General features: G+C 37.9%; 4 protein-coding genes and 1 long non-coding RNA gene across 5 annotated transcripts; 4 read left to right on the top strand and 1 right to left on the bottom strand.

The window, feature by feature from the left end:
* Window positions 1–3,039: 3,039 nt before the first annotated feature.
* Window positions 3,040–11,465, top strand: LOC113067062 (beta-hexosaminidase subunit alpha-like). The gene is made up of 14 exons (XM_026239282.1): window positions 3,040–3,401; window positions 5,517–5,624; window positions 5,867–5,932; window positions 6,033–6,079; window positions 6,180–6,290; window positions 6,781–6,882; window positions 7,034–7,166; window positions 7,245–7,425; window positions 7,811–7,897; window positions 8,646–8,718; window positions 9,583–9,757; window positions 10,775–10,865; window positions 10,962–11,069; window positions 11,242–11,465. Exons 1-14 carry the CDS (start codon window positions 3,155–3,157, stop codon window positions 11,303–11,305), a joined length of 1,593 nt encoding a protein of 530 aa, XP_026095067.1. The 5' UTR covers window positions 3,040–3,154; the 3' UTR covers window positions 11,306–11,465.
* An 11,779-nt stretch (window positions 11,466–23,244) lies between these two features.
* On the top strand, window positions 23,245–27,500 carry nr2e3 (nuclear receptor subfamily 2, group E, member 3). Its single transcript, XM_026239281.1, has 8 exons — window positions 23,245–23,617; window positions 23,787–23,937; window positions 24,319–24,422; window positions 24,505–24,777; window positions 25,697–25,875; window positions 26,182–26,422; window positions 26,527–26,632; window positions 26,738–27,500. The coding sequence occupies exons 1-8, from the start codon at window positions 23,527–23,529 to the stop codon at window positions 26,868–26,870; spliced, it is 1,278 nt and encodes a 425-aa protein (XP_026095066.1). The 5' UTR covers window positions 23,245–23,526; the 3' UTR covers window positions 26,871–27,500.
* A 400-nt stretch (window positions 27,501–27,900) lies between these two features.
* Window positions 27,901–32,567, top strand: stoml1 (stomatin (EPB72)-like 1). The gene is made up of 7 exons (XM_026239280.1): window positions 27,901–28,190; window positions 28,628–28,734; window positions 28,807–28,956; window positions 29,051–29,254; window positions 29,503–29,713; window positions 29,947–30,135; window positions 31,402–32,567. Exons 1-7 carry the CDS (start codon window positions 28,031–28,033, stop codon window positions 31,611–31,613), a joined length of 1,233 nt encoding a protein of 410 aa, XP_026095065.1. The 5' UTR covers window positions 27,901–28,030; the 3' UTR covers window positions 31,614–32,567.
* Window positions 32,568–36,382: 3,815 nt separating this feature from the next.
* Window positions 36,383–40,665, top strand: LOC113067058 (cholesterol side-chain cleavage enzyme, mitochondrial-like). The gene is made up of 9 exons (XM_026239279.1): window positions 36,383–36,665; window positions 37,219–37,374; window positions 37,449–37,648; window positions 37,835–38,038; window positions 38,122–38,282; window positions 38,630–38,796; window positions 39,561–39,639; window positions 39,723–39,914; window positions 39,982–40,665. Exons 1-9 carry the CDS (start codon window positions 36,412–36,414, stop codon window positions 40,102–40,104), a joined length of 1,536 nt encoding a protein of 511 aa, XP_026095064.1. The 5' UTR covers window positions 36,383–36,411; the 3' UTR covers window positions 40,105–40,665.
* Window positions 40,666–42,007: 1,342 nt separating this feature from the next.
* On the bottom strand, window positions 42,008–49,714 carry LOC113066465 (uncharacterized). The gene is made up of 4 exons (XR_003279173.1): window positions 49,568–49,714; window positions 49,411–49,474; window positions 42,164–42,454; window positions 42,008–42,088 (listed from the first exon to the last, which is right to left on the bottom strand). It is a non-coding gene; the product is annotated as an uncharacterized LOC113066465 (long non-coding RNA).
* Window positions 49,715–72,089: the final 22,375 nt, after the last annotated feature.

Genomic DNA, 72,089 nt, shown 5'->3' with positions numbered 1-72,089 from the left:
CTCCTTTTTCCACAAAGATTTATACGTTAACAATAATAATCAATGCACACCTAGGTTGGGGCGTTTTACTTTGCTTCAAACCGTGAGTTATTCTCAATAACTGTATTTTTACAGTATGTTCAGAGTGTGTTTGTGTATTTCTAAGGGCTTAAACCAGTTTTCACTGGTTTCACTGGGTGTGGTTCTGTTGAAATGCATATAACACGCAACGAATACAATAAAAATACTTCGCATAACTTATCACATAATTATAAACGTTAAGGCAAAAATCATAATTTATCTATAAATACATATTTATCAATTCATAAATTGCACATGGGTTAATAAGCTATTCCCGCTCATCGTTGTGAATACCATGGAAAATGATAAGCATGTTAAAGACAGTGATGCAATCTCAAGTTTGAAATCTTTTGGTAAGGATCCAATAACATTTGTATGAGTCATATTTCTTTAATCGTCACAGTACAGGATGGCATTTCCGGCCAGTGACAGTCAGAGACCTTGAGACGACAATTGTGACGTTGAGTTCACTTGATTCTGCGAAAAGATGATCGGTGACACACAGGGAGGGGTTTCCAGAATGGGAAGGGGTGCATGTGTGACATCTAACAGAGAAGCCTTGATCCACCACTGCCAGCTATAACAATAAAAACAAACGTAAAATCTCTGGTGTTACATCATGCATCATGACATTATAGACTTTCAAAATAACTGTTTTTTTGTGTGTGTGTGTGTTCCATAGAAGAAAGAATGTTTACCCTTATTTTGTCTGTTTATGTTGGCCACTGGCTTTCACTCTCGATAATGCTTTACTAGCCAGGGATGATTGTTTAAAAGCAAATACATAATGCTGACTTTCGTTCATGGAGAGCTGGTGTTATGATTCGTGGTAATTTAATCTCGTGTTTTCTGTATGCACTTCAGTGATGGTTGTAGCGTGTCATCTTCCATTCTGATGACATACAGTCATTGCCAAAAATATTGGTAAAGAAGGCTGTGAAAACTCATCTGCTTTGTTAATCCTTTTGATCTTTTATTTAAAAGATTCATAAAAACGTATCCTTTCATTGGATAATAAGAATTTAAAATGGGGAGAAATACCATTATGGAATTATGAAATAAATGTTTTTCTCTAAAACAGATTGGCTTTCTGAAACCTCCATTTGCCAGTTTAACAGGTCTAAATGTTCTCCTATAACGCCTGATGAGGTTAGGGAACACCTGAAGAGATCAGAGACCATTCCTTCATCCAGAATCACTCCAGACCCTTCAGATTGATGTTTGGATTATGGTACGGTTGGATGATCCAAACATGGCCCATTATAAGATTTCTAACAGAGTCAGTCACTTACTGATTTTTTATCTGTTGGTATTTTATACAATCCATGATGCCATGTGTCTAAACAAGATGTCCAGGACCTCCAGCAGAATTATAGGCCCACATCAAAAATACAGCTGTATATGTCATTCTGCAAATGGGTTATTTTTTTATCTCTGTGTTCACAAACCAATCTTGAGTGTTTGCTGCTAAATAGTTCATTTTTTAATTTCATCTGACCACAGAAGCCAGTCCCATTTGAAGTTCCTGTCGTGTTTGATAACTGAATATGCTTTAGTTTTGTTTTTGGATGTGCTAGGAGAATTTTTCTTGAAACCCTCCCAAACAACATGTGGTGATGTACAGTAGGTGCTGTTTGACAATATGTTTTTAAGATTTCTGAACCCGAGATTCAACTATTTTCCGCAATTCTCCAGCTGTGATCCTTGGAGAGTCTTTAGCCACTCAAACTCTCCTTCTTAATGTGCATTAGGACGATATAGACACACGTCCTCTTCCAGGCTGATTAATTTTCAACATTTTCTGATCCAATAAAAGTATACATTTTTGTTATTTTTTTTTTTTTATAAAAGATCAAAAGGATTAACAATGCAGATGAATTTTCACAGCCTTCTTTGATAAATGTGTATTTTTAGCCACGACTGTATGCTACATTAAATCAGATGATGTCTTGGTTCTTTAAATGATGTTATTAGATGCACTTTCCTTTAAAATGCTGTTAAATTTTTTATGTATATTCATGAAGTCAAAATACAGAAAAATACAAAAAAATAAATAAATACAAAAAAAAAAAAACAATGAAGGAGTAAATGATTCATATTAAAATCCATTTACTCGTTGATTGTTTTTTGCCTTTTTTTATTTTTATTTTTTGAAAGGACCAAATCACTGATTGTTTCCGTAAATTTCCCAATATTGCTGAAAAGTTGGTTAAGTTTAGGAGTTTGTTTTACTGTATTTTAACGCCCTCTAGAGGTTTTTTCTGACTCTCAAATTTAGTTTACTCTATAATTGTTCAATTTATAAAATACTTGATTTTTTGTATAAATCACAAACAATAGACAAATAAACAATAGACAAATAACAATGTAATAAAAAGATTGTGGCAGCAATATAATGTAATGTACTGTAATATAGGCTAATATAACATAATAACTTAACAAAACATAACAAAAAATAATATAATATAATATCATATCATATAATATAACATAATATACTGGCCATTTGCACTAGTGTGCTTTATTATAATAAAGAACAAAAGACAAGAATCTGTGATAAACAAGACATTTTATTTGCAGCAACGGATCCAATATATATATATATATATATATATATATATATATATATATATATATATATATATATAAAGCATGTTAACACACACATAGCATATGAAGAAAACAATAAACATTAACAAATTAACAAAAATACCAATAACATAAAATAACAAAGAGTAAACTAAGAACGAATGGATCAATAAATAAACCGACTAAATAAATTTGTGAAACAATAGTTTTCACAATTCTTTCTCGATAATATTCGCAATTGACTGCACTTAATACTTTCACACTAATTGTATGGATTTTTATCTTCATGATCTATAATCTTTTTAATCTACCTTCCTTTATATTAGCCTACATATGCAAACCATCCCGGAAGTAGAGCACGTGACTCAAGCGGAGCCAATGCCCTCTCTCCTCGGCTCCTCTGTCATATGACTCGCGGTTTGACAGCTTCAGCGCTTCTCCACGGTGTAGCGCGAGCAGACCCGCAGTCCGACAGCTCTGTGTCCAGTGTCCAGTGTCCAGTAGCATGGCTCACCCCCGCACACACTCTTGTCTGCTGTTAGTTGTCGTCAGTGTGTGTGTGCAGCGGGTGGACGGAGTCTGGCCGCTCCCGCAGCAGCTCGTTCAGTCCTCGGACAGAGACCCTCTGAGTCCGCTGTTGTTCTCCTTCACCTACGGGACGGACTCGGCCGCGCAGACCGGCTGCTCCGTCCTGGACGCCGCTTTCAACAGATACTTCTCCATCATATTCCCCGACTCCACCACAGCATCAGGTCTGAGAATTAATCACACAGATTTACTTCCGTGTAATTACAACTTTACTTTAACATATAAACAAGTCGGTAACATAAAACATGTTTAAAAAGTATTTAAAAAGATCAAATGATAATGTATTTAAAAATATATATTTTATTAATAAATGCAGTTTGTTAAAAACATCATCCCAGTCAGTGATATCATTACAATTGAGCTGTTCCAGTACAATGATGATTTAAAAGTGAGGACAAGCCAAAAAATATATATATATATCCGCTTTCCTTTTTACCTTATTTATTATTAGTTTCATTTATTTAGTTTGTAATATATATATATATTACAATTTTTTAAGAGGAAATAATGATAAGAAAATAGATATGTGCACAAACTCGTTTTTTCAGTTCCTTTGGCTCTTTGTACAGAACCCTCAAGGGCACATGAAAATGGGGAACAAAATGAGGAAAGAAAAAAAAATGACAAACTTTGCGTTCACTCAAAAACCTTTTGTGACGGAAATGAGGTGGGGAAAAAATGTGTTTTTGAGAGAAACCCAAAGTTCGATTGCTGAAGTTTCACATTCTCTCACTAGACATTTGCGTTAAATTATTGTGCTTGAACTGGATACAATATAAATTAATACATTTTCATAATTCCAAATGTATGTATATAATGTCAAAAGAAATAAAGAAATATTTTTTAGAGCATTTTTAACATAAATAAGCACCAATTAAGCTGCAATACCAAAGACGAACACAGGAGACGCCAAAAGACCACTTAACCTGCTGTCTTAAAGGGATACTCCACCCCAAAATGAACATTTTGTCATTAATCACTTACCCTCAAGTCGTTACAAACCCATTAAAGCTTTATTCGTCTTCTGAACACAATTTAAGATATTTTGGATGAAAACCGGGAAGCTTGTGACTATCCAATAGTGGCAAATAAGTTACACTGTCAAAGTCAAGAATAGTGGAGCGAGGAGAATACTTTTTGTACGCAAAGAAAACAAAGTTAATGAATTTATTCAACAATTCGTCTTCTCTGTTTCTCTCTGCACCACTGTAGCACCATTTTGGAGGATCAAGCAGCATACGCTCTTCTGTGTCAGAAGCTTAATCTAAATCTGATTCTATCTGTAAAGTATTGTGTTGCCCCGAGAATCTTTGTGTTCTCTCACTCGACATTTGCGTTCTCTTGCTGGAAGTTTGGTTCTATCGCTTTAGTATTGCATTTCCCCGAGAAAGTTCGTGTTTTCTTGCTAGACGTTTGCGTTGTGCCTGTAAAGTATTGCATTTCCCCCGGAAAAACTTTACTTTTTCTCGCAAAACATTTGCATTATTTCACTAACGAATGGTGTTGTCACAAGAAACTTTGCACTCTATCACTGACGTTTTGCTTTCTCTCGCTAAACATTTGTGTTCTAACGCTAAAGTATTGCGTCCCCCCGAGAAATGCTAATGTTTAGCAAGAGAACAGAATGATTCTCGTGGGAGCACAACACTTTGGCTAGAGAACACAATGCTTCCCAGGGGAATTCAATACTTTAGCGATAGGTGATCAAAAACGCTTTAAAAAAAGTGATTAAATTCTATGGCCAATTTTAGCTTCTTAAAACTAAAAAATGACTCTCTCGCTCTTTCTCTCTCTCTCTCTCTCTCTCTCTCTCTCTCTCTCTCTCTCTATATATATATATATATATATATATATATATTTAAATAATCTATTTCTCTGCCATGAGAACAATACAACAGAAAAAGGTAATAAAACTTGGGAAATACGGTAAAAGAAAATGGAAAATGTTAATTAAAGTATATCAATATTTTCAAAAGACAGTCAAGGAATTAAAATGCTTCCTCGGAAACACGCATTCGTAACTTTAAAATGTCAACAGCAAAAACAAAGCAATTCAAGCGCAGACAAGAAAGCTGAGTTTAAGTAATTGCAATAAACACGTAATTAGTGCAACAAGCTAACACACACAAAAAAAATTAACGACAATAATAAAAATGTGCTTCAACTTCAAATACACCCGTACAAACAAAATCAAAACCTCCCAGTCGGGCGAAAAACAAACAATTTTCCACTATAAAACAATGCGTACTGATATGAGTATTGTATGTTTATTCGAACAGGAAATGTGCTTCGGTCCATGTGGGCGGAGCCTCAACCCTTTGTCGTGTCGGTTAGCGTCAAAACCAGCGGATGTGACGGCTACCCTGACGAAGACTCAGACGAGAGCTGTGAGTATCTCCTGATCGTGTGATCTTAAGACCTAACTGACCTTTGACCTTTTAAATGCTCCAGTCAAATTAGACAAGAAGTCCACTAAATTATAAAGGGTAGTCATATCTGTTCCACAGTGCCTTTTGAGTCCTGTCAGTTATAATTAATGAATATGTTTGTGCCATTTTTGGATATATATTTTGATATCTGTTATGCTAAGACATACTAACGACATTGTACTCTTGTTGTGTTGTTGCAGATACGCTGAGTGTGTCAGAGGGCCAGGCTGTGCTGAGATCAGTGACTGTGTGGGGCGCTCTGAGAGGTGTGGATTTATGCTACTCGTCTCTTTTATTCTGTGCTTGAATTAAAAGCACTAACACTAACAGTTGTGTCTTTTTCAACATATAAAACCTGAAAATCAGGTCTGGAGTCCTTCAGTCAGCTTGTGTACCAGGACGATTATGGCTCTGTAAGTATTGTGCGACAGGATTTAGGCATTGTAATACATTGCTATAGTGCAGCTTTATGCTAATATACTGTATGTTCATCTGCTTAATCTTTCCATACAGTATTTTATCAACAAGACGGAGATCGTAGACTTCCCACGTTTTGCATTCAGGGGACTTTTACTGGACACTTCAAGGCATTATTTACCCCTTCATGCTATTTTGAAGACCCTGGTGTGTATTTACTGTTTATTATAAATGATAAAATAAAAAGTTATAATTTTTTTTATGATTAATTATGCACTACAATTCAAAGGTCAAGTCTCTTTTGCTCACCAAGGCTGCATTTATGTGATCAGAAATGATTTTACCATTTAAAATAATACTTTTCTACAAACCTGATTCAAAAGAAGTTGGGACACTGTACAAATTGTGAATAAAGACAGAATGCAATGATGTGGAAGTTTCAAATGTCTATATTTTATTCAGAATACAACATAGAAGACATATCAAATGTTTAAACTGAGAAAATTGATCATTTTAAGGGAAAAATAAGTTGACGGTATATTTCATGGCACCAACACATATCAAAACTTTTGATAAATTGATTGCATCCTTGCTGAATAAAAGCATTCATTTCTTAAAAAAAAAACAAAAACAAATGACTCTAAACTTCTAACCAGTATCGTGAAATAAAATATATAATATTTGTATTTTTTCTAAGGATGCTATGGCCTACAGTAAATTGAACGTCTTTCACTGGCATATCGTGGATGATCCTTCTTTCCCGTATCAGAGCCGCACTTTTCCTGACCTCAGCAAGAAGGTACAGATGCTGTCAAATCAGCTCCAAAACGGCAAAAAAAATAAAAAATTTCAGACACACTCCTCATTTTTACCACTATTCTTCAGAACTGCTTAAAATAAACTTGTATGCATTTGACCAGCAACATAACTGCTCTGTATTTTCCTTGTAGGGATCTTTCCATCCGTTCACTCACATCTACACACAGTCAGATGTGATGAGGGTGATAGAACATGCCAGAATGAGAGGCATTCGAGTCGTTCCTGAGTTTGACTCTCCTGGACACACTCAGTCATGGGGGAAAGGTACACACACACACGTCTACTGGAAAAACATGAAATCAGAGATTATAAATACTAATGTCATTTGTTCTCTTTTCTCAGGACAGCCAGGCCTCTTGACTCCCTGTTACAAGGGGGGTGTGCCCTCTGGTTCATTCGGACCTGTCGATCCGACGGTAGACACCACTTATAAGTTCATGGAAAGCCTCTTGAAAGAGGTGAAGTTTGTCTTTCCTGACACTTACGTCCATTTAGGAGGAGATGAGGTCAGTTTTGCCTGCTGGTAAGCGTTTTTGTCACATGAGTCAAGTCACTTTTATTTATATAGCGCTTTAAACAAAATGCATTGCGTCAAAGCACTGAACAACATTCATTAGGAAAACAGTGCGTCAGTAATGCAATAATAATTGAATTCAGTGATGTCATCTCAGTTCAGTTTAAATAGTGTCTGTGCGTTTATTTGCAATCAAGTCAGCGATATCGCTGTAGATGAAGTGACCCCAACTAAGCAAGCCAGAGGCGACAGCGGCAAGGAACCGAAACTCCATCGGTGACAGAATGATGTTGTTTCGGGTGCCTCATTGAAGCTTAACTGCACAAACCAAAGGAAAAAAAATGGTGGATTTTTTTTCCTTCAGAGACTTTAGCAGTGTGATCCTCTCAAACAGGCAGTCGAATCCCAATGTGCGGAAGTTTATGGAAAAGATGGGCTTTGGAAAGGATTTTACCAAACTGGAATCATTCTATATGGAGAGGTGAGTGGAAATGTGTTTAATGTTCAAACGTTTGGGGTTCTGTAAGATTTTATCATGTTTTTAAGATCTCTTATGTTCATGAAGACTGCATTTATTTGATAAATATATATATTTTTTAAAATAGGAATAACGTCAAATGTTTTTACAATTTAAAATAGCTGTTTTCTGTTGTAATATATCGTAAAATTAAATTTATTCTTGGGTTGCAAAGCTGAATTTTCAGCATCATCCTTCAGAAATCATTCTAATATTATGATTTGCTGCTCAAGAAACATTTATTGTTATGATTAATGTTGGAAACAGTTGTGCTGCTTCATATTTTTGAGGAAACTGCCTTTTTTTTTTTTTTTGCAGGAGTTTAGCATTTATTTGAAATGTCTTTTAAAGTCACTTTTGAAACACTTAATGAATGAAATTATTAATTAAAAAAGCAATTATTTAGCAAAAATAAATAGCAATTATTTTTTTCATTTTTTTTTATGAATTAGTATTTAACTATTCAACTGTTTAATTTTATTAGGTTCAATCCAGGATTCTAAAATGTATTTGGTTGAAACCATGACATAACTATACAAAAATCACAATATAATTATTTAATCAAGTTCTGTTTTAATATGTTTAGTACATATTTTTGTCTCATGACAGTTGGTGAATAGAAGAATACATATTTACAAATTTACTGCACAAACACCAATAGCACATTTGTGAGCACAGTGTCCATGTTTATGTCTCTCTCTATGTTCTTCAGTGTAATGAACATGACCGCCGCTCTCAACAGGACCAGCATAGTTTGGCAGGACGTGTTTGACTACCACGAGCGAGTGAGTGCTAACGGTCCGCTCTACGCTTGCATTTTGAAAAGATGTATGTGTGATTGTAACAGGAACGAGACGCTTCTCTTCTAGGCCAGATCTAAGTACGTGGTGGAGGTTTGGAAGCAGGGCTGTTACTGTCACCTGTGTGAGGGTTAAAGGTCATCCTGATAACTCCATTCTATCTCGACCTGCCGATACCAACACACAGCTGAGCCTGTTATTACATCGTGCGGCCCTTAGGCTTTAGGGGTCAGAGCATGAGCATCTAGTAAAATACTAGAGATTGCAGTGCTGTGTCTCAGTGTAGTGCTGATTTTTCTCAGATGTTCATTCTGTTTGGTGTGAAAATGTGTGTTCTGCTATGAGAATTAATCATAAGCATGAATTTATCAGTGTTTTATATATATATATGCAGGGATATTATAGTTTATTAAAACTAAAGCCATACAAAAAGATATGACTTGAACATTAACTTTAAATAAATGGAAAAGCAAAAAAAAACATCTCTCATGTACTTTATCTTTATGTACTAAAATAACTAAAACAAAAATCAAAAAGTTGCACTTTCTCACCAGAAGATGGCGATCAAGGGTCGAGGTTTGATAGTGGGACACAAATAGCTTCCCCAGCCTGTCAGAAGAAATAATAACATTTATCAAAATCATTTTTGTTGTGTGTCAGAACCATGGCATAGTGATTAACCCATTGCGCTCTGGTGCTCTTTTGGGCTTTTTGAGTTTGAATCTAGCTTGCAACGTTTAAAAAAATCCCGTTTCCACCTTATTTTCTGTCCTCCCTCCACAGGACGCTGCGTGAAAGCCTCAGAGTATTGCATTTGTGCAGATTAATGAATGTTTCCTGGTGCTTCAGATTCCACAGGACACGGTCCTGGAGATCTGGAAGGGTGCACATTACCAGGCTGAACTGAGCAGGATGACCAAGGCCGGGCACAGGGTCCTGCTCTCGGCCCCCTGGTACATCAACCACATCAGCTACGGCCAGGACTGGCGTAACTCCTACGCAGTGCAGCCCCAGAATTTCTCCGGTGTGTGGAGCAGCATGTTAGGCTGCGGTGCAATCTCAAATGTCTGATACAAAATATACAAGATGGGTGATTGAGGAGAACCTGAAGGTGTTTCCTGGTTCAGGAGTTCTAGGACGTTTAATTTAGTGAATTCAGTAACGTCTGTTAGCTCTAATGAATGATTATTCTGCTATTATCTTATAATTTTAAGTTTTGTTTGCTGTTTTTGTGTGTAGTGCAGTGCTGGTGTGTTTTCCGTGAATATCTGCGGCGTTTGATTAAATCTGTGCATTCTTCTGTGATTTAGGGAAAGACATTTTTACGAATTCATTTTAAATGTTTCTGTTTAGCTTTAAATTATTTTAAGTATTTTAGCCTAAACTTTTTATTTCAGTTAGTTGCCAAGGCAGTATTTTGAATTTTAGTTTTTTAAGTTTTAAATTTAAATTAAATCTGTTGTAATTGGTTACATTTGTGCATTTTGTGTAATATTTAGAAACAGAACATAGTTTGTTCTTATTATAATTATTATTATTTAATGTATTTATTCATTTTAAATATTTCTTACATAGCTTTAATTTATTTTATTTCAGTTTTAGTTTAAGCTTTTTTAGACCCTCATCTTAAATTTAGTATATTTTCAGTTAGCTGCCAAGGCAGTTTTTCTCATTTTAATTTTTAATATCGTTGTACTTAATTTTAACAAATTTTTTACTTACATTATATGAGTTTTATTTTGTTTATTTGGTGCATTTTTCCCTATGATTTAGGGATGGGAGGGCAGAAAAATATTTGTATTTATCCATTTCAAATATTTTTATATAATATTATTATTATTATCATTATTATTATTATTATTTTATTTTTTGCAGCTTAAACTTGTTTTATTTCAGTTTTATTTAAATGCCTTTTTATAAATGCCAGGGCAACATTTCTACTTTTCAATTATGTTTCTTTGGTTATAGTTTTAAGTTTAATACTTAAGTTGTATGTGTTGTATTTGGTAATTATTATTATTATTATTATTTTCTGATTTAGGGACTGAAGAGCAGAAGAAGTTGGTGATTGGTGGAGAGGTGGCCATGTGGGGTGAATATGTGGACGCCACCAATCTGACCCCTCGCCTCTGGTATGAATAAAATACACACACAAGACTAGAATTCATATTGTTATTCTTATTATTCATGCAAAACCTTCCCTCTTTGTGATGGTTGTGTTTGTGAAGGCCGAGAGCCTGTGCCGCAGCGGAGAGGTTGTGGAGCAATGAAGAAAAAACCCTGAACGCAGATCTGGCCTTCCCTCGCCTGGAAGAGTTTCGCTGTGAACTACTAAGGTATCGGAAATATATTTGGAATCATTCTTCATCGATTTCTGCTTCGTTTCAGTGGCACAATGCACATTCAAAATGAAATATTTAGTATTATTAAAACATACACATGCTTTATTGCTCATATATATTGTATGAGAATACGATTCCAAGTATGTATATGTTTGTGTTGCTGCAGGCGGGGTGTTCAAGCGGAGCCGCTGTTTGTTGGTCATTGTAAACATGAGTATGATGGCCTGTAAGTCCTCTCAAGAGCCATGTGTTTATGCACTGCGATATTGCTTTGGAATTTGCATAATACGCTCTATATATATTGTTTTTATTTCAAACAGTTTTTAATGATCATCTAAACTGACTTTTACGAATGTGAAATGTATTAATAAAAATCTATTCAAGAATCTATTCAATGAAGTTAATCTTCTTTTTTAATAACATGATTATATTTAGCCCTGAATACGATGCCCCTGAAAAGTTTTTGCACACTAAAGTTGCACTTAAAACTACTGTATATAAAAAAAGAAAATCAAGTCATTATCGTAGTGGCAGATGTAAAATGCACATCTCAGTCAGTTAATTCATCATTTCATTGACAAAGTTTAGGTTTGCTCCTGATTTCCCGCATTCGGAGAGTGTGAGGTAAATGGCTGATGTAAAGTAGCTACACATTTAATGAAATCGTCTGGCACTACGACAGCAATCCCGTCTCACAGCAGCACAGCAGAAGATCCTATTAACTCTGATGGGCTTTATACACACGATACAGAAGGACGGAGAGAGAACGTGTGAACGTCCAAAACTAGCTGCTGGTATTATTAGTGTAGCTGCAGAAAGCAAGTTCAGTCAATGTTCTTTTATAATTTTTTATATAGCATTTATAATATTATACTTCATTTTACATTTTAGTAAGATTTTTATGTTAATGTTTAATTTTAATTTATTTTATCTACCTTTATTTCACTTTTTAATTAATTATTTTAGTACTTAAATGCAAACATTTTGTTTTAGTTAGTTCATCCATTTTTTTTAGTTAACAAAAACTTTTTAAAATATTTTTAGTTTAGTTAACAATACCAGCACTGCCTGGAGATGTTTGTTTGTTTGTTTGTTTATTTTAATTCATTTTATTATAGTGAGTTTTAGGGTCTAAACCTGTTCTCACTTATAAAAAAATAAATAAATAAATTATGCATTTTATTAGAATTTTTTTTAATAATAAATGTTTTCCCTCTATCTGTATATATATATTACATATAATTATAAATGCATGCATATACATATTTTATAAATTATATATAAATATATATTCTAAATGTTTTATTTCCTTCTCTAAAATTATTTAATATCTAAATTATATTATATTGTATTTAAATATTAATTTTGGTAAATAAGATATTTAAATATTCAAAATTAAAATTAAAATATTTTTAAAAATAAAATAAAAATGAGAAAATATTGTATCAGACAAAAATTTATCATACTAAATATTTACTATTTGTATTTTGTATAAAGACATGTAAATGTTTATTTCAGCTGCCGTTATTACTGTGAGTTCATTTTTTGTTTTCTCACTTAATAGGAGCTTGATCCTTTTTTTGGCGATTCAGCAGCAAATTGCACGCGATGAATAAGCCTCTCGATCCCTTGCTCAGCACTAACATGGTCTTTTAACTTAAGTCCTCCTAATGTTTAAGTTACTTGCCAAAATGAGCTTACATGCCTTTGATATTTACTTAGACAATTGATTTTCTCATTGACTGGATTATGCTGCCGCTGGCAGATGGCAGGGATTGGCTAATCCCAGAAGGCAGCGCTGCCGCCCTGTTCCCACCTGCCCTTCTCTGCCCCCCTGACCCTACAGGACCAGACTGACCTCTGCTTGACCTTTACTTTTTTATGAATGTGAACGTGTGAGACGATGATAACCTGGAATGACCGGGAACCATTTGAAGACTAGGGTAAAAATGTTTTATATGTATATATATATATATATATATATATATATGTGTGTGTGTGTGTGTGTGTGTGTGTGTGTATACTTTTTTATTTGTTGCTTTTTTGTTCAGTTCGGTTTTATTTTGTTTGTTTAATGTTTCTCTTTTTATCTTTTTTTGTTTGTTTTTGCCTTTGTTTATTTTTTGTTTTGTTTTGTTGAAAGTTTTTTTTTTTGTTCTTTTGTTTTTTGTTCAAGTACTGTGTTTATATGCTAGAAGTGCGTCATATTATGCCTATATATATATATATATGTATATATATATATATATATATATATATATATATATATATATATATATATATATATATATATATATATATATATATTGCACACATTAAAGTGATGATAAAATATCATCCTACAGAGTTTGTTATTTAGCTTTAATTAATTTGTTTTTACTTCAGTTTAATGAAAAACCTACCAATATCAACACTGCCTGAGACCTTTTTTAAGATGATTTGTAAATTAATGAATTATGGGAATTAAGTTTTTTATTAAACTTGTTCCCACTCATTACATATAAATAGATTCTAAATATATTAATATTACATATTATTGTGTGTGTGCGTGTGTGTTTTGTAAGACCTGGACATGTTTTTATAAGGTTCACTCATTAATTACAGTTTTTTATATATTTCTCAAATATAGAAGTGATGATAAAATATCATCCTAACATACTGTCAGTAAGAGGCTATTATGCTGACATGTAAAGTGCACAGTCGAAGAGATTTCCCGTCAAATCGTCCTCTCTTGGCAAGCAACTTGCAGTTTCTCTGTCAGTTACTGAATATTCGGAAATCTAGTTTATTAATCTTGTTAGTTAATCAGTGGTCAAACGAGGCGTGTTGTTTTGTGCTCCGTAGCCCACTCATTACAGCTGAACGTGAACGCGGGCAGCATATGGCGCTTCTGTCCATCAATGTGTTTAATCCCAAACACAAAGATTAATCTCGATGAGTCATAGGTTTATAAATCGCTGGCTTCCGTCCACCGTGACACACATTAGAGCCTCTTCTGAATATGGTAAAGGGCCCTAATTAGATTTTGGAGCTTATTTGTTATTTATTTCATGATTAGAGCCTATTATTAGCAGCTGTATGCCATAAGCTGTATTGTAAGAAGGACAGATGCATTGCTTCACTCTCTAACTGTACCAAAACTTATAAGTATGATGCAAAAAAAGTGTGTTGGATTTATTTTTCCAAACTCAAATACAGTAAAAGACATTGCATTGCTGTAGGATCTGTAACTGTTCTCCCTTCACTGGTTGCACAGTTGGTTTTGTTGAAGACTCACATCCGTATCCTCCAGAGATAATCCCGTCTGTGTCTAATTTGCTTTGCTCAGTGATATGTGTGTAGTTTACAGTGTTGGGGCTAGTTACTCAAAAAAGTAATATATTACATATTACATATTACTCTCAAAAATAGTAATGCCTTACTTTACTTTATTACTCCCTGGAGAAAGTAATTAGTTATATTACTAGTTACATCTTTTTTTCTTAATTACTCTATGATTGCCTGAGATGCATCAGATGGAGGGAGAACATACAAAGGAGGAGTGTTCTTTAGGGTCTTTATCAGTGGCGGCTCCTGCCAATTCTCTCAGGGGGGGCAAATGTTTGCTCTATTAATGAGGATAGGTCACCCATTCAACTGATAAATTAACGGGTAGTTAAAGATGTAAAGGGAACCGAACTACTATAGTATTAATTAAAAATAAACTGACATTAGGAATCAATCTCTTGCACTCCTTATTTTTCTATATCCGTGTTAACACTATTCAGCAGCATATGAAGACTAACACCAGGATGTGGTTTTTCCAAAAAACACTTTTTACTTTTCGATTTCAGTTTAATAATAAATAATTGAAGTCACATAAATCACTGTTTACACAACTCACTTATATTACTGCTCGTCAGTACACCTGTTCTCTAATCAGCGGTTAATTCCATCAGGTGCGTGATTTCACATAGAGCAGCTGTTACTACACAGAGCCGTTATTAACTGAGAAGATGCGCAAATCCACGTTCATTTTCAGCGTTTATTGGCACGGTTGTATGAACATATGGTTAACGCACCTGATGGAATAAACCGCTGATTAGAGAACCGGCTTTACTGAAATGCGCATTAACGATCGGCCGATCGTGATCGGAGCACCCCTACAAAATAATTACTGAATTTCCACCCGTCGAAACTAGCTTTCTGTTGCTGGGAACCTTCCTCTGAAAAAGAGCTTGCCGTTGTTGACGCTTCCATTTTTCCCCATCTGTCTGAGCGTGCCGCTCTGCTGCCGGCTGTCGACCAATCAGTGATGGTAAATGATACCTCGTGCCAAACCCAGACCAATCACTGTTCCATTCACGCCCTCCTCCCCTTCCCTTCTGTTCTCTGTGTTGTGTGCCTTGTGTGTGATGAAGGTGCTACTGGCAAATGTAACGCAAGTAACTAGCTCGGGAAAACTGTAATAATATTACCATTTTCAGACGAGTAATGCCTTACACTACTAGTTACTGAAAAAAGTAATATTATTACAGTAACGCGTTACTTTGTAACGCGTTACACCCAACACTGGTAGTTTATCAAGGGAACGACTTCACCGGCGCTGAGCTCTGGTTTAAGACAGAAAGCTGTACTTTACTAAATTGCATGTTTTCAGTAGAAAAGGTCATCGGAGGCAAAGCAGCTCCAGGTTCAACCAATAAGAAATGGGATTTGATTGAAATTATATTTTAGTTTATTTTCCAGAAATTGTATTTAAGGAAATGGTTCCTATTTTTATAATGATTATGTTTTTGGTTTTTGTTTTTGCTTGCATTTTATAATTTTTTTCAGTTATCTTAAGGGAGATTAAGCACATCCTTTGCCATTTTAATTACTGTAATGCTGTAAAGCTTTGCTATTAATATAATGTGACGTAATAATATAATACTGAATTTTTTAATATTATAATATCAGTTTATTGCCTTTCATTTATTCTGCCTGTATTGCATTATAAATTACAGTAATTTTAATCATTGTAATACAGGAAAGAAAATACATATACATATTAAAATCATCAGTGGGATTATGGATAATTACAAAAACAAACAAGCAAGTTATGCGAATTTTGGAGGAAATCAGCTTTGTTGGCATGAAAATAATATTGTAATGCAAATTAATAAATAAATACAAAAAAAAGGGTTTAATTTCTTTGTTAAATGTAGGTTTTGTTATTGCTGCTGTTTTTAAATGTGACCTTGTGTTTGTAAAGTACGCAGATCATCTGGAAACATGTTAAAAGTTAAAAAACAGTGCTTTGAATGTCAGTCGAGCACTGTGATCATAAACACTAAACTGTAGTGAAAGCATAATCAGACATTAATGATAGACTGAAGTAAAACGGAGATGTTCGCTAAAGTGTCTCATGAAGTCTCTGTGGTGTATTTACTGAGGCACATGTTCATGCACACTGTAAAAGTTAGCCGCACTCTTTGACAAGAGCTGACATTCAGGCAGATTATAGGCAAAGCGCCTTATGTGATGCACGGAGATGTGAACTTCTGTCAATAAAGCTTCAAGGACATTGAGTTGAGCTGCAGAGAACACCAGGACTAGTTCTGCTGCACAGGTGCCGCTGACTCACTGCTGACCGCTGTATACCCTCCTTAAAATACAACAAATAACCAATCTATAAATAATCAACACTGCAATGCCTAAAGAAAGGTTTTATTTATCCATTAATTGATTATATTGTTTATTATAATGAATAACTGTCAGCTGTCATGTGGTATATTAAAGGACTGTGGTATATGGTAGTGGATACTTTTACTTTTTATTTATCTTTATATGACACATCTTTATTGATTTTATGCTTCACCTTTGCAACTGTAACTATCAAAATACATTAATAGAATACATTAAAGAATAAAAAAATGCTAGCAATTTTTGTTTTTTTGAAAGGCAATATAATATTTATTATTTTTTACAATAACAATTATTTTTAATATTTACTCTCTCTCTCTCTCTCTCTCTCTCTCTCTCTCTCTCTATATATATATATATATATATATGTATATACACACATTGATACGTGTATTAATTTTTTTATTTGCACAGTTATATTATGATTTTATATTTGTAATAATAACTTTTTTTGGGGGGGGGGTTACAATATAAGTATTATTAAATTGCTTGAATACCATGTAAAAACTATGGTCCATGAATATGGTTATCAATCAGTATGATCCTTTATTAAAGGACTGTATAGACTGTGTGCTATAGAAATAAGCTTTTCTTACTCAATTTCCCATGGTTCCAGCATAGGATTTATTTATTCATTCATTTTAAAGTCTTTATGACACGCCTTTAATGATTTTATGCTTCACAAACCAATAGTCAATTGTCATGTAGTTTTAGGTGTTTTCTACAATACTGGACAATATATATATATATATTTTTTTACAATAATATTTAAATATATTTGCACATTAAAGCTATTATATTGCAAACTAATTTTTATTAATATATTTTTATTTAAATGTTAGTAGTATTTTAACTATTTTATTTGTTCTATATTGATACTATCTATCTATCTATCTGAACTACGTCTGTATTGATTTTCTGCTTCGGCTCGTGTCGGGGTGAGTGACGCGTGCGTCTGTCGCGTCGCGTGGCGTGGCGTCGCGTCGCAGCTCTGATGGCCGCAGCTCTTCTTCGGTCGGTAATCCGTCAGTGATCCGCCTCGCGCTGAGTTCCGCTGATGGCAGCAGCAGCTTCTGTTTACTGTCAGAGATCTAGGTCAGGAACACACTCTTCACTAAACGCTGCTCTCCCTCCAGAACTCTCCAGAAGCTGCTGTTCTCATCCGAGAAACGCAGACAGAACGCCACGTCTAATGACGTGTACATCAGACATGGTCTACTGTAAACGTTTGTGTCATCGTTTTGTGAAACTTCTGAAAATACTTGGCAACTGCAACTACCAAACTTTCAAAATACATAAATAGAATACATTAAATCAAGAATTAAACAAACTTTATTATTTTTGTATGCAGTTTTGAAAGGCAATATAATCTTATATATGTCTAAATTAATTTTATAATATAAAATATATACAATTTGCATTATAATGCATAACATAAGAACGTTGGCTACGAATAATTTTATGATCATTCGTTATTGTTTCACGTGAGTTTCCCAATAATGCACGTAAAGCAATCGCACGTAGGTGCGTTAAGTGCTACGTAGTAGTCGCTGTCCATTTGTCAAGTGCTGAAATGTCACCTCATAGAATGGCTCGTAATTGTAGTACACGATTGTTTATTGATGTTAACCTAATGCGGCGTTCATGACAGACAACCTGGATATAATATCTATAATTCAGTACAATATTATATTATATTATATTATATTATATTATATTATATTATATTATATTATAGTGTATATATATATTATACTTTACATAATAATATATAATCTACTTTATATACAGTATAGAGAAAGAAAAATTTAGGATGTATATTAGATTTTTTTTCTACCCCTTTTTAATGGTTTAATTTATAAATTAATTAAAAAAAAATAAAGAAAACTATTCATAAAGTGTACAATAAAGCACGATCAAATCCTTATATTATAATCACATTGCACTTGAATCAAGGTAAAGGTGTAATCTGCTGGTCGTCCTGCAGGTGAACGCATAAATCTGTGATGCACTTCTAGCTCTACGATTACTCCAGAGCACTCGTAGATCTACGATGATTTTCAAGTGCTACTTAAGTTACGATGCTTTTGGGAAACAGAACGTAATATTAATATCAGCCGTACGATCGTTTTTACAAACTTCTTAGGCTTAGGCAGCCCAGATATGTTATTTTTCATTTGCATAATATTTAAATTAAGTGATACGCAAATGTGCATATTTGATAAGATGATCACAACTTGCATTAGATTACAAACCTAATAAACATCAAAAAATCTACATAAAACACTCCACTGTACATAACTGATTAATATATATATATATATATATATATATATATATATATATATATATATATATATATATATATATATATATATATATATATGTTGCTCTATAATGTGAAATGCATCATGCAAATATAATATAAGTTGATAATGAAATAACTATATTCTCAGTTTTCTACAATACTTTTTTTCCCATAAAAGTAAGCATAATGTATTTTGAAATGCATCATAAATACAAAACCAAAACACTCACCTGTAGCCTAAATAACTGAAAAATAAATAAAAATCAGTATTTACTATATTCTTCTATACAAATAAAACATGATGCCTTGTCAAGTATATATTTCAAATATCAGCCTTTTACAGCAAGATTACATGCATTTTTTTACTCTATATGGAAGGATAACTTATGTAGTTTACCATTTAAAAAAAAATCTATATTCAAATATTTATATACTGTTTTAAAATGATTTGTTTCTAGAGTGTCTGTGTGGTCCAGCACATCAGCAGCTTTCATGTGACGTGTGGGAGGCTAATCTGTGGCGTTCGTGGTCTGGTCTCACAGCATACGGTTATGTAACAGCTGCTGAGTTACACTGTCAGCACTGCACAGATCAGACTCTAAACGCCTTAAATGTGCCCCATGACCGCTCCGCTGTACTAAACCCCTGAAAATGAAACGCCATGTGATCGGTCTATGTCTTTGGTTACTTAAGGGATGTTAACAGCTAAATAAATAGACATTTATCTGAATATCAGTGTTTAAAGTCACCGAAAACAATTAGATGTCAGTAGTTGCGTATATTGCCTGATCTCATTTAAAGTTATAGCTTTAGTTATCCTTTTAAATAATTTCATTATTTTATTACTATTTTATAACTGAGTTATTTTTATTAGTAGTAATTATTGGTATATTTTGTTTATTTTATATTATTTATATATTTTTACTTTTAAAATAATTTTATATTTCTAAATTATGGGTAACTATACAACAAAAACAAATAAATAAATAAATGAACAAATAAATAAATAAATACAAATTAATTAATCATCATCATCATCATCATCATCTTGCCATAATATATTTAAAGTATATGCTGTCTTTTTAAATAAATCAAATTAATTCAATTTAGTCAACATAAGTTCACTTAATAATTAGTATATTTTTATTTAGTTGTATTTTTCATACTATTTTATGTTTTTTTTATATAATTTTATATTTTGGGTTATGGCTAACTATAATGGTTTTCAATACAGAATAAATAAATAAACAAATAAACAAAAATTACGCTAAACATATTTTAAAAATCATCATCATCGTCATCATCTTTATCTGGACAAAATATATTTCAAATATATGCTGTCTATGCATTTTTTTTAATAATAATAATGTATCTATTTTTAAATATATGTTCAAAATATATATAATATATAATATATATATATATATATATATTTATTTATTTTTAAATATAATCTCCATATGGGTTGTGTAGATACAGAACTGGAGCACTGAAGATGCTTAACTAGCATCCTAGTAAATAGCCTTGACCTGGAATGATCTGAAGTTGAACTTAAAGGGTTACTGATAAACCTTATCAGTCATAGTGTATAATATTCCTGCTATTTTTAGGCCAATCTAATCTCTTTGTTTTATGGTAATCTCTGCTCTGCTCATCTAAGCAAGTCTTGTCCTAAAAAGCCACTAGGAACATTATGCGTTATTGCCACCTGCTAGTTACATAAACGCAGCTTATGCCGGCTGTGAAGCGCACACTCGCTCAGGTGTGTCACTCACACATGACATCCGCAGGTATGTGTCATGAGCCCAGCTTTCCTTCTGGAAACTCGCTGTCACATGTGGTGACACTCCTGTTTTCAGCCCTCTTTCTCTCATGCAACACGCTATCTGAAAACACACAATGGAGTGGATGCTTAGGTCAGGTAAACACCTAACTTATGCCAAATATGCCAATATGCAAATCACAAACTACATAGGCGTCCAAAAAAATCCTAGGATTCTTTCCACAGGTGTACGTTTCAAGGCCTTTGGTCGACAGAACTGAACTTAAGTCTCCAGACCCCAACCTACTCAAGGGGCCGTAATCTTTTTACACACTTAGGTCAACAGAGAGGGCTCTGTCAGGGGGACTAAGTCACCAGTTTAATGCCAACCGAGTATTAAGGAGGATTCTTGGTTCACATAGATCATCTCCTCATCAGACGACATGCTGTCTGCTGGTCATTCATCGTTTCAGTTTAAACAAACCAATTAGAGAAGAGTTCGCATCAACCAACTCAAGGCCTGTTTTGTGTTCAGTCAAAACAAAGTTTTTGCAATCAAAAGGACACATGATTGTGGTTTATGAGCGATCGATGAAAGACCCTCCGCCGGTGGGGAGACACGAGAAAGATGGGTTTAAGGTGGCATGTGTCGCTGTCTGGCATTTGTGTGCGACCTTGCGCTGCTTAAGACTTTAATAAGATAGATACACAAATCAAAAGAAAAAAGCAAATCACTGACTTCAGCCCTCTAATTACCAGTAAATCACACAGGGGTCACTAATTAGGCAGAGCTGGATTCAGAGAGCAGCCACCATATGGCACCGGAGCCGAGTCATTGTCGGGCCCCGCACAGCTCCCACAGACTCACAAGCGGCTAATTGTTTTCTTTCCCTGCTCCCCCTCTTTTCATTCGAGGTCTTTGTTATCTTGAGAGGACACGTTTTATTGCAGGCTATAAGCCGCTTAGCTGATTTGAAATGGGTGCTGGTGGATGCTCGGGGGGTACAGCAGCGGACGGGACTCCTGGTGATGGGATGCATATTTGTTCTCTGAAAGTTAGAGAGAGTTCACATTTGTAGACCTGACAGATGTTTGGTGTACAATCTATAAGCTATAACGCTTTATAATATTACATTCATTTACTTAAAATATATTTATTGTTTAGGTAAATTATTCATGATTATATATCAGTTGAGTATATCATAAGTTTATTGAAATTAAAAGGAAAATAATGTTGTACATAAAAAGGTCAAGAGTGCACAAAAACTTTAAATAAATGTATGCATAATGAAATAACAAAAATATATTAACACAACAAACCTTAAAAAGTGAACAGGAAATAAGTTGACAAACATATATAATAATAATAATTGCATTGATATTAATATTAGGGGTGACCTAATGGTTAGAGAGTCCCGGGTTTGAGTCTCAGGTCCGGCAGGGATTGTAGTTGGGGGGAGTGAATGACCAGCGCTCTCTTCCACCCTCAGTACCACGACTGAAGTGCCCTTGAGCAAGGCACCAAACCCACAACTGCTCCCTGGGTGTGTGTTCACTACTGTGTGTGTGTGTGCACTTCGATGGGTTAAATGCAGAGCACAAATTCAGAGTATGGGACAACATACTTGGCTTCACATCATGTCACTTTTCACTATTATATTATTTTATCCTACTTAATTATATATATATATATATATATATATATATATATATATATATATATATATATATATATATATATATAAAATTGTTATTCACACCTTTTTTATCAACTTTTCCAAAGCTGTTAGCAGCAGATTTGGCTAACTGGAGCCAGTAGAGATTAGCATCGCCTCATTGTTACTAGTGGACAGTTGAGGATTAAACAATGATGAAATACCACAAAACTTTTGGGAAGGATCCCTTAGCAGATGTTCCCTACAGCCTATGTACTGTACAAAAGAAATATGATTCATTTTCATATGAAGAGACAAAGTTTAAGATACAGATATAGTAGATGTTAGCATTCCTTCATATTTTGTATAGTGTGTAGTGAAATGTCCTCATGGATCAATGATCATAATAAAGGTGTTAACTTATATTGATTACTGACACTTAGAAGCCACTTGTAGCCAAGTCACTAAATAAAAATAAGTAAATAAAAAATCAATCAATAGTTAGCCACTGTAATTTTGGAAGTTGTGATGCTAGTCTTTCAATCATCAAGTTGGAAAACTTCAAAAGAGAAAAGAGAGATAGATGGAAAGTTATGCCTTAACCCCAATCCTTTTGTTTGTTCGTTTCTCTCCACAAGTTGTAGATAGAGCTAATACTGAGTGTGACTGATTGATCCACCCCTAGATGGACAGTAAAGATTAAGAGAGATGACAAATAGGCACTTGCTTACACAGCGCTTGCTGTTAATCCCTTTGTCTTCCTTTAGGGAGCCCACGGTAGCCTCAGAGTCACTCACTGTCCGGCACCAGGAGGAGGTGACAGACCTCACTGCACTTTACAAAAGCAACGGACAAGAAGTTCTACAGGACAGAGATACACAGAGTCAAGAGTGGACCATCAGGATAAGGACTGAGGGACTTTGAAGAACCATCTAACATTGGTACAGTTCTCAGGGCTGGGCCGATCTCTTTGAGGACTCTCTAGGATTCCAGTCAACCTACCTGGGACAGATATTTTGGCCTTAAAAAGCCTAATCCTTCTTCACTTTTAAACTACATTAAATGGAGGATCCAATGTCAGAAATGTCCATGATGCCATTTGCATCACCAACAGAGTCTTCCAGGAGCAACTCTACTGATGACAGCCAAGAAGGTGAGTAAATGCTTCTTCAGTTTGGCTTGTAGTGGACGTGCAACAAAGAGTAAAGACAGTTGGCATGCCAAGTAAATGCTGTCTTGTGATTATCAACTCTTAATGATTGGATTGGGAATAAGCAATTGTGACTCGGAATAACAAATAGTTGTTTCCTATGCTTTCCCAGGTAAAAGCCCTGCCCCTGGCAAGGTCCTGAACTCGGGACTTCTCTGTAAAGTGTGTTCTGACACCAGCAGCGGGAAACACTATGGGATATATGCTTGCAATGGTTGCAGTGGCTTTTTCAAGCGCAGTGTGAGGCGCAGACTCATCTACAGGTGAGAAAACACCTCGCATATTCACTATCAGAATAAAAGGTACAAAAGCTCACTAGGACAGTACCCATTTAAAAGGTACACTATTGTACCTTGTTAACCTCAGCAGGGATCCTCAAATCTGGCCCATGAGATCCACTTACCTGCAGAGTTTAGCTCTAACCCTAATCAAACACACCTGAGCAAGCCAATCAGTGTCAGGTAGGTGAGTTTGATCAGGGTTGGTGCTAAAGACTGCAGCGCATTGGCCCTCCAGGGCAAGATTTGAGGAACCCTGCCCTAAAGGGTGCAATTTAGTACCTTAGCTTTTGCAATTTTTAAAAATTGGGAGAAGTGAAGCTTGAAGGTAGAACCTTCCATAACCTTCCTGAATGAAATTTGCAGATGTCAAGCGGGTACAGGCATGTGTCCAGTGGATAAAGCCCATCGGAATCAGTGCCAGGCCTGTCGTTTAAAGAAATGCCTTCAAGCTGGCATGAACAAGGATGGTGAGTCAACTTCTTAAAGGGATTCCTCCTTGTCTTACTCATAGTCTTCTCTTTCTAAACCTTTCTGTCCCTCTCCTCTCAGCTGTTCAGAATGAGCGTCAGCCCCGCAGCACTGCTCAAGTCAGGTTAGAAGCTCTGGATGTGGGCAAGGACAAGGAGCACCTCACCACAACCCTGGAGCCCACATCCTCGTCCACCTGCAGTGCGATCAACCGCCCACTGCTGGGCTCCAACATGAGCTCCAGCATCAGCTCCACAGATACTAGCCAGAGCTCCAACAGCCCCAAGAATGGACATCGCTTCATGGCCAGCCTGATGACAGCCGAGACCTGCGCCAAGCTGGAACCAGAGGACGGTAAGGAATGAGACCACTTTGTTCAACCTAGAAAAGTTTTGTTGGTGAACCCCATCCCTATGTCCGAAACCTTGGAGATCTGATGGCGACGAAGAACATCTAATGTTACCTACAGCTCTCTGTGAACTTTGCATTTGTTGTAGATCTTTTTATGATGTTATGGTGCCTTGGAAAGCAGCCTGAAACTTTTGTACCTGAAAGTGTACCCCTTAAAAGGGACAAATTTGTACCTTATTTGCCCCTAAAGGTGGATATTAGTACCTTAAAGATGGTTACACACCGTACGAGAAGCAACCATGTCGCATCGCACCACGTCTTTAAAATTCGAACACATAGTTTTCTATGGGTGTGTGCACACCAGCGACGCCAAATGGCATCTGTCCGTGGCGCCGAGCTATGACTCAGGATGCTGTTCAAGTTATCATCTGCATAGTAAATAATCTCGAAATTGAGCTTGTGTGTATAGAATGTGCGCATCCGGTGTGCGACACCTCAAGATGTCCAAGACACAGTGCTTTTCGTCTGGTGTGCGACCGCCTTAAGGGTACATATCACTACTTTAAAGTACAATATTATGTACACTTTAGATACTAAAATGCACCCTTTAGTTCAAAGGTGTACCTATTATACCTTTTTTCAGAGAGTGTACCTTTCAGGGGTATATAAGGTACAAAGATGTTCCTTTAAGTGTACTTGCCTAGTAAAGTTGCTGTACTACTAAGAGTTCAGTTATATTTTGACAGTGTATGAGGTGCTTATATAGACAAAATTCCAGGGCTATGCTAGTCTGCCTACAAGACCAACACTAAAGTAGTATACACCAGAAGTAGGGAAGTTTGTTCTGGTCTACGCTGGCCTTTTTAACAGGTTAATACCTCTTAATCCATACTTTATCAGTTCGATATTTTGTTTGTAACAGTGGATGAGAACATTGATGTGACCAGTAATGAACCTGAAAGGAGTTCTCCGGAGTACGGTGGTCTCTACCCCTCACGTGGACCCGAGAGTGTATATGAGACCTCAGCCCGCCTACTCTTCATGTCTGTTAAATGGGCCAAGAACCTGCCGGTGTTTTCCCATCTACCATTCAGAGACCAGGTGAGAGTCTATTATATCTCACTCTACTACCACCAGATGAGTATTTTCTGACGGGATAAAAAAATTACAGCAAATTTTGTTACATTAGCACAATAGCTGTTGATTGTTAATCCAGAAACAGAGAGATTTAAAGCCAAAGAAACCACAGTTATGTTGTTTTGCCCACAAACTGTACTATTTTCAGACATGCTGTATAATCTGTATGGTGCAGTTATCAGTCAGTGCTGCTCAGAATAGCAAATATTGTCGATTAATCTGCCTAACCTCAGCTGACATATCCATATATTTTACTCCGTGTGATTTTAGGTGATTCTACTTGAGGAAGCATGGAGTGAGCTGTTTCTTCTGTGTGCAATTCAGTGGTCGCTACCTCTGGACAACTGCCCCCTTCTGTCTCTGCCAGAGCTCTCATCCCCAGGACAGGGGAAGGGAAGCCCCTCTGCCTCAGACGTGAGGGTCTTGCAAGAAGTGTTTAGCCGCTTCAAGCCCCTGCAAGTGGATCCAACTGAGTTTGCATGCTTGAAAGCCATTGTTTTGTTTAAACCAGGTAGGTTTTTCTCTCTTCCTGCCACAAGGGGGCATAAATGTTTGTCCATAATATCACATAAACTGAATTGGTGTTCTGGGTGATTAATCTTTGCATTGTTACAGAAACACGGGGACTTAAAGACCCAGAACAGGTGGAGAACCTACAAGATCAATCCCAAGTGCTGCTAGCGCAACATATTCACACTCTTTACCCAAGTCAGGTCGCCAGGTGAGCAAATATACAAGCATGCATTTGCATAAAGAAGTTAAAAATACTTTTTGAGAGAGGACACAACTAATACAAATGATTCTGATGAATCTCTTTCTTTGGCAGGTTTGGCAGACTATTGCTTCTCCTTCCATCACTTCACTTCGTGAGCTCAGAAAGAATCGAGCAACTTTTCTTCCAGAGAACAATCGGGAACACACCCATGGAGAAACTCTTGTGTGACATGTTCAAAAACTGAGGAGCATTTTTCTGAAAGACTCCTGAAAAACTCTTTGCTTTGCTGCCATGCTAGTTATGATGCCAATGGATCTAAAGAATGCTAAAAAGTGCAAATGTATATAGGTCGCATTATTGGTTAGCATAGGTTGCTTATTTTGCCTCATTATGTCATACTTTGTCTCTCTTTTTTGTGTCACTGTAGATTTTATACCCATAACCAAGGTTTAAATTGGGCCGGGGTCATCCGGGTCTGAGCCCCGGCACATAGACTCCAGGGCTCGACATTAACGCTTAATTTACGCCAGACAGGTTACATGATTAAAACATCAGTAACCAAAAATAACAAGTATTAATCAGATTTAATTGCATTTAGAGTAATTGGCAAACAGTGGATATAGCTCCTGTATATATGCATCTATTGACAGTATAAGGTTGTGAGTGAGTCAAAGTTTCATTAGCACATGCATAAACATCTGATTAATCTGCCATTTGAAGGAATCGTTTGAATGAATGAGTCACTCATTAAACACTCACTGCTGGCACCTCCTGGCGTTTTAATTTCATTGAAAAGTATAATTTCCACCATCATTTCTTGTTTGTAGATTTAAAAATATTTAAAAGAATCTCATAGTATTATTCCATGCAGTTGTATTTTTAATTGTACATGTAAATGATTTAATTTGATAACACATAGATAATCACATTATTATAACTCAATTTATAGATCAAATGAAAGCTTTTCAAATGAAAGTATTAATGAGATTAGTGGGAAAATGCCCTCTATAGGCCATTATAATTCTAGAGTAGATTATTTACAATATTTTTTTTAATTGTTAACAAATGCCCTTTTTGAAGGGGACACTTTTGTAAAAGTTGTTGGATGTATAAATAAAATATATTATTCATCTTTCTGAATTTTATTTTATTTATTTACCGAAACATTGCTTTTTAATATTAGCTTTCCAACCGTTTTGCATGTCACTTCCGTCACTCCAGAGGGCGCCGTTGCTAGGTTGCATTTGCCCTCAGCGCATGACGTCACGTGAAACCTCAAAACGCGGAAGTGTTTCTTGTTTTGACTCTCTCGCCATGGATTGAGCTCAAAATAGCCTTTCGCGCAATAATACACGGTCATATTCATCCCGGAGAGAGCGAGATCTCTTCCGACACGGCTCGACAATGCTGGGGAAGTCTTCAGGTTATGAGTATCAGTGTCTGTCGCAGAGAGATGGCACTCCTGGACTGTTTTCATCTCATTCTGTATTCACGCACAGTAATTATGATCAGAGAGGACTTTCCTTCGATTATGTGCCTAAAGTCTCTCAGAACGACTTCACAGGTATTCACTCCACGGTGCACATATTAAATATAGAAGTGTGATTATAGCATAGAACAGTATTATATATTTTATATATATATATATATATATATATATATATATATATATATATATATATATATATATAAGAATTGTTGCATATATGTGCACAGTCTTTTATAATATCTGTATGTCTATCTATATTTATAATATTCTATTCAGTAGTTTATATAGACAGATAGATAGATAGATTGATAGATATTTAATAGGAAATACTAGTATTATATATATATATATATATATCGATGTGTATTATAGTATAATATTTAATTATATACATATAGTCATTTTTAATTTACTTGAAGTACTAATAGCTATTGTACTAATATGTAATTTTTTGTATATACATATTATTCATAATTCTTTGATAATGAATAATTATGCTCTTTTCATAACAGATAAATCTCAAGGATTGTTGTCCTGGATTTGCAACTTGATCGTAACATTCCTGGTTTTCCTATTTACCTTCATAACTTTTCCTGTATCTGGATGGTTTGTCCTAAAGGTCAGCGTATTTTTAGGAGAGTTTTAGCCTTTTTTCTTTAAGTGCTTATTAAATATACAGTATTATTTTCAGGTTGTACCAAACTATGAGAGGATTGTTGTTTTTCGTCTGGGCCGGATCCGTCCTCCTAAAGGTCCAGGAGTGGTTCTGGTTCTGCCCTTGATTGATCAGTGGCAAAAAGTTGACCTGCGGACCAGAGCCTTCAGCGTCCCACCATGCAAGGTACAGTGAAATACAGTGCTTGTCAGATGTTTAAAAACTCATCTTTCTGTATACCAAGTATTTTGAGATTCCACACAATCTTCCCTGGCAAAAGGTCACCACCAAAGACGGTGGTCTGGTGTCGGTTGGAGCGGATATCCAGTTCCGGATCTGGAGTCCGGTGATGTCCGTGGTGGCGGTGCAGGATCTGAACGCCTCCACCCGTCTCACCGCACAGAACGCAATGATGCAGACCCTGAGCAAAAAGACCCTGAGAGAGATACAGACCGAGAGAATCAAACTAGGGGAACATCTTGGGGTGAGAGACAAATAAGAAATGTTAAACGAAAAAATTGTTTTTAGCTGGATTGCCTGGATTACAGTAAATACACAGATTTTTGTGCTTCAGAAGACCTCAATATATCATCAGGAGCCACTGGTCTTAATGTAGTGTTGCTTGTGTAGCTTTTTTGACTCTCGAAGAGCTGGTAGCCATTGACGTGCATTGTATGCATGATCTGTATTCCATTTCTGAGATCGAGTTTTTGAAGTGCTTGTGTGCCGCAGATGGACATGAATGAGATGACGAAGCCGTGGGGGCTGGAGGTGGACCGTGTGGAGCTGATCCTGGAGGGGGTGCTCCGGGAACCGGACGGGGGTCATGCGGGACCCGTCATTATGCCCCCCTCTGTCCCTGGGCTGGAAGGACTCGCCGGACCCATACAGCAGCTCGCAATGCACTTCCTGAGCCAGACGGCTGCGTCTCAATCCAGTCAAGGTGATGTTAGACGCCTCCACACTTTCACGAGCAGACAGGATGAAGGACGGTTCCTAAAAGACATGAAACAATTGTTGTCTTGATTTGATTATGAAAAGTTGCTAGGTGGCTGCTAAGGTGTTTCTAGGGTATTCTGAGTGGTTGCAATGATATTTGCATGGCTGCTGTTCTAACCTGTTGCTTTTTTATCAAGTCAGCATAATAAACAGAGTCTCATATTGTGGTTTGTGCAGATTCGGTGAGTTTCGCCGATGAGCTGCGTTCAGCTCCTGCTGTGAGTGTCAGTCGTGTTGACGGACTGATGGATGCGGTTCGATCGGTGCTGTCAGAGCAGCTGGTTCATCAGGTGCAAGCATCGTACTGCTTCCAGATCACCACTGACTCCGGACACACCAACAGCTACTATGTGGACCTGACACAAGGTAAGACTGAGAGAAACAAAGAACACTGTTTACCAATGAGATGTCACTGTCTGCAACAGCTCTGTTGCAGGGTTATTATACTGTAGTTATACTAAAGCTACAACCATAATGTTTACGTTGCTTGATATAAAAAAAAAAAAACATAACTGAAATAAAATGTAGTATACACATTTTTCAGAGCAACATTTCTTACTTTTATTAGGTTTAATTTGATGTACTAAACTAACTAAAACTGAATAAAAAAATTAAATTGACCAAGTAAAAATGACATGAAAACATGAAACAAAAACACTACAACTTTAGCTAAAATAAAAATAAAAACGGAAAATATAAAAAAATAAAAAATTCTAAATTTGAATAAGAAACTATAATAGTAATTACACTGAAATTGCTGTAGTATGCATTAATTCTGCACACTTTTTCAGTGGTGCTGGTTTCGGAAGTGTTTTTTCCTGAAATTTTTCCTGTAGAGATTTAAAGGGAACATAACACACACGGTTTCTTTAAATCTCATAACGACCAAGCAACCAGCGACTGATAGTGAGTTTACTATGTTTGATCATCTCAGACTGCTCAAATCAACACTTTTTTTTTGCTTACAATAAATTTTCTCACTGCCGCTCTCTGATTGGTGGAATTTGCTGTGCAGCATCATGGGTAATGTAGTTTTAACCAGTGATTCTGCTGTTAAAAACGATGATTTAAAACATAAGTTGAAATACTGTGAACTGAGGACTTCAAATAAATTATTTATCATCAGTTAACAACATCTGAGCTCACAGTAGATGGGTCTTTAAAAATGATTTATCAGTTATTGTTAAAAAGAAAATTTCCTGCAAAAATAATGTAATTTTTACTTCCGGAACCAACTGTTGCATGTTATTCTGAACCTACATAGGAACAATATCACATCGGCGTTGTGGTTTAGTGATTGGACTGATTTGGGTTTGAGTTAGGCTTGGAATGTCTATGAAATCCTTTCTATTATAATTTTTATTTTTTTTATTTACTATTAGTCATAAATAAGTCAAAGGCAGATAGATGTGTTACTAAATGAAAAAGAGGGTAAGATTAATGAACACAGTTCATGGTGCATAGAAAAGAAAAGAAATAATCTACAGTATAAAAAAATATATGTAAACCAATGTAATCCATAATCCCTATGATAACATGCCAAGAAAATGAATGGCCACATGTAAAGATTTGGGTTGATTGGATTGAAATCCCCTGACTGCTGTCTCAGTGCTGTGCTGTGTCTGTGTTGAGGTGCTGGAGCGTGTGGAGTGGGCGTCCCGCCACGGGAGCCGGACGTTTCTCTGAGCATGAGCGAGCAGGATCTCTTGGACATGTTTGAGGGCCGCCTGCGCCCGTTCGCCGCCTACAGCAGCAGCAGACTGAGAGTTCAGGGAGATCTGAACACTGCTATGAAGCTAGAGACACTCATCAAGCTCCTCAAGGCCACATCATGTCCTTTATAATGCTTTAGTTTGCAGTGGTTTCATTTCAATTTAATCAAAGGCCTTTTGTCAGATATTCAAGGTTTACACAATGAATGGTTAATATAGGATTTATTGTACGTTTACTTCATTTGATTGTGAATGCATAGAGTTTCATTTGCTGGTGTGTCGTTTATTTATAAAAGTTTGGAGTGTCATGTGACCCAAGCGTTTAAAATCATGCATGTACACAACAGATTGTTTATTCAAAATCTAATAATTACTGACTTGTCTTGACATTACAGAAATATATTTTCTAATAGATTTATATAAAGTGAGTCTTGAATTATTGCACACACACTTAGCAACATCCTTGAGGTTTGCGTTTGTAGGCCGATTCGTTCCCTTGCTCAAGGCTGACTGTCTCTTGACTTTTGACCTCCTTATATTTGCTGCCCTTGGACTTACTGCATGACTGTTTATACAGAAAACAACACAAGGTTATTCTACTTTCAGCATCCCAGTTGATTTTTTTTTTTGTTCACTTGAATGAGTAGTCAGTACTCTTGCTGCATATTTGTATGAAAAACAGTTAAAAAATATAAATATTGTAAAATATTATTTATTATTTTTAATATGCAATTTATTCCTGTGATCAAAGCTGAATTTTGTGAATTTTCAAGTGAAACTGCAGTCTTCAGTGTCACATGATCCTTCAGAAATCATTCTAATATATTTATTTACTGCTCAATTATCAGTTATTATTGGTGCTCAGTTATTAATAATAGTTCTTATTATTAGCAATGTTCAAAACAGTTGGTTAATATATTTATGGACTTATTGCTTAATATTTTTAGGGATTTTTTTATGTAACTAGGTTACATTTTATTCAGGATTGTTTGATTAATAGAAAGTCCGGCATTTATTTGATATTACAATATTCTGTAACATGTCTACTGTTATTTTCAATAAATTTGCATCCTTGCTGAATAAAAATATTAATTTAATGTTCCTTTTATTTCTTCTTTTTTTTTTCAAATCTTTCCCCAAACTTTAAATATTTTTGATGATTTGAAATAGAAAAGGTATTTTACATGGTAACATTTCACACTATTACTGTTTTTATTGTATTTTGCAGCTTTGGTGAACAATAAGATACTTCTTTCAAAAACATTCAAATACATTCACCCTGGAGCCAGGCTCGGGGTTGGGGCCTCGTATTCGAGCGCCTGGTGGCCGGGCCTCCCCCCATGGGGTCCGGCAGGGCTCAGCCCGAAGTAGTGATGTGGGGCCGCCCTCCTGTGGGCTCACCACCTGCAGGAGGGAGTGTAAGGGGCCATTGCATAGTGGATTGGGTGACATTCGAAGGCAAGACCCCCGACGACCTGATCTCTGGACACGGAATCTGGCTTTAGGGAAGTGGAATGTCACCTCTTTGGCGGGGAAGGAGCCTGAGCTTGTGCGGGAGGTCGAGAGATACCAACTAGAGATAGTCGGGCTCACCTCCACGCACAGCTTGGTCTCTGGAACCACACTTCTTGAGAGAGGCTGGACTCTCTACCACTCTGGAGTTGCCCATGGTGAGAGGCGGAGGGCTGGAGTGGGTTTGGTTATAGCCCCCCAGCTCAGCCGCCATGTGTTGGAGTTCACCCCAGTGAACGAGAGGGTCGCTTCCCTGTGCCTTCGAGTCGGGGATAGGTCTCTCACTGTTGTTTGTGCCTACGGGACCGAATGGCAGTGCGGACTACCTGGCCCTCTTGGAGTCTATGGGAGGGGTGCTAGACTGGAGACTCCTCGTTCTACCTGGGGACTTCAACGCCCACGTGGGCAGTGACAGTGACACCTGGAGGGGCGTGATTGGGAGGAACGGCCCCCCTGATCTGAACCCGAGCGGTGTTCTGTTATTGGATTTCTGTGCTAACCACGGTTTGTCCATAACGAACACCATGTTCAAGCATAAGGGTGTCCATCAGTGCATGTGACACCAGGACACCCTAGGCCGGAGGTCGATAATCGGCTTTGTGGTCGTGTCATCAGACCTTCGGCCATATGTCTTGGATACTCAGATGAAGAGGGGGTTGGAGCTGTAAACTGATCACCACCTGGTGGTGATATGGATCCAATGGCGGGGGAGGAAGCTGGACAGACTCTGGGGCTGGATGGCTTGTGGGACTCCGGAGGCAGCTGACAGTTACCGGCAGGCCAAGCGGACTGCAGCCCGGGTAGTCGTGGAGGCAAAAAATCGAGCCTGGGAGGAGTTTGGTGAGGCCATGGAGAAAGACTATTGGTTGGCCTCGAAGAGATTCTGGCAAACCATTCAACACCTCAGGAGGGGGAAGCAGTGCCCTACCAACACTGTTTACAGTGGAGATGGGCACCTGTTGACCTCAACTGGGGATATCGTCGGGCTGCGGAAGGAATACTTCGAGGATTTCCTCAATCCCACCGACTTGTCTTCTGTTGAGGAAGCAGTGGCTGGGGACTTGGAGGAGGACTCGTCCATCACCCGGGCTGAAATCATCGAGGTAGTTAAACAGCTCCTCGATGGCAAGGCAGCAGGGGTGGATGAGATCCGCCCTGAGTACCTCAAGTCTCTGGATGTTGTGGGCCTGTCTTGGCTGACACGCCTCTGCAACATCGCATTGTGGTTGGGGACAGTACCTCTGGACTGGCAGACTGGGGTGGTGGTCCCTCTTTTCAAGAAGGGGGACCGGAGAGTGTGTTCCAACTATAGGGGGATCACACTTCTCAGCCTCCCCGGGAAAGTTTATGCCAGGGTACTGGAGAGGAGAATTCGGCCGATAGTGGAACCTCGGATTCAGGAGGAACAGTGTGGTTTTCATCCTGATCGTGGAACACTGGACCAGCTCTATACCCTTTCCAGGGTGCTGGAGGGTTCATGGGAGTTTGCCCAACCAGTCCACAGCCCCTGCTTAGGGCTGTTCGGTCCCTGTACGACTGCTTGGTTTGCATTGCCTCCAGTAAGTCAGACCTGTTGCATGCGTGTGCGGTGCATGTTGGACTTCGGCAGGGCTGCCCTTTGTCACCGGTTCTGTACATAATTTTTTAATCAGCACCTCCAAGTCCGAGGCCATGGTTCTCAGTTGGAAAAGGGTGGATTGCCCACTTCAGGTTGGTGGAGAGTTCCTGCCTCAAGTGGAGGAGTTCAGGTATCTTGGGGTCATGAGTGAGGGAAGGATGGAACGGGAGATTGACAGACGGATCGGTGCAGCTTCTGCAGTAATGCAGTCGCTGTACCGGTCTGTCGTGGTGAAGAAGGAGCTGAGCTGTAAGGCAAAGCTCTCGGTTTACCGGTCAATCTACGTTCCTACTCTCACCTATGGTCATGAGCTGTGGGTCATGACCGAAAGGACAAGATCCCGGATAAAGGCGGCCGAAATGTGCTTTCTCCGTAGGGTGGCTGGGCGCTGCCTTAGAGATAGGGTGAGAAGCTCGGTCACTTAGGAGGAGCTCAGAGTAGAGCCGTTGCTCCTCCACATCGAGAAGAGCCAGCTGAGGTGGCTCGGCCATCTATTTCGGATGCCTCCTAGACACCTTCCCAGGGAGGTGTTCCAGGCATGTCCCACCGGGAGGAGGCCCGGAGAAGACCTAGGACACGCTGGAGGGACCATGTCTCCCGGCTGGCCTGGGAACGCCTCTGGGTTCCCCCGGAAGACCTGGAGGAAGTGACTAGGGAAAGGGAAGTCTGGGCGTCTCTGCTTAGACCGTTGCCCCCGCAAGCGTAAGCGTAAGATGATGGATATATATATATATATATATACACACACAGGTGCTGGTCAAATAATTAGAATATCATCAAAAAGTTGATTTATTTCACTAATTCCATTCAAAAAGTTAAATTTGTATATTATATTCATTCATTACACACAGACTGATATTTTTCAAATGTTTATTTCTTTTAATTTTGATGATTATAACTGACAACTAAGGAAAATTCCGAATACAGTATCTCAGAAAATTAAAATATTGTGAAAAGGTTCAATACTGAAGACACCTGGTGCCACACTCTAATCAGCTAATTAACTCAAAACACCTGCAAAGCCTTTAAATGGTCTCTCAGTCTAGTTCTGTAGGTTACACAATCATGGGCAAGACTGCTGAATTGACAGTTGTCCAAAAGACGACCATTGACACTCTTGAACAACAGACAGCGTCAGAAGCGTCTCACCTGGGCTAAAGACAAAAAGGCTTGGACTGCTGCTGAGTGGTCCAAAGTTATGTTCTCTGATTAAAGTCAATTTTGCATTTCCTTTGGACATCAGGGTCCCAGAGTCCCCAGAGCTCCCAAGCTCCCTCCCCACACAGTGCCAAAGCTTCCAGTACCTGGTTTAGGGACCATGGTATCCCTGTTCTTAATTGGCCAGCAAACTCGCCTGACCTTGACCCCATAGAAAATCTATGGGGTATTGTGAAGAGGAAGATGCGATATGCCAGACCCAAGAATGCAGCAGAGCTGAAGGCCAATATCAGAGCAACCTGGGCTCTCATAACACCTGAGCAGTGCCACAGACTGATCGACTCCATGCCACACCGCATTGCTGCAGTAATTCAGGCAAAAGGAGCCCCAACTAAGTATAGAGTGCTGTATACTTTTCATGTTCATACTTTTCAGTTGCCCAAGATATAAAAAAATTATTTCTTTGTATTAGTTTTAAGTTTCAAGTTTGAGTAAGGAAGTCTAAATAAGTTTGGAGTGGTTTTTTTGCAATGTCCTCGGGACACTTGTGCATTGATGACGTCGAGTGAGAATCATATAAAAACACAAGGCTGCTGATCATGAGTCTGCTGGAGAGGAGCAGCAGAGCGGGACAGTGAGTGTATGAGAGAGGTGATGTCCCGCTGCAGTCTGAGGGCCCGTCTGGGTCAGAGTCTGTCCAGACAGGTCAGAACCACTCACACAGGACGGGTAGCTGCCGTCAGAAAGGACAGCTCTGCCGTACAGCCCTTCAGTGAGATTCCTGGACAATGGAAGAACAGCGTGGCCAATCTCTACAAGCTCTGGAGAATGGACGGCCTCAGGAATATCCACCGGATTATGGTGCACAATTTCAATATGTATGGTCCTATTTACAGGTAAAAAGACTTATGACAGTATGTGCCACATGCACTATTATGCTGCTCACTTTTTCATAATACTTTTAGTTCAGCTCTCAAATTCAAACAAAACATAATGCTTGCAGAAAGAAGCTATTTTTTTATTATACAAATACAATATTATTACAATACAATAATATTATATAATTATACAATAATATATAACGTAGTATTATATCATTATTTTAGCTATATATATATATACACACACACACACACACACACACACACACACACGTTTGTGCGCATGGGATTTCCAGGCCTAAAAATTTATAGAAATTACTAAAATTAATAGAAATAAAAAAAGATGTTTTTATCTAACATTTTATTTAAAACATTTTTGGAAAATGTTTATTTAGTAAAAATGGGTTTAATATCATGAAAAGTACTTTTTTACTAGACTAAGTTTATTTTTTATTTATATTTACATTTAATTTTCTGTTTACACTAATAATAATAATAATAATATAAAGAGTGTGAGGCCACTGATCCTTATACAGAAAAACACCTCTCTAATGGTTGTACTGTACAGGGAAAAGATTGGGTACTACGAGAGTGTGAACATCATCGAGCCTGAGGACGCTGCTGTCCTGTTCAAAGCTGAGGGTTGTTTTCCCAAGAGACTCCGGGTGGAAGCGTGGACCTCTTACAGGGACTACAGGAACCGCAAATATGGCGTCGTGCTCAAGTAGGCACCGTCTAACCATACCTGATAAAAGCACACTTACTGGAACAGTAAAACATGTTGATTTGTTCCTGCAGAGACGGAGAGGACTGGAAATTCAACAGAAACGTTCTGAACAAGGAAATTATTTCCCCAAAGGTGCAGGGGAACTTTGTGCCTCTGCTGGATGAGGTCATTCAGGACTTTGTGGCCCGTGTCTATAAGAAGATTGAGAGGACTGGACAGAATGAATGGACCACAGATCTGTCCCATGAGCTCTTCAAGTACACACTAGAATGTAAGCTTTCAGACTCCAAACTTTCTTATTTGATTAGAATCGTCTGTGCTCTGAAATGCGAAATGGGATGTCCCCACTTTTCACAAAAACAAATGTGTGTATGTGTGTGTATGTTGGCCTTTGAGCTTTTCATAAACATTGATCGATTGACCGGTGTTGAATGTCTGGTGTGTGTGTTTCTGTCAGCGGTGAGTCATGTGCTGTACGGCAAGCGTTTGGGTGTGCTGTCGGACTACATCGATCCAGACGCCCAGCACTTCATCGACTGCATCACCCTGATGTTTAAGACCACCTCGCCCATGCTGTACCTCCCGCCGGCCCTGCTCCGCCACACAGGGGCCCGAATCTGGAAGGACCACGTGGAGGCCTGGGACGGCATCTTTAATCAGGGTAACTAGCACCACACTCTTAATAAAACTCATGCGGGTCTTTTTGAGTCCTGAGTCTTCATGCTTCACTGTGGTTTTCCAAAGCTGACCGATGCATCCAGAGTATCTACAGACAGCTGAGGAAAACTCCAGACGCCGATGAGAAGTACCCTGGTGTGCTGGCCAGCCTCCTAATGCTGGACAAACTGTCCATCGAGGACATAAAGGCCAGCATCACGGAGCTGATGGCCGGCGGTGTGGACACGGTGCGAGAAATAATCAGCGCTAGAGAACAAAAGAAAAAATTCATTCATTTACACACATCATTCCAAACCTGCATGAGTTTCTTCTTAAAATATATATATATATTTTTTTAAAGAATGTTGGGAATCAAACAGTTGGTGGCAGCCATTGACTTCTATAGGAAAAAATACTATGGAAGTCAATGGCTACCGTCAACTCTATGGTTCCCAACAATCTTCAAAACATCTTCTTTTGTGGTGAGCAGAAGAAACTCGTGCAGGTTTGGTATGACGTGCGGGTGAGTCAATGATGACAGAATTAGTATTTTTGTGTGAACTATCCCTTTAATTGAAATATTTTTGTGCGTCAGACCTCTATCACACTGTTGTGGACGCTCTATGAACTGGCGAGATATCCGGACCTGCAGGAGGAGATCCGGGCCGAAATCTCAGCCGCTCGTGACGCCTCTGAAGGAGACATGATGCAGATGCTCAAGATGGTTCCTCTGCTTAAAGGAGCCTTGAGGGAAACTCTGAGGTACACTTTCAGATGGACAATGATTATTATTATTAACAAAACACATGTAAACTTTGATCATTTTCTTCAAAGTTAAAGTAAAAACAGGATCAAAACAAAAGCACACACATCACTGGGAAAAATCTCCAACAGGGCGCTCAACAATAAATCAGATGAAAACAGAAAAAAGTTGGCACACCTGAAATAGAAAGATTTAATAACAGACGTGCTCGAAACATCATCATCAGCATAATTTCTGATTAAAAGCTTTTCAAATGTCTTTTACACATAGATTTTATTGATTGACATTTGGCATAGACCTAGACTTTCCATCTTAAACTACAAAGATCCATCATAAAAAAATATTATGTTTTCAAAAAAGACTTTTAAAGTGACAACGAAAAACCATTTCAATATTTAATATTTTAAAATCATGTCAATTTTAAGACAAATTACAGTGTTGTCAATTTCAATTTTGAAACTAATTAAACTTTCTAAAAAAGTTAGCTAGTTTACTAATGATACAAACGGTGTCAGACTGGTGAGCATGCTTTAGATTATTCAAAAAGTCTGATATGTTATTTAACGGCATGTATTTAGGATATATAAAACACTCATTTAAATTACAAACTAGTTTATTTAAACAGATTAAATAGTGTATAAAAATGATAGTGCAAGAGAGTTCATAACAAGTTTACAAGGCTAAATGGACCCATAGAAATCAAATAAAAATGTGTCTGGCAGCTGGCTTTATCGTGTCTAAAATCATGAGCTTTCTTTTGAAGGTTACATCCGGTAGCAGTGAGTCTACAAAGATACATCACTGAAGACATCGTCCTTCAGAATTACCATATTCCAGCTGGGGTGAGGGTGTATTGAAGGAAATCACTGACAGAATGCAATTGTTTGTGTGTCTGTTCATGGGTTCATCTGTCTGTGTGCATCAGACCTTAGTTCAGCTTGGTCTCTATGCTATGGGTCGTGATCACCGGATCTTCCCGCACCCGGAGCAGTACCGTCCCTCTCGCTGGGTCCGGTCCCAGAGCCACTACTTCAGGGGCTTGAGCTTCGGCTTCGGACCGCGCCAGTGTCTGGGCCGCAGGATCGCCGAGAACGAGATGCAGCTCTTCCTTATTCACGTGAGTGGATTTTCGAAATAATATCAGAGGATTTTCTTTATTATTTGTCGTTTTGTCATCTTTATAGATGCTGGAGAACTTCAGGTTTGAGAAGCAGAGGCAGGTGGAGGTCAGGAGCACGTTTGAGCTCATCTTGGTGCCCGAGAAGCCCATCATGCTCACCATCAAACCACTGAACGCCAGCAGATAGCGGAGCTGCAAACAGGAAATGATGTCAAAGGCAGAACTGGATTGAACACTGAGCTTTGAAGAGTCCAAACTTTTGACAGGCATTTCATCTCAGTTTATGTTTCTTGTGATCATTTACTCACCCTTGTCTCATTTCAAACCTGTATGAGTTTCTTTCTTCTGTGGAATACAGAAGATATTTTAAAGAGTGCTGGGAACACGGAGTCATTTTTTAAAGCATCTTCTTTTGTGTTCCATAGAAGAAAGAAAAAGTTTGGAATGGCATAAAGGTGAGGAAATGATGGAAGAGCTAAAATATTTAGTGCATTTACAATCTATTTGTCTATTTGTTATTTCGATTATTTTAAAATATTAATAATAAAAGTGAGTATAACAGGTGTGCCAAAAGTATTGACTGGTACTAAATGTTAGGCTTGTGTCTTATGTTATATTTAGTTCAGAAATGCAAATAATCATAAAAAATAATCCAAGTATTCTAAAGTATAAATATATTTTAATATTACATCATAAAATGACTTGAAACTATTCTGTAATGCTTTGAATGAATAAAAGAAATTAAATTGCATTACTATAAATGTTATACTTTTTCTCATGTAAAGAAATACACAGATTCTTTTCCACCGTAACTGTTTAAATACTGACACTGATTGCCTGTGTCGAGCATGTCCCAGCTCAGAATCAGTCAAACTTTTTTCTTAGGAAATAAAAAAGCATGATTTCTTCAGTAGATGATACCATTATAGTATAGTTCAATTATAACAACTCTTATTATAGTTAAGCATGTTAATTGACGTGACAATTTGAATTGATTTGGTCTTACCTGACTAGACATGCTACACATGCAAGTATGGACTTGCAACTGTTTATAGATAAACAGACATGCTGCTGTGAGCAAGTGAGATATCCTGCTGTGAATAAGCATGAATAAATCCACTAGACAGGTGGTGCTGGTGGAGGTGGAGGGTTTCAGATAAACTCTGATACCGTTGCAGGACCAGCTTACAGCGAAAAACTGAATATTTAAATGTTAACAAAGCAAGGTCTTTGGCTGCAGAATTAGCCAATCAGACCAATCAGCTTGTGCCATGTATTAAAAAAATTGATTGCTAGCAGATTGCATGTAAAGAGCATATGTTGAGCCAAATTTGGAATTACAATAAAAAAAATCACAAATCTACCGGATAAAATGTATTTAGCCCTGAGATCAAAAGAATGAAATGTATTGTTTTTGAACACATAGTGCAACGTGGGAAAAGTAAAGAAGCTGAAACCTTGTGTGAAATGTGTTGGACACTTTGAGTTCATCAACTTTATGAGACGCTACTGGTAGAATAAAGATTCATTATAGACCATTGTGTAAGAACATTGTTTGTCATCACTAGAAGTTTTAGCATTCATATGCTAATTAGCCATGTGCACTAAGCAAATTTTGATTCAATATTGTTATTGATCTGCTAAGTGAAAAATACTCCACTCTGTAAACTGTGAGTATTGTAGCAATGTTGTTTGTAGTTTAAATGAGTTCAGATATCCTCAGATATATTTATTGATCTAAAAAACGGTGTGTGCTAACACATACAGGCCTAATGACATTTTTGCATGATTTGTGTTTTTCTGCAATGGTTAACTTATTAATCTAAACCTCTGAATTTAGCACTGAATTTAAGCAAATGAATTAAGAATGAGTTATTCCACGTGCTTTTTAAAGTCACTGAAGCTTTTCTTTTCAAGTTTGGGAAGACATTGAGACTGGAAATCCATGTATAACTTGAAAGCCTCAACCAGCTAGAGTTCCATAACTGAAGTAGATATCCATTTCCTCGGTCAAACTACTGCTAGGTTTAAATACACAGAGAAATCATACATACCACGGGGAGATCATGAAGAATCATGGTTGATGTGCGAGCAAATCCATGTTCATATTCACAGAGTATGGTCAACATCTCTTGTTTTTCTTTCCCCCACATTCTGGAGTCTTCTTTCAGCTGTGCACAAAAACATTATTTATTACAACTTCTGGTTATGTGGAATGTTTTATTCCAATATTTGTGTGAACAAACATTCTGTGGCTGGATTCAACCCTCGGCTCTCGCCAGCTGTGTCAGTAACTCCAGCTTCTCGCAGTCTGAGAAAGGCTGATGAGATGAGATCAGAAGCATTAATAAAAGAGCGAGTGTTGTTCATGCAGTATGTTTAGTGTGTAACGAGCGGTGGTCTCTGGTTTTCCTGCACATGTAGTTGAATGATGACAGGTGGTGGTAGATTACACAGTCTGTCCAGCTCTTCTCTGAGTCGAGAGTTTTCTGCCGCCAGCACAGACTCGATCTCTCTCCTCTTGAGCTCTTCTTCATCTATATACAAACACAACATGTTTACCTGTCAGTTGTTTTTTTTGTGGGCTTTTGGCACTCTGTATCAATAAAGATAGTAGAAAGAGGACATGAAATTCTGGAAAGAGAGTGCAAATGTCATTTTGGCATGACGCAGGTCTGAATAAAACCCAAATTTCCAAGATGAGCACTACAACGGCTAATGACTTTGCCTAATTAATTAAAACTGAAATTTATTTAATATGCTTTGTGTGTGTAGTTTCACACACCATTATGTTTCACTGCTGTTCTCTTATTTACTTATCTTATTTCCTTAGGGTTAGGGTTCACTGACCTGCTGAGTGAATTTAAACAAATACAACACATTATATATTAGATACTTGTTAGAAATGTAAAGAAATAGTTCAAACAACCATTTTTTTAAAGCAACCAAGTAAAGGCAAGATTTTTTCATGAACCACATAAGTGAGCAAAGTAGAAGATAAATATATTTAATGAATAATAATTAAGTTTAATTAAATGCATTTTTTTCACTCAAAGCTTTCATATAGCTTCAGAGGGCATGGATTAATTTAATGATGTCTGTATGGTTTTTGTTAAGAGTTTGAAAGTTTAGGACCCCGTTGACTGTCGATCTATGAAGAAAAGCAGCTGAGACGTTCTTTAAAATATCTACTTTGTATTCTTTTGTCCCAGACTTGTGAAAGTGGTTGCTCTGACTGGGATGCTTGCCTTGTGTATTTTTTAGATTTGTATCAAATGCAACAAACAATATGCCATGCAGTCTGGAGACAAATTCAATGAGCTGATCCAATCAATGATCTTGGGAGGAAACCATTAATGCATTTGATACAGCATTTCCTTACTGCCAGCAAACATCAGAACGGTATGCCAGTCAATGGACCCCATGAGCTTCAAAGAGGAAACAGATGGTCTCAGAGCACTGCTGCTGCTTTTATTAAAAACTTGAACTGATCTGAGGGAAAGTGGTCTTGATTGACCCACCCTTGATGAGCTCATTCTGAAGCTGTTGCATTCTGTCCTACTGGGCGGCTGCTTTGCTACTTTCACTGGACAACTTGAACTTCATAGAGGCTGAAAAAATAAAACTAAAAATGTATAAATAAATAAAACAGAGACAATTAATGAGTTCATATTGAACGGGAAAACACACACACACCGACACACATACATACACACAGATCAAAACTAAAAGCTAAAACTGAATAAATACAGGTCCTTCTCAAAAAAATAGAATATTGTGATAAAGTTCATTATTTTCCATAATGTAATGATAAAAATTAAACTTTCATTTATTTTAGATTCATTGTACACCAACTGAAATATTTCAGGTCTTTTATTGTTTTAATACTGATGATTTTGGCATACAGCTCATGAAAACCCAAAATTCCTATCTCAAAAAATTAGCATATCATGAAAAGGTTCTCTAAACGAGCTATTAACCTAATCATCTGAATCAACTAATCAACTCTAAACACCTGCAAAAGATTCCTGAGGCTTTTAAAAACTCCCAGCCTGGTTCATTACTCAAAACCTCAATCATGGGTAATACTGCCGACCTGACTGCTGTCCAGAAGGCCATCATTGACACCCTCAAGTTAGAGGGTTAGACACAGAAAGACATTTCTGAACGAATAGGCTGTTCCCAGAGTGCTGTATCAAGGAAGTCTGTGGGATGGAAAAAGTGTAGCAAAAAACGCTGCATAACGAGAAGAGGTGACCGGACCCTGAGGAAGATTGTGGAGAAGGACCGATTCCAGACCTTGGGGGACCTGTGGAAGCAGTGGACTGAGTCTGGAGTAGAAACATCCAGAGCCACCGTGCACAGGCGTGTGCAGGAAATGGAGGCTCATTGGTCCAAAGTACTTTTTTCGGATGAAAGCAAATTTTGCATGTCATTCGGAAATCAAGGTGCCAGAGTCTGGGGGAAGACTGGGGAGAAGGAAATGCCAAAATGCCTGAAGTCCAGTGTCAAGTACCCACAGTCAGTGATGGTCTGGGGTGCCATGTCAGCTGCTGGTGTTGGTCCATGAACATTACATTTCTGGTTTTCATTAGTTAAATATACAGAATACATATGTTATTAACATTTTTATTATATTATTTGTATTTTAAATAAATTTCACCCTTTTATATATTATATGTCTGATTTTCTTTAGTCAAATTAAGTTCTTTATTCTATATTTTATGGGATATTATATGTTCTTAATGTAAACCACTATATATTTAGTTTTCTTTAGTGGAGTATGTATAAAATAAATTTTTATGTATATAAAGTATACTAACGTTATTGCATACATACACAATTAGGGATAATGCACGGTTGTGCATCAAACAGTTATAAAATTGTTTGATGCAAAACCGTGCATTATCCCTAATTTAAAATTGAAATATATCAATAAGTATAATAATAAAATATATTAATATATAAAGATGAATGATGGAAATCTTTTTTAGAAGGCTTTCCGAGGACTGCAAAAACGTCAACAAATGGTTAGACCATGACACTGTGGAGATATTTTTGGAGAAAACATTCACCGACATAGAGAGGAAATTAAGGTCTGCAATTTGCTTTGAAGGCCTCAAAGGTATTTGACGTGTCCTTTAAGCGGAGCCTTGTGTTTGTGTGTGTATGAGTGTGTGAGGGACACATACTGTCCTTCAGCAGATAAGGCAGTAAGTGCTTATCAGATTCCCTTCGCTAAATGAGAAATGTTATCAGTCCTCAGCACGGCTGTGTGAGGACATGACACCTGTGCAAATCACTTCACGCTCTGAAATGTGAAACTCCAATAGTCACTTCCTAAAGTGAGCAAAACTTTTGTCTGATGGCCTTTAATTCTTCCTGCATGTACAAATCTACGTCATCTATCCATAATATCAATGAGAAACAGTAGTGTTAGCCAAGCAAGCTAACTGTTGCTAATATTTACCATTGAATAATGTTTAGAGTGTAATTTGTTTTGGTTATCCTAAGGCCATGATAGCTAAAATTAAGCATCAGTAAAAAACAATCTAAACATGTTAGTGCTGATTACAAAGTATGCTAGCTATTGCTAATGCTACAGTTGAGTACTAATCAGAGCCTACACCAACCCACTCACACCTTCAAGCTGAATTTGTGAGTACATTTTTAAAAATACTTTTGCTATTTTATACATGACGTTTGGATGTGAATGGTTGCTAAAATCGTGTGCTAAAAACCAGCACATGCTTGCAGAGTTTGCTAAGTAAGCTAACTATCGCTAATATTTACGGTTAAGTATTAATCTTCAGTGAGTAGTTTGTATGTTCATGCTACAGACATAAATACCTCAACTAACGCACTAAAACCCATTAACACATCAGCAAAGTTGCTAAGTAAGCTAACTATTGTTAATATTCAACATTAGCAGTAACATTAGCCGTAATTAGCAGTGTAACTTGTTTGTTTGTGCTCAGGGCTGGATTGGTAATCGGGCATACTAGGCATTTTCCTGGTGGGCTGAGATTGTTTTTTGCATCACGCAGGGACAGCGAGAAGCCAGTGGCCCATTGGTTTGTCTCCTGTATCGACAGTGTACACATCCAATCACAATGCGCTTTAGATGGAGCGATGAAGTATTTTGCTCCACCTATATAAAGATTGCATCACCCCAACTTCTTTCTTGTTGGCTTTTCCCACATTTTCACAGCAGCTTTATCAAGAACAGGCTTGGTCTGCGGTGATTGATGCAAGCTAAAGAGCCAGATAAGAGAAGAAGAGAGTAGTTGAATCGGTAAAGTGCTTAATGGGACTTTAAAATTCAGCTTTGAAATCGCAGGCATAAATTACATTTTAAAATATATTCAAATGGAAAACAGTTATTTTAAATAGTACAAATATTTCACAATATTACTGATTTTGCTGTATTTTGGATCAAATCAATGCAGGCTTGGTGAACAGAAGAGACTTCTATAAAAAACATATAAAATCTTACTGTTCAAAAACTTTTGACTGGTATTCTTACATATATAAAACCCACTAAAAACAACTTTTGCAAAGCAATAACTATTAATAATAATTACCTTTAGACCTAAGTACTAACCTTCAGAGCATAATTAGTTTTGTTACAGCCATGAATAATATGTCATATTATTTGCTAAAAATCAGTTAAAACTTATTATTTTCTTCTTTTTTTTTGTCCCATTTACTACAATTGTGGCGTCAAGTTCACAAAATAAATAAAAATTTGAATCAGTTATGGCAGCATGATAATATTATGACAGAAAACTTGGATGATTATAGCAAATATTTTGACTGGTTACCAGCTAGTTAAGAGGCTGGGTAACAGTTTACTAAAAGGGCTGAAGAAATGGCAGTGTCATCAGTGTCACACGGTAGTTTTCCAGCTCCTGCAGGAGAAATAAAAATGGATTTGACCTGCAAATACCTGCAAATGACCTGCAAATACGGATTTCCATTATTTTTCATTAAGCAGATTCCAATAAATATATTACAGCCTTAATTACAAGAACAGCACAAACATAGCCCTAGAAAATACGATGGTATCAGATGGAGATAACTTGGTGTATTGGGTATATACCAGAGTTTTTTCTCAGTTGTGTATTCCAAGATGGCTCAAAGAATGCTTTTGTTTTTTCATGTAATTTGCTGTTTATCCTAACATTGACTTTATTGAGATTAGAGCAATAGATTTTTTAAATCATCAATTATTAATTCATATTGACAATGTTTGAAAGCTTTAATACTTAAGATTCATTAATGAAAGGCCACAAGTCTCCAAAAAAAAAAAAAAAAAAAATATATATATATATGTTGAAACAATAATGCAATCCTCTGAACGCTCTGTACTTCTGTACTTCAGTCCCTCACAGCCTCGTTTTCATTCCTTTCAAATGAATAAATAAATAATTATTAAATATGGCACTACCATGCAGTTGGTCGCCACTAGGTGGAAACAAAGTCACATGATCAGTCAAGATGCTGAGGGCTTCACCAGCCAAAGCAGGATTAACATCAGTCTGTTTGTATGTGACGTTTGTCTGAACTCGGCTATCTGCCTAATTAACATTCATTTGAATGCTTTGGTTAAACCATTTAATCATTTTAAAAGACAAGACAAATAGCCTAAACTGTCACTTTTAAAGAGTGGTTGTGTTAAAACAGCCGCTGGCATACTATCAGGCTTCACTATAGCACTGGTACAAAGTAATCAATCCTGGGTCTGTAGTTTCTGACAGATACCGAAACCCAAGTGGTACACAGAGAATATAGACGGGATTAGGATGAAATCCACTAAATCAAAGGTATATTTCCCCCCAGAATCCCTTTTCTGAAACTGCTGGACATTGATCAAAATGTGCAGGCAGACACTATCACCTAAAATAAAGCCAGAATAGAGCTAAAGAGTCTCAGTATCACAGAGTCTCAGTCATACACCCCTGTGAAAAATAAGTAACTGTATTGAATGTGTACTTGTAGTGTACTTCAAATCTTAAAAGTATATTTTAAAAAGATCGTACTTGCGTATAATATAATATCAATTCAATAAAAGGATACTTACAGAGACACACTTTCAAGACACACTTAAGTATATTTCCTAACACACTTAAGTGAAATTTTAAAAAGTGCACCCTGTAAATGTCAACACAAACATTTTACTTATCTTTTAATTGTGATTTACTTAATTTTATTGGTTTACTAGCATACTAAAGCACATGATTAACATTTAAAATGTTAATGTTATAATAAATATATGACACACACGTTTAAACAAAGTGCATGAAAGTATATTTTAGTTTACTATAAATGTACATAAACAATATTTCTAAGACAATAAAGTAAAGATCCACTTAAGTATATCAAAAAAACACTGTTGAGTTCAACTATACATTTTTAACTCTAATACATGTTATGCAATTTCAATTAACATGCAATTATGTGCCTGAAAACATTTCACACTTTAAGTATTTTAATTCCATAATAAGTACTCGTTAAAAGTACGCTAAGTGTACTTCTTTTTCACAAGGGTACTCACACAATTAGGATGAATGGGTCATTTAGGCACCTCTAAATTTGTCGACATGTCTTTATTTTTTGAATAGTTCATTCTATAGCACTGAACAATCGCATTGAGACATTAGCATTGTCCTAAACAGACAGCAGACCAGGGGCATTGTGGGATGTGCCACGCTCCCAGGCCTCCTTTTGTGCTATTGTGATAGTCGCATGTCACACGTCAAATAACATGCTACGAGGCGTCTGCTTTTCACTCAGGGTCACTGTGTGGTCCATCGGAGAGACGCATGGGGGGTCGGGTGTACAGAAATGAGAGGGGTGGGAGATGGACCGATTAGGCGATTCCAATCTGGGCCAGCGTGCTTGTTGCTCTCTGGGGTCTTCTGAAAGAAACTGAGCACTTAATTGAAAGGGCACAGATGCAAGGTGAGAATGATGATCGGTGATGAGATGGGGCCCGCGGAGGGGACGAGACATAGGGAATCATCTCAACACAATGAAAGAGTGCATGGAGAGATCGGTCCCTGTAGACCCTCTGTAGTCTGTATCGTTGCTCAAAACAATTACATTATAAAAGCACATGTGGGCCGGCTGGCCTCTTTCTCTTTGTTTCTCTGCAGGATGCTTTGCGATTATTCAGTCATGATGAGAAAATAAAAGCCAACGTGCCCTGCGCTAATTAGTTAGTTAGTTAGTGGCCTACTGTTTCGCAATAAAAAACAGCAACAAAAGAGGTAGTGGTTGTGTGAATCAGTTAAGAGATTATTGTTCGGCCCTAGAAAGACATTTTTATCACTCACAACTTCTGGAGCGAAGATGGAAAGTGAACCAGTATTTGTGCCAGTAGCTAAAAGTCTGGTTCTGAAGAATGAAAAACTTTTCGCGGAAACACAAGACTTCTGGGAAACGTCTAGCAGTAATAGACATAATAGAAATCTACAGTTTTGTTACTCACTTTAGTTTGATGTTCAGTGACTTCACCTGCACGAGGGTCATCTTCAAAATCAGGTATTGGTGGACTGAAAAGTAATCATTTACAAGGACAAATGAAAGTAGTTGTAGGTTCAAATCATATTGATAGGTGTAATAAACTTAATGTGATACTCATTTACCTTTTGAGAGCTGAATGAACATCAAATGTTTGGTTGAGCTGAGACTTTTTCTGTGGGACAGATTCTGAGTTTTTGGTCTTTTTGAGGAGGGGAAGATACTCTGGCAGTGTCCTTGAGAGAGCATCATGTGACGGCAAGTCAAGGGAATCCCTTTCCATCTGAGAGACAAACAAACAGTATGTTTAATAACAAAAAGCAGTAGCGGTAGCTGAAAATCACGCCAAATTTTCAACAGTATGGTCAGTATAAAGGACATTGGAGCTGCAGTGTCCGCTGGCAGGTTACCTGTGCGCCCGCAGGTTCATTCGGGGGTTTATCTGAGTTCTGCATGAGGTTGGATTGTTCAGAGATCTTGACAAGAATATTAGATGAGTTTCCACAACACAAATCCTGCCTAGCAACTTAATAGCTGCTAAACAGAACGCACAATTATGATGTTCTCACAGACACATTGTGTTATAATGATAATGATAAATGTATGAATACAATTATTAATATCAAATCAAATTACAATTATTTTGTCAGTTGTAATTAGACATGATCTGTTTAAACTATTATTAATGGGTTTTAATTTGAATAGATTCAAATGTAGTTTATTCCTGTGAATTTTCAGCATTACTCCAGTCTTCAGTGTCACGACTTGCTGAAGTTCAAACCGAGCATCAGAATGAGGAAGAAAGGGGATCTAAGTGACTTTGACTGTGGAAAGGTTGTTGGTGCCAGACGGGCTGGTCTAAGTATTTCAAAAACTGCTGATCTACTGGGATTTTCACACACAACCATCTCTAGGGATTACAGAGAATGGTCCAAAAAAAAGAAAATATCCAGTGAGTGGCAGTTGTGTGGCTGAAAATGCCTTGTTGATGTCAGAGGAGAATGGGCAGACTGGTTAGAGATGATAGAAAGCAACAGTAAGTCAATTAACAACTCGTTACAACCAAGGTATGCGGAATACCATCTCTGAACAAACAACACATTGAACCCTGAATCAGATGAGCCACAGCAGCAGAAGACCACACCGGGTGCCGCTCCTGTCAGATAAGAACAGGACACAAAGGCTACAATTCACACAGGCTCAACAAAATTGACAAATGTTAAAAATGTTGTCTGGTCTAATAGGTCTCGATTTCTGCTGTGAGATTCAGATGGTAGGGTCAGAATTTGGTGTAAAGAACATGAAAGCATGGATCCTTCCTGCCTTGTCTCAAAAGTTCAGGCTGGAGGTGGTGGTTTAACGGTGTGAAGGTTATTTTCTTGGCACACTTAGGGCCCCTCAGTACCAACTGAGCATTGTTTAAACGCCACAGCCTGCCTGAGTATTGTTTCTGACCATGTCCATCTCTTTATGACTACAGTGTACACACCTTCCAGCAGGATAATGCACCAGGTCACACAACTCAAATCATCTCAGACTGGTTTCTTGAACATGAAAATGTCAGGATCTTGGTAAGGGAGGAACTCAGGTGCAGACAGGGATTCTCAAACAAAGGGTTTATTACAAAAAGGGGAAACAAAAACCCACGAGGGGGAAAACACGGAGCAAGGTAAAGACTAAATAACTAAAACAGGACTGGACTGACAAGATAAACAAGGACTCTAAATACTAACTATAAACAAACACTCACGGTAATACAAACACTTCTTAAGGAACAATCACAGAGTGGAACAATCACAATCACAGGTACAATCACAATGACAGGTACAATGAACAAATCTCAATGAACCGACGCAAGACAGAGCACACTAGGAGATCTAAATAGGGGGAACAATCAAGACACGACAGGTGGCACAGATGGGACAATCAAGACATGACTAGGTTAACAAGGGGGGCGGGGCAAGGGAACGAGACAACACAAGCACATGGCCCAAAGACAAGGCCATGCGCTTGTACACAAAACAAGGGTCTGTCATGATCCTGCCTCAAGACTAGGAAAAATCAAGGACACAAGGGCAGGATCATGACAGAACCCCTCCCTTAAGGAGCGGCTTCCAGACGCTCCTCAAGGGAACATCAAACACGGGACATGACTGACATGACAGACTGGGACACAGACACAAACCAACAAGACATGACTAATAATAACAAAGGCAAACATGAAAACACAATGGCAGGGTTAGGGTGACATAACAAAAAAAACAAACAGGGAAGGGGAGGAGGCGGGAGTACAAAGTTCATGGGGGACAGACCAGGGTGGGTGGGAGGGGTAGGGATCTTAGAAGGACAGGACGAAGGCTGACGACGGGGGGTACGGGCAGGTCTGGGTGGTGAGGGGCGGGGAGGGTTCTCGGGATAACTGACAGGAGCAGACACAGGACGCGGGGCAACACTTACGGGACGCGGGGCAACATCAACAGGACGAGGGGCGACTACATCTACAGGACGAGGGGCGACTACATCTACAGGGCACGGGGAGACAACATCTACTGGGCACGGGGAGACGACAGGACACGGGGATACAACATCTACTGGACACAGGGGCACATCAACGGGACACGGGGCCACATCAACAGGACACAGGGCCACATCAACAGGACACGGGGAGACAACGGCTGGACACTTAGGACTTCTGGGGACAGGGTCAGGGGACAAAACAGGACTGACGGAGACTTCTAAAATTTGGACAAGACGGGACAAATAATCAGAAAAAGCTTTAGCAGCTAGGATAATAGGCAGCTCCTTATGGGATGAGACCGACTGTACAAGAGTCTTTGCTGCAGAGTCGGCCGCGGCTCTCTCCTCCGCTCTCACGACTGCAGCTCTCTTCTTTGCCGGCTCGGGCACGCCCACCGCTGCTGGCTCGGGCACGCCCACCGCTGCTGGCTCGGGCACGCCAGCTCTCTCCGCTGCTGGCACGGGCACGCCAGCTCTCTCCGCTGCTGGCACGGGCACGCTCACCGCTGCTGACTCGGGAGGAGACAGGGTCACAGGACCGGCAGGCCCCTTCTTCTTCCTCTTCCTCCTCGGGCGCGGTGCAGAGGCTACAGCTGGGTCAGAGGCGGAGTTTGGTCTCGGACAGGGCAGACTCGGACGCCGACTCCCATGAAAACCGTCTCCCTCGTTTCATGGGGAGACTGCTGGCTGAGGAGGGCACCTCAGGACTCTGGGAGGGGCTTGCCTGACCCCCCAGGGTTGCCACGGCCAGGACACGACCCTCCGGGATCGCCGGCAGCTGGGTAGGTGGGGACCTCTGGGGCTCCTCCTCTCGCCCGCTCACTCCGGAACGACCTCCCCTGGTCCCCCGGAACACCACAAGGCGAGAGCCCTCAAAACAATCTCGCTGGCTGGCTGATGCCATCCAGCATTGCCTCCTGTCTGCTGAGTTCCTTGGTGGTCGGTTCATTCTGTCAGGATCTTGGTAAGGGAGGAACTCAGGTGCAGACAGGGATTCTCAAACAAAGGGTTTATTACAAAAAGGGGAAACAAAAACCCACGAGGGGGAAAACACGGAGCAAGGTAAAGACTAAATAACTAAAACAGGACTGGACTGACAAGATAAACAAGGACTCTAAATACTAACTATAAACAAACACTCACGGTAATACAAACACTTCTTAAGGAACAATCACAGAGTGGAACAATCACAGAGTGGAACAATCACAGAGTGGAACAATCACAGAGTGGAACAATCACAGAGTGGAACAATCACAGAGTGGAACAATCACAGAGTGGAACAATCACAGAGTGGAACAATCACAGAGTGGAACAATCACAGAGTGGAACAATCACAGAGTGGAACAATCACAGAGTGGAACAATCACAGAGTGGAACAATCACAATCACAGGTACAATCACAATGACAGGTACAATGAACAAATCTCAATGAACCGACGCAAGACAGAGCACACTAGGAGATCTAAATAGGGGGAACAATCAAGACACGACAGGTGGCACAGATGGGACAATCAAGACATGACTAGGTTAACAAGGGGGGCGGGGCAAGGGAACGAGACAACACAAGCACATGGCCCAAAGACAAGGCCATGCGCTTGTACACAAAACAAGGGTCTGTCATGATCCTGCCTCAAGACTAGGAAAAATCAAGGACACAAGGGCAGGATCATGACAGAAAATGAGTTCACTTTACAGAAATGGCCTCCACAGTCACCAGATCTCAATCTAAGAGAGCAGCTTTGGGATGTGGTGTAACAGGAGATTCACATCATGGATGTGCAGCTGACAAATCTGCAGAAACTGCATGATCTTATCATGTCAATATGGACCAAATTCTCTGACGAATGTTTCCAACACCTTGTTGAATCTATGCCATGAAGAATTAAGGCAAAAGAGGGTCCAACCCAGCACTAACAAGGTGTACCTAATAAAGTGGTCAGTGAGTGTATATATTCAATATATATATATATATATATATATATATATATATATATATATATATATATATATATATATAATATTGAATTAAGCTGTTGTCCTAAAGGGGCACCATCCTGTTTCCTGAAAAGCCATGTTTTAGATCAGTACTGCAGATACACATGCTCTGGTTTGGTCTGGAGATTGATAAGCAGCGGGTGCTAATGACTTGTGCTCATGCTGAGAGGAGCTTGTTCCTCATCCTGCGAGTGGCTGTCAGCTCAGCATGACACCTGTACACCTCCAAATACAATGTGTTCCTCTCCCCACGCCAAAGGTTACTGCATATTAATATTCATTAAGCACCACCATGAATCATTAGACAATCATCTGACACCACTGAACTCTGAATATTAAAGTTTTGCTTAAAAGGACATAGTGGAAATAGAGATTTTCTGAAAGGCTGCTGGTTGAGATTTTCTGTGTAATGTCCTCATGATACATGTTTTAAAAGGTATTCAATTATTAAGTTAAAGAATATATGTTTTGAAAATAGGAAAAAGTGAACCAAAAAGGATGTGGGAAAGGACATGAAGCGAAGGAGACAGGCAGAGCGTGTCGGTGAAGGAGACTCTGGAGACGTCGCCCTGCTCTGAGGGTAATTGAGCTCTGTGTGGCGGCAGACTCAGTCCTGTCAGTCTTCTGAAGCCCCATTTGCTGTGTTTAGCAGGTTGTGTGCTGAATACTGATGCTGGAATGAAAAAGACAGCGCAGCGCGTACAGCACACCACAATCACCGGCCAATCTGGTGTCACAGCCCCCTTACCCCATCTGTCAGTCTCTCTCCCCTCACATCTTTATCCCGGTCCGCCCCGGACTGACGGAAACGGGTCAGATCTCAGCTGAGCTTGACGTAGAGACAGTTCTGCTGCTCTGTATGTGAAATGAAGGTTTCTGAACTGCTGGATGCTATCGTCGTCTCTATCAGAGCATATAGCTGCAAGGACAGAGTGAATAATGCATTAGGAATTAAAGCAGTCGCTTTGGAGGAGTAATATTTACTTTATTAGATCAGACCTCAGAGGAATGCCTGAGGTCTAAAATACATCTAAAATACTTGCTCAGACATCAACAAATTGACTTATAATGATTTTTTATGAACTAAAAACAAATAAGGTACACTGTGATATGAGTAGCAGAAGGCTCATGTTTGGATTAGTTTAGATGCATATGGTCTGTTATTATTTTTCACCTGACTGGCAGCAGTTTTGACGCGGTCGAGTGTTTGTGTGGTTGAGGGATTCTCCACAGTGCTCTTGATGGGCTTTGGTCTGCGGTGTTGCCATAGCAATAAAAGTTAGAGGGACCAATCATTTTAATTCTTCTCTTTTTTTTTTTTTTTTTTTAATGGATGTGATTTAAAAATATGAAAAATCTGAACAATAGCAATCATTGCTATTCTTCAAAACAAAGCTGTTTTGGTTCTAAACTAATTGCATGTTGTTATTGGACTCAGCATGGCTGGTTGCCGCAGTATTGCTTTTTGTCTCATGAGAGTAATGTGTCTCTAGCGCTGATAAACAGAGACACACACACTTACACACTCACACAGCCTTAACCTCTGATTGTAATTTTGTATTTATTGAGTTTATATGTTTCATATATAAACATTTTTCAGTAAGAATGCATTGACAGTTAACACATTTTAAATGTTACAAATATTTCTATTTCAAATAAATGCTATTCATTTAAACTTCGATTTCCCCACAAAATATTGAGCAGCACAAAGGGTTTTCAATATTAACAACAAGTAATGTGGTAATAAGAGTTCACCAATTTATAATAGTTCTTATAAATTTTTCATTAATTTGATTAATCTTTAAAAAAAAATTGCATTGCATTGAATTATAATTTAAGAATTTATTATTTAATTAAAAATAATTAAGAATGTGTAATCAGCTGAATTCATAAAACATTAAAAATAATAAAAAAAAGAAGTTTATTCAGAAATTCTGTGTTGTCTGTTCTGAAACTTTAAATAATCTTGTAATCAAACAAAATTTGAACAAAAATAGTAATATATTTGGGCAACAATAGTGCTGTGCAACGGAGGTTTACAGTTTATATTAAAACATGGGCAATTTTTTTTTTTATATTTTATGTTATTCCTAATAAACTATATTATTAAATCTAATAAGTTATATTATTACAACTGTCCAATATAATAGTATATACTTCTGTCATAATTTCTTCAAACTTAACCAGACTTTTATTTTGGTGGGTTGTTGTGAGGACCTTTAGTTTTTTTCTCAAATGAAATGGTGAAATGCTGGTGAAGTGGCCCTGCTATAGATTTATTCGTCCAAATTCCATGAAATTCCATTAAATTCTGTGTTGTAAATCAAATTTCCATTGTTAAAACTGGACTACGCAATTCTGTCTGCAATTTCCAAGGGCTGTAAAAAAACAAACTTAACAAATGCATCAGCTGAAAAAGGTTTCATTCATCCATTTATTCACTCTCATTCAGTCTGGACGACCTTTTCATTTTAAAACGGCAATCAATTTTTCTCTCTCACACTTTTCCTGCTGACTCTCACCCTCGGCTGGATGTGTTAATGGAGGTACGTGTGATGTTTAGTGTGTGTGTGTGCATATGACACAGAGACGAGTGTGTGTGAAGAGAAATGAAAGGACGGATTTATTCACCTGCTGTTTTTGGGTTTCTTAAAGGAAAAGTGTCAAAAAAAATTCTGCAGTCACATGAGAGCTTTGCGTGAGGAACAGACAGAAATTTCATTGTTCCGCTTCACAAAACTTGATGCACATAAAAGGAACGATCATTACATCCAAGTCCACCAGGAGAAGGTGTTATCATGAAAAGAAATGACAAATATACTGTACACATTTGTTTGCCTGCATAAATAAAAGTCCCACTCAATGCTAGCACATGGAATTAAGAATCCACAAAAAGAAATCTGTATCAAAGTGTCTCATTCATATTAATGTTGTTAATATAAAGAATGACACCCCCTGCCAGGCGATTCAGATGAGGGTCTGAAACAGCTGAACACTAGCGTGCATTTGTCTTTTCTGTGTGTGTGTTTGTGTGTACAGTCTGAAAGCCCAATGAATTTTTAATGCATCGGTCAGATCCACATCCTCTTCCTTCAACAGGAAGCAGAGATCAACTTCTTTCATTTCTACTGCTTGTAAAGTTAATTCCTCTTAGAAAATATACAATGTGTGTATATATAATTTATATTTTAAGGGCTGAGATGATTTGGATATAATATATAAAATGTTTAATATGTAAAAATATACAATTATATTCTATTTTTATTAGACTGTATACAATATAATAGATTTTTTTTAAATAACTTGCATGTTACAACAATATCACAAATTCTCCAAATCAAAAGCCACTCCTCAAGAAAGGATGAATTGTTCAGAGTTGAATTGTTCCCCTTCATCCTTCATAAGTGGAGGCAATGGTAATTTTGCAGGTCCATGAATCCAGAAGAGGCGGCAATCTATTGATGTATGTTTAAAAATCTGCTTGTATTAGTTGTCTTCGATTATATTATATGTTCCACTAACGTTTGACAACCAGAATATAAATGCCACTTGGTTTGATATTTTATTATACAGTTACTGTATGTACATATTAAAATACATGAATAAATATTGTATATACAGAATATAACATCATTTTAGCTGGGCAAAGACCTGTCTCCAATAATTCAACATCATAGTGCTGATAATCCCATTTGTCTGGTAAAATCAGGATTATTAGATGTGATCATGCACATGTGAGCTTCAATGACTGATCTTAACTCATATCTAATACTCTAAAATGTAATTTTCACCACTAAAATCCATCTACATTCCATTGTTTGCCCTGGATACGGCATATGGCACTACATTAATTAAATCAATCGATTCCCAAGTGGGCTGGACTGACTGGGCATGATCTCAGTAATGCCTCGTCAGCAAAGAGAACATGTTTGAGGGAAGAGTGTGTGTGTGTGTGTGTGTGTGTGTGTCTGTGACACGTCAACTCCCGACTCAATCAGACAAGCTCAGAAAATACAAATATGAGATTTAGAGAGAGAAAATAAGGGAAAATACCAGAGGAAACCCAAAACTATTTCAGAACCCAAATTTGATTTTAATAATGACAGGTATGGGACTGTAATATACACATTTGTACACATCCAGAGCACGGACTGCCCAGAATCCAACCCAAGTCCCTCGCAAGCAGCAGTGGACCATGTTTAAATGCAACTGTTGCAGTCTGCTTTTCCCACAAGGCTCCAGTGACCTTTTCACAGCGTAAAACATGCAGCACCTAATGGCATACACCAAATCTGACATTTACACAAGCCTGACTGCTGATAAAAAACAAGCTAATGGTTTTCATGCCCAACAGGCAAAGGGTTTCGATTGGAGAATGGCTTTGAAATAGTTTTTGAATAGTCTTTTTGAATCGAGGACACTTTTTACAACCCCAAACTGTTTGTGAGCCCACTTACATAAAGAATTCAGATATTTTTTTGCACCTTTGAGCTGAAAAACTGAAGGCTAACATAACCGTGATCTGGACACCTGGGGTGAGGCCAGGGAGGAGGCGCCGGGGAGTCTGGGAGATTGATGGGAAGGTGAAAGTATGATATGATTCATGTTTGATAGTTCGGCTGGTCTGTGGCCGGGTATCGGATTCAGATCTGAGCTCTCTCCAAGCCTGTGGCTGTAATGATACACGTCTTTATTAGAAAATGCATTAGCGGGCACCTCCATTAAAGCTGTAGATATCCCATCATTCACTATCAATGCTGTTTAGAGATAACTGATGCTGACTGGATGCACGGCCATGTCAGAGTCATGCAAAAATTTAATAAGATGTCATAATTTTAATTTACTATGCCTGCATAAGTCATGCATTAGTGCAAATGGTTTGTGAAATTTTATTTCCATTCCATTTGGATATAAATAGAAATGCATATAATATTGAATTTTACAATAGTGAATTCATTATTATTTATTTTACAACAGTCGGTACTCTAATTTAATCTCAATCTCTGATTCATTTATTTGTTCATAAACAATCAGTTCAGGACTGAAACAAGTGACTGTCTTTATGAGCAAGTCATAGAATCAGTCGTTCAATTCATTTACAAACATTGATTTACTCCATAAGAAAACAAGTGATTGTTATGAGTTAAGAATATCATCAAAAAGTTGATTTATTTCATTAATTCCATTCAAAAAGTGAAACTTGTATATTATATTCATTTATTACACACAGACTGATATATATCAAATATTTATTTCTTTTAATTTTAAAGATTATAACTAAGGAAAATCACAAATTCATTATCTCAGAAAATTAGAATATTACTTAAGACCAATACAAAGAAAGGATTTTTAGAAATCTTGACCAACTAAAAAGTATAAAAATGAAAAGTATGATCATGTACAGCACTCATTTCTTAGTTGGGGCTCCTTTTGTCTGAATTACTGCAGCAATGCGGTGTGGCATGGAGTCGATCAGTCTGTGGCACTGCTCAGGTGTTATGAGAGCCCAGGGTGCTCTGATAGTGGCCTTCAGTTCTTCTGCATTGTTGGGTCTGGCATATCACATTTTCCTCTTCACAATACCCCATAGATTTTCTATGGAGTTAAGGTCAGCCGAGTTTTCTGGCCAATTAAGAACAGGGATACCATGGTCCTTCAACCAGGTACTGGAAGCTTTGGCACTGTGTGCAGGTGCCAAGTCCTGTTGGAAAATGAAATCTGCATCTCCATAAAGTTGGTCAGCAGCAGGAAGCATGAAGTGCTCTAATACTTCCTGGTATACGGCTGCGTTGACCTTGGACCTCAGAAAACACAGTGGACCAACACCAGCAGATGACATGGCACCGCAAACCATCACTGACTGTGGAAACTTTACACTAGACTTCAAGCAATGTGGATTGCCTCTCCTCTCTTCCTCCAGACTCTGGGACCCTGATATCAAAAGGAAATGCTAAATTGACTTTCATCAGAGCACATAACTTTGGACCACTCAGCAGCAGTCCAGTCCTTTTTGAAGCGAGACGCTTCTGACGCAGTCTGTTGTTCAAGAGTGGCTTGACACAAGGAATGCGACAGCTGAAACCCATGTCTTGCATACGTCTGTGTGTAGTGGTTCTTGAAGCACTGACTCCAGCTGCAGTCCACTCTTTGTGAATCTCCCCCACATTTCTGAATGGGTTTTGTTCACAATCCTCTCCAGGGTGTGGTTATCCCTATTGCTTGTATACTTTTTTTCTACCACATCTTTTCCTTCCCTTCGCCTCTCTATTAATGTGCTTGGACACAGAACTCTGTGAAAAGCCAGCCTCTTTTGCAAAGACCTTTTGTGTCTTGCCCTCCTTGTGCAAGGTGTCAATGGTCGTCTTTTGGACAACTGTCAAGTCAGCAGTCTTCCCCATGATTGTGTAACATACAGAACTAGACTGAGAGACCATTTAAAGGCTTTTGCAGGTGTTTTGAGTTAATTAGCTGATTAGAGTGTGGCACCAGGTGTCTTCAATATTGAACCTTTTCACAATATTCTAATTTTCTGAGATACTGAATTTGGGATTTTCCTTAGTTGTCAGTTATGATCATCAAAATTAAAAGAAATAAACATTTGAAATATATCAGTCTGTGTGTAATAAATTAATATAATATACAAGTTTCACTTTTTGAATGGAATTAATGAAATAAATCAACTTTTTGATGATATTCTAATTATGTGACCAGCACCTGTACACTAAACTAATTTCTCAAAAATATTGATTGATTCCGGATTGAAACAATAACTGTATATATATCATAGATTCACTGAATCATTCACTTAACAGATGTGTTCAAAAACACTGATTGATTCAGGAATGGATCATGTGACACTCTTATTATGAATGAGTCATGATGTCATTAACTCAACCAATTTGTTCAAAAACAAGATTCACTGAATCATCGTATATCTCACATACACCTGTAATAATTGCACATTTTTCACCAGAGGGTTTGTTTTCTTATTTATATTACATAAAATAGAATACTTGGAGTGTGACATTCTGTTTCAGAGACTGAAATTATTTAGTATATTAGTAGTCTAGTCTGTCCATCTTTTTAGTGGTTATGTGAGGTATAGGTGAAACCTACCACTTATTAGAACTGGTTAAATTGAATGACTGTGCATGAGTTCATTAAACTGATTGCTTCTTCTTTTTACTGACTCTATACCACGTGGTCCAACATGAATTAACGCTGCATTGTGCTCTAGTGCTTCCTCAGCCGTCTACATGCAGATATGCTGCCAGCAGCTCTATTTGAGACTGCAGACATGGAGTTCATGGACGAAAATTGAATTTTCGAGGATGGGAGTGACAAAACGCACTCCTAGTATCGTGAAATGGATGGAACAAAATGCAGATTAAAAGGGATCATTGTGGGAGGGAAGCAGGTGACCTTTGACCCCACTATTATTCATCCTGTGTTCTACTCCATGATTTATACCAGTGTATGGTCTTTTAGGTTGGGGGAGAGAGATAGGGCCATTAGTGAGCAGTGAGCTCATACAGAGGAAACAAAGTCACAGAATGAAGAAACGGAGCCATCACAGAAGAATTAACAGGGATAGTTTACACAAACATTTATAATCTGTCATTTATTACTTACCCTCTTGTTGTTCCAAACCCATAAGACGTTAATTTTTTCATTTTTTTTGCACAGCCCTCCACATTTGAAAAGCATATACAGATGATAAAAAAAGAAAAATAAGAATGGAAGTCATACAGTTTTACAATGACACGATGGTGAGTAAATTACATCATTTTTATTTTTGGGTGAAATATCCATTTAAGCAACGTTTCTGACAAGAAAGACTAACACAAAAAGTCACAGAATGTCTCATGCAGTAATGTTGCCTTATCGGACAGTATCCAGAAAAAAAAGAAATCAAGACAAAAATGTAATATTTTCTTATCATTTTGAAGATCTTTGAAGGAATCACACAGGTTCAAAAAGGAACGAAACTCCTTTTTCACTCATTCCTTTCCCTGCTCTCTCTCGGGCACCGAGCTGCTATAAACAGATACAGCTCTGTCTCCAGTGTTCAAAGCGGCCCGGCAGAACCAGTTCACACAAACGCCTCCCTCCTTTCTGTCCTTCTATTCTCCTCAGCAAGCCACTGGAGTCTCTTATCAGAGCTCAGCAGGAGCGTTGTTGAGTCAGTAGAGCTCTGAAGTGCAGTAAATAACCGCTGATAGCACAGGTGCTAATGAAGCTGTCTCGGTCTATGGAAATTAGGACCGTCACAGTTCAAATTGTGTATGCAGGTCCAAAAAAAGGCATGACGAGCCAAAAACATGACCTTGTGAGGGACATGAATCTCTTATAACGCTCTCAAAATCTTGAGAGACAGGAATTGTGTTGACTTTACATTAGTATTCCATTCAAATGCTAAGAATCAACAAAAATGTAGCCTTGAATGCTTGAAAGCAGTGGAAAACGCCTTGAGCGAATTAATTCGCAGAACATCTCTGTCTATCTGAAGTATCCACCCACACGCCGCCTACATAAATGGATACGCCATCCAATCCCGACAGCCTGACTCTGCCTTTGTCTGTCAAGGCCGGCTGAGCGGTGTATATGCATGCTGTGGAGGTCTACAGGTTGGAATAAACTGTTGAAATCTAGGGCTGGCGGATGGTAGAGGCACCTTGAGGGTTCAGTGAGGCAAGACAAAGAAAAAACCTTTATATGAAAGTGGGGGGAGAGAGAGAGTTGTCGCCTATAGATGGAGAGATAGTTGACGGCTGGCAGAAAGACAGTAAGTTGTGTAATATACAGAAAAACATGCATTATCAGTTTTTTTGTCATTTATTTAATGAGAAAGTTAAAAGATTATGTGAAATGATGAGAAGAACGGGACTGAGATACAATGCAGGCCAGATTCAAACCTACATTTCCCATATGAGCACCATATTAAGAGTAATGCTGAATTTGAAAAGGTATATTTTGTGAAAAGAAAGCGCACTACTGTACTGTGGACAAGAATGACACCTCAAATCAGGCAGAAAGGTGTGGTTTGTAAAATATTAAAGTTATGATTTTTGACTGGGCGAATTATAAAATGGACAAGTGAGCATTGTGTGAACATAGTGTTAACTTGGGCCAGTAAACAACCACTTAGCTCCCAGTCAACCATATAATAACACCCTGGCAATAACCCGGAACACCCCAGCAACCATCTAGCAACACAAAAAAAACCATTCAAAATTTCTGTCTGGAAAATAAAATGGGCAGAAAAATATATAATATACTTTGATCATTTTTGACTTAGATCAGTAAACAAAAACCATGAAAACCCTCCACCATATAGAAACACCCAATTCCCAAACAACCATCTAGCAACATTCTGACCACCTTAAACAATAAAGCGGATGAAAATAAATAAATAAATAACTCAATCATAATGTGAGGATTTTTGACAGGGGCCAGTAAACAACCACCCAGAACACCCTATCAACCAAATAGAAACACCCTGGAAACAATTCAAAACAAAGTAGCGACCATATAGGAATTTCCTTATAACTATCCAGAACACCACAATAACCATGTAGCAACACCCTGAAAACCACCCCAAAATACCCTATAGTAACCATCTAGCAAGGCCCTGGCAACCACCCACAATACCCTAGCTAAAAATTTTCATGGGCAAACACTGCAAGGTCGAATTTGGCTTGCAACATTTACCAAAGCTCTTCCTCCCCTCTAGTTTTAAATTTTTCCTGTCCTCTCTATACTATATAAAAAATTAAAAAATAAACTATAAAATAAACTAAAACTACAAAGTACAAAAACAAAATGGCACAAAACAGCACTTAAACTAAAACAAAAATGCACAACATAAAACAACAAAAATAAATAAACTGAAACAAAAAAGAACAAAAGAAAAAGGCACTAAAAATTTAAATGGCCAAAACAAAAGTACACTAAAAAGGCAAACAACAACAACAAATGTACGACTAAAACTAAAGCAAAAGCACACAAAACAAAAAGGCACTAAAACCAAAACATAACAACATCGAGCCAAATGAAAAAGCATTGAGACTAACAAACTACTAAAAAAATAATGCAAACAAATGAAATTAAACTAAAACAAACAAACAATAAAATAAAAATAAATAATGAGATCAAAACAAAGTGCAAAACAAAAACACGTACTAAAATATAAAAGGACAAAAACTATACAAAAAGGCACACACACACACACACACACACACAAACATTTATACACTTCAAATAAAGACAAAATGGGACACCAAATAAAAAATTCACCCAACAAATACATTTACACACACATATTCTATCGCCCTTCACAAACCCTACACCTAACCCTAACCCTCACAGGAAACTTTGTGCATTTTTACTTTCTCAAAACAACGAATTCTGTATGATTTATAAGCGTTTTGAAAAATGGGGACATGGGTTATGTCCTCATAAGTCACCCTCTCCTTGTAATACCTGTTCCATACCCATGTATTTATACAGAGTTGTGTCCTGATATGTCACAAAAACAAGAGCACACAAACACACATACACAAAATGTGACTCCGTACTCCACTAGGTGTCACTGTGGGCTCATTCCGTGACCCGCTTGGGGCCCTAAAAAAGGAATACAGTTCCCTTTGGACAGCCATCCTGTATAATGGAGATGCTGAAACTTGCACAGAGCATCCTGTTATTCTGCCCAACAGCTCAGGTGCAGACATTCAGAGTCTGTCTCTGAAAACCCCCACCATCACAAAACACACACCAGAGCCTGGGGCACATCCGTGTGTTTGTGAGCAAATTACAGGACATTCCTGTGCTGGTGGATCAAGACTGCATACATTATTTTATAAGTGAACCTGGAGCATCTCCTGATGGGAATACAACCAGCCGATAAATAAAACACAGTGTTTTCATACAGGAAGGTGGAGTCATGAGCCTTAAGATTATAAGACTGGGGTAAACTGCTTATATTAAAAACAATGTGTCAGTTTTTATATTTTTATTTCTTTTGTAATTTATTTATTATATTGTTATGATTTTATATTATATATACAATAAATACATATTATTATAATATTACTACTAATAATAAATACAATTGATTCTTGAGTTCATCGCTTTTGGCGTGTAACTAAGTCTCTAAATCATGATATCTGGCCTATTTCCCATCATGCTTTGTAAGAAAACACCCAGCAATTCACTTTATTCATGGTTAAAATGAATTTTATTGCAGCTGTGTATTACATTGGCATTAATAATGTAAAACTACATAGACTGAACAACACGATTTCTTTGCTAACAAGGCTAAAAGGGCTTCAAAAACCAGGTCAGAAGTTGAAATCGAGTTCACTACAAAAAAATGATATGTTTTTAACCTTAAGTAGTCGGGGGATCACTGGGGAATTCTCATGCACTGATTTATCCTTTCTATCTACTTGCTGTATATTTATTGTCTTGAGGTGAGGTATTGCACAAAAACATTTCAAGGAATTCAACTGGAAAAGCATCAAGAGCTTTGAATATTTTGGTGACAAAATCTGTTATACAGACATATTAATTGCATATAATATTGGATTGTTTTATTAATAATATTACAGAAATTATGGGATCCCACCATTATGAGTCCCACTATATCTCCTGATTTACTGTATTTTTATCCAAAAAGATATCAGTGAATGAGTCCTTTTCTTATGATAGTCCATCATTGTTTCAGACTGCTGGTAAAGGGTAATCAGATTCTCTTCAAGGCATCCAGAAAAAAAATCAATACTATATAAGCAGACTTGATGAATTAGAAATTTGTACTCAGCGTGAATATTGATCAGCTTCAATCTGGCGGGTTTTGACAGCTCGTGTGCAAAAAATTATATAAAAAGTGATATAAAAAGAAAGGCAGAGGAAGGAAAAACAGGAAGTGCTTCAGACAGGTTCTGGTTCTGCTTCTGGGTGAAAGCATCCTCATTTAGACACCAGGGTTTCAGACAGGACATGTATGGAGTCTGGGTGATTTATTTGTATATGAATAATGTAAAATAACACTGCTTTTATCGTGTGCTACTTGCACATCTCAGAAGGCTTGTTCCTGTATGTTTTTCGTAATGTTTCATGACCTTTAAAGCAATCAAGAGCTGTAAACATATCTTCATTGCTACACAAATGCATGTCAGAGGAATTCTAATCCATGTTATTATTTGCATGACTGATTCAAAGCAAGAGTATGTGTGTGTGAGAGAGAGAGAGAGAAAAACAGCACTCAGAGAGGTCGACCCAGGATAACCTTGAAATAAAAGCCTTTTAGAGGCTTGGGTCATGGTGTTTTAATTGACACATGAGGGCTGGAGGAAGAATTACTTCCTGGGAGAGGAGATGCTGTCCGGTCCAGCCAAAAAAAAGGCCAATGGATTGTCTCCATCAGCCAGCACTCTCCGCTCCTTCAGACTGTTTGAGAGCCGGCGCTAGCTGGAAATGGCTCACTCCAAACTAATGTCATTACCAGCGGATACACATCAGCAGGACTAATCCAGATGTTCTGCACAATTACATTACATTACATTTGGGCTGCTTTGTCTAATCTGACACAGGTCCAAGCCATAGAGGGGTGGAACTACACACAAACATCACAAGCACTTCCTGTGTGTCAATTCATATATATATATATATATATATATAACATATAATGTACATCTTTTAGCTATTTAAAATGGTTTTGTGTATGGGGCTAAACTATTTGGTACTATTGTATTATTTTGAAGCAACACCAATGACAAATGATCAGAAAGTGTCCCACTTTACCTGTATTCACTGTGTTTTGTTTTGCTTTATTATTATTCATATTATTATTATTATATTGTGTTGTCTCGCTTTGCTTTGTGTTTAGTTTTTTTTTTAGTTTTTTTTTTTTTTTGACAACACTAAACTAAACTAAACTAAATTATTGCTGTCTCGGAACTAACTGTAATAAAATAAGTTTTAGTGCTAAAATTGCTCAACCTAAAACGGAAATAAATAGAAGATAAATATAAATATTAAAAAACATGAAATGATAACAGAATTACCAAAATGTAAACTAAAATGCTTTGCTTCATTTATTTTATTGTTTTGTTTTTTCTCGTTTCACTTTTCATTCACTTTTTATTGTTTATTGGGTTTTTTTTTTTTGTTGCTATGTCTCATTAGTCCTTAAAAATGAAATAAATAAAGCAATACAAATACAAATCAGGTGACAGACAGAACTATTATCCACAAGACTTGGTTTTATTGTTTTAGCTTTCTAAAATTCTTTCTTCATGTTTTACCGTACAATATAGAAATGTGATACACACCTATTTATATCTTTTTTTTCTTTCATCTGCAACCATGGCCAGGAACACGATTCTCCGATCGCTGAAGTAATGAGCGAGGCGAGACAGAGCACGCTAAGCTATGCATAGTCACACACACACAGTCTCCCTTTACTTAAGATCTTCCTTCCTTCACCTGAGCGCTTCTCCCCAAACACACACAATTGACCGTCGGCACCGGCTCTGTCAAAGACAAACGCCTGCAGTGCAAAATCATTTATCACAGTCTGGTTGGTCAGGCACTCAGATATCCTTAACAACACTGAATGTGGGTGGCAATGAAATGTAGTTATGCAGCTTCTCGCTTCATACTTTATTTTCCTCCTCCCACACACCTGATATAACTCCCACAGATGCACACACACGTTTATCACTCGGCATAACCAACCGTATAATGACCAGAATCTGCCTCTTCGGTGAAGGCAGGCAACCAGTTGCAGTGTTTCAGGGAGCTAGCCATGGTCCTGAGACCCAACAAATGCATCAAATCTGAGCTGGACAGCCCTTGAAGGGTGTGGGGAGGAGGCACCATGTGTACTTGATTCAATTAGCGAGTTCTAGAGGCTTCCCATGGGACTGTGAGTGTAAAAGAGGGCGGGGAGGGGACTGGGGAGATGGCTGGTGGAGACCTGCTCTAACAAAGACAAGATCCAACCCCCTCCATGCCCTGACAGTGTCTACCTCGTTAGCCGAGCAAGTGAAAGTACATTAAACATATGCTGCACAGAGAAGCAAGAGTATATGCTTCTATTTAACCGTGAACTGAATGCATATATAAGAGTACAGTGTGTGCATACACAATAATACACATACACAAAGACGCCAAGGTATTATCCATGGCATTTTTGCTGACGCTCAACAGAAATTGCTTCTAAAACGAACTGTAATGGCATTATACTGAATTCTACAGCAACCATTCGAGACATCACAGCAATGTCAGATTCACGGTGTCACACGCAAATACTGTTCTGTGGGTTTTGATCTAGTTTACCCTTGTGTTTCCCTATGACCATATTTGGTCTTCCTGTTCCTGTTCCCTGATTGTGTTCTATTTGATTCCAGGTGTGTCTTGTTTTTCCCTGATTGAGTTGTGTATTTAAGAATTGTTCTGTTCAGAGTTCCGTCGTCCGCTGTTAAATGTCATTCCTTGTCTGGTCTTCTGAAGTTGTTCCTATTTTTGGATTATTGTTAAAAATTGTTGAAGTTTATTCTATGTCTCCTCGTTTCAGTGAAGTGTGACACACAGTTCTACAAAAGAAGCATATGAGGAGGAAAAACAAGCATTGAGGATTGTAGCTTTGAAAAATGGTTAATTTAGTTGTAAAAGAGACAGGTGAAGGTGAACATCACACAGAGGAACATCTGAGCCAGTACATTGTATCGCACAACCAGCACCTGTCCATAGTCCATATCACTCCCACCTCCATTATCTCAAACCCCTCAGACCAGTCCCCCATCTGCATTTCTGTCCCACTGTATTTCTCTATTTCAAACTGAAATGATGAGTTTATATGCAGTGTACATCCTGACTGGTGCGTCACAGGAACATGTGGTGATATCACATCAAACACAGCAGATGTCTGTGTTTCTGCATTTGTTGGGCTGTTTGGAAAGGTTTGGAAATTGTGACTGAATTGCAGAAGGCATAGGGGCATCTGTTCAGCCACTGTGGCATGGCTTTATGCAGAGATAATAAAGATTCAGCATCTACTGAGCCAAAATATGTTTTACTTTCATATGAATAGAATTAAGTGGTTAGTTTAGATAAGACTACTTTCTTAATATCAGCATAGCCTAAAGGAAAAATTCACCAAAAAATGAAAATATGCTGAAAAATTACTTAGCCTCAGGCCATACAAGATGTTGAGGAGTTTGTTTGTTCATTGAAACATTTTTAGCAAATTATTATTATTTTCTTTGGCAAGCAATAAAAAAAAAAAAATAATAATAATAATAAAAAACAACTTTTTAAAAGTTCATGAGGTGTAGCTGATCAAATACAGATGTGCATTTAAAACATCTCGATGGTCTTCCGCAGGGTGATGTACGATTATTAGTCTTAAAAGAGGATGCACGGTACAATAACTGAATTTCTCATCAAGCCATGAATCCACCAGCGACAATTTTGTTTTAATAAAATGCTGGTTTTGATTTGTGAGAGGACTGTAGAGCTTGAAATAATTTGTGAAGCGGGTGCACACACACACGCACACCTGCTCTTGCCTGGTCTCCTGGTCCTCGGTGGCAATCACTGTGACGGCAGTTGCCAAAGAGATAATTACATAGCGACTGAAGCACAGCGGTTTGTTCTACACTGGTTTCGATGTGGGGAAAAATGTTATTACAGTGCAACAAGACTCATTATTTCAGCAACCAACTGGAAAAAAGGTTTTTGAAAAAAATTGTTTTTGCGTTTTCAGGCCCTCACTTCTGAATAATGGATCTCCCTTCCCCCATAATTCTCAGCACTCTGTGGGTAGGGCTGTGACCCACGAGTATCGATTCACTGCAGACAGCTGCATGATTTTTGTCCCCTTTCAAATGCTCCAATTCAGATCTCCTGAAAAATGATTCGTACATAAACATTATGGAAGAGAACTGTGGCAAAAAGTTATTTTATTTTATTCTATTTATCAAGGCTTCTGTTTACATCACATTTTCTAATGCATTGCATTCCAATATAAAATTCCACTTCTTCTCTCTTCATCCAGAATCCTGTCAGACCTCTTAAAATTCAGAAATTCCCATGTGGCCCTTCCCATCTCATGCCACAATGATGAAACACATAAGTCAGTGCCCCCCTGCCCTTGTCTCTCAGACAGCAGTGAAGGCTCTGTGTGATATCAGAGCCAGAACTCACACGCAATTAACACCCGGCACCCAAACCCACCCTGACTCCCCCACACACAGTCCCGCTGGCAGAGTTCCCCATTCACCCATTGCACTTGTGGGTGCTTGTTATTTTCATGCAAATCACAACAATAATGATATATAAAGAACAAAAGCACTGGTAATTTGAAGGGCGTTTCTCTGCATAGAGCTGCTAATTAAGAGAATTCAGAACTACTTTTTACATTTTCTTGTGGTTGTTTGCTAGTTGCTATAATGTAATCTACTATAATGCTATAATGTAATCTACGAGTACACAGAATCTCGTAGATTACAATTTGCAACTATAGACGGATGTACTGTGACTTCCTCTACAGTCAAAAATCTGGGTGCTATTTTAGACAGCAACTTGTCTTTTGAAAACCATATTTCCCATGTTACAAAAACAGCATTCTTCCATCTTAGAAACATTGCCAAACTACGAAACATGTTACCTGTTACCAGTTCATGCATTCATGACATCTAGACTGGACTATTGTAATGCACTTCTAGGTGGTTGTCCTGCATCTTTAATAAACAAGCTACAGGTAGTCCAAAATGCAGTGGCTATTGCCAGGCCAAAAAAAAGGGATCATATTACCCCAATTTTACAGTCTCTGCACTGGCTACCTATTACGTGCCATATCAGTTACAAATTATTATTACTTACTTATAAGGCCCTTAATGGTTTAGCTCTTTGGACAAGCATTCAAATAATGCATCTCATAATTTTAGACTGCAGCTGTATATCTGATAAAATGTGCATTATTATTCTTTATCTTAGGTTAAACTAAGTAATTTTACTTGTGTGGAACAGCAGCTATGCTAATTTTATCTACAGTATTTGTTTCTCTGTTTCGCCACAGGATTGACATTCCTTGTCATTTCAAATATATTGTATATTTAAGAACTAAGAGGAATTCGGTCATTGCATATCTTGTATGATAAAGCACAGAACAATTAAACTGCACAAAAACATGGTCACGTGACAGACCATATTTGGGAATTTAAACCATAAAGCCGTAACCACTTCCAGCTGGTTAGAAATCATCACTCAGACAGAAGAGAGGGATGAGAGGAGGGAGTGAATGACAGACAGATGGAGATGAATACTGCAGCTATGAGTGCTCCAGAGAGAGAGCTAGTAAACCATTCCCTGTCCCCTTCAGCCAATAAAAATGGCTGCATTAAGATAATAATGCTGTATAGCAATTATTAAAGGGCAATAAAACCGCTTTAGAGCCTCTCCAGGCTATTAACTGTGTGTGTGCATGAGTGTGTGAGTGTGTTGGGCTTCAGCAATAAGGATGAGATGGATTTTCGAACATACTAAGATATTTTGTAATCCAATAACTGCTTTATGAAATCTTGTTATCCTGAGGACTTGAGCTTTTATAAACCAGCTAGAGATCCTTCTGCAAATCCATTAGGCGTGACTAAGAGTTGAATATGCTTCGATATTCAGTAAAAAGGACTTTAGTGTCATAATGAGCTTACAACAATGGTATGTTAATTCTTGCTATTCTGGTCTCGTCACAAGTGCAACAAGTTGCAAACCGTTTATTTCTTGACTTTTGTGCAGTACGTGAAAAAAAGACCAAATACACAGATAGACTTTCTGGGGAAAATAGAGCTGTTTACTGACTGGTGGAGGTTGCTAATGATAATTAATCTCTGAGCCAGTGAGATGAATCACCAGGATGACAGTGGGCGGAGTCTCTGAGGTGGTCAGGAATGAGCAGTCCTGAGCAACAAAGCGTGTTAGACTGCATCAATACAGCATATTGACAGCACTGAAGTGCAATAATCAAGTGTGAATACAAACAATGTGAGCTGCTTATGGAGAAATAAAAGAGTCTTTCCAATAACAGCAGTTTAGTAAGGCCATAAATGTACATTTACAAATCATAAACAA

Source organism: Carassius auratus, chromosome 50, assembly GCF_003368295.1.
Source record: "Carassius auratus strain Wakin chromosome 50, ASM336829v1, whole genome shotgun sequence".
NCBI lineage: Eukaryota > Metazoa > Chordata > Actinopteri > Cypriniformes > Cyprinidae > Carassius > Carassius auratus.
This window is presented reverse-complemented; position numbering and strand designations above follow the sequence as displayed.

Excerpts from the sequence above, each read along its gene's own strand:
- LOC113067062 (XM_026239282.1), top strand. The coding sequence starts at position 3,155 with ATGGCTCACCCCCGCACACACTCTTGTCTGCTGTTAGTTGTCGTCAGT. Across the intron at positions 7,167-7,244 it reads CACTCAGTCATGGGGGAAAG|GACAGCCAGGCCTCTTGACT; the intron begins GTACACACACAC and ends CTCTTTTCTCAG. Across the intron at positions 11,070-11,241 it reads TTTCGCTGTGAACTACTAAG|GCGGGGTGTTCAAGCGGAGC; the intron begins GTATCGGAAATA and ends GTGTTGCTGCAG.
- nr2e3 (XM_026239281.1), top strand. The coding sequence starts at position 23,527 with ATGGAGGATCCAATGTCAGAAATGTCCATGATGCCATTTGCATCACCA. Across the intron at positions 24,778-25,696 it reads CAAGCTGGAACCAGAGGACG|TGGATGAGAACATTGATGTG; the intron begins GTAAGGAATGAG and ends TGTTTGTAACAG. Across the intron at positions 26,633-26,737 it reads TACCCAAGTCAGGTCGCCAG|GTTTGGCAGACTATTGCTTC; the intron begins GTGAGCAAATAT and ends TTTCTTTGGCAG.
- stoml1 (XM_026239280.1), top strand. The coding sequence starts at position 28,031 with ATGCTGGGGAAGTCTTCAGGTTATGAGTATCAGTGTCTGTCGCAGAGA. Across the intron at positions 28,191-28,627 it reads CTCTCAGAACGACTTCACAG|ATAAATCTCAAGGATTGTTG; the intron begins GTATTCACTCCA and ends TTTTCATAACAG. Across the intron at positions 30,136-31,401 it reads CTATGTGGACCTGACACAAG|GTGCTGGAGCGTGTGGAGTG; the intron begins GTAAGACTGAGA and ends GTCTGTGTTGAG.
- LOC113067058 (XM_026239279.1), top strand. The coding sequence starts at position 36,412 with ATGAGAGAGGTGATGTCCCGCTGCAGTCTGAGGGCCCGTCTGGGTCAG. Across the intron at positions 38,039-38,121 it reads GGACGGCATCTTTAATCAGG|CTGACCGATGCATCCAGAGT; the intron begins GTAACTAGCACC and ends GGTTTTCCAAAG. Across the intron at positions 39,640-39,722 it reads ATTACCATATTCCAGCTGGG|ACCTTAGTTCAGCTTGGTCT; the intron begins GTGAGGGTGTAT and ends TGTGTGCATCAG.